The sequence below is a fragment of the Pituophis catenifer genome, unplaced genomic scaffold (assembly GCF_029215685.1).
Source record: "Pituophis catenifer annectens isolate HBS135680 unplaced genomic scaffold, rPitCat1.0.hap2 SCAF_2, whole genome shotgun sequence".
Classification (NCBI taxonomy): Eukaryota; Metazoa; Chordata; class Lepidosauria; order Squamata; family Colubridae; genus Pituophis; species Pituophis catenifer.
In genome coordinates this window covers 138,303,506-138,375,442 of record NW_027256882.1, presented here as the reverse complement: position 1 = coordinate 138,375,442, position 71,937 = coordinate 138,303,506, and the positions used below count along the sequence as shown (strand labels likewise).

At 42.7% G+C, this 71,937-nt stretch overlaps 2 protein-coding genes across 2 annotated transcripts; one reads left to right on the top strand and one right to left on the bottom strand.

Annotated features, from left to right (window-relative positions):
* Nucleotides 1-28,187: 28,187 nt before the first annotated feature.
* On the top strand, nucleotides 28,188-31,411 carry CBX8 (chromobox 8). The gene is made up of 5 exons (XM_070937680.1): nucleotides 28,188-28,463; nucleotides 29,069-29,112; nucleotides 29,323-29,388; nucleotides 29,518-29,584; nucleotides 29,834-31,411. Exons 1-5 carry the CDS (start codon nucleotides 28,395-28,397, stop codon nucleotides 30,665-30,667), a joined length of 1,080 nt encoding a protein of 359 aa, XP_070793781.1. The 5' UTR covers nucleotides 28,188-28,394; the 3' UTR covers nucleotides 30,668-31,411.
* Nucleotides 31,412-45,869: 14,458 nt separating this feature from the next.
* CBX2 (chromobox 2) lies at nucleotides 45,870-70,626 on the bottom strand. Its single transcript, XM_070937679.1, has 5 exons — nucleotides 70,555-70,626; nucleotides 70,341-70,384; nucleotides 68,992-69,057; nucleotides 47,607-47,676; nucleotides 45,870-47,219 (listed from the first exon to the last, which is right to left on the bottom strand). The coding sequence occupies exons 1-5, from the start codon at nucleotides 70,624-70,626 to the stop codon at nucleotides 45,870-45,872; spliced, it is 1,602 nt and encodes a 533-aa protein (XP_070793780.1).
* Nucleotides 70,627-71,937: the final 1,311 nt, after the last annotated feature.

Sequence of the window (71,937 nt, the reverse complement as noted above, 5' to 3'; positions counted from 1 at the left end):
GAGACGTGCGTCCAGCTCGGCTAAAAACGCTGATGTCTACCGGTATATAAAAAAAGGCCAGCGCTGGCTTGCCAACCGTATAAGGAAGCACTGGGAGGACGGGACGGGTAGGGGGATCCTGCACTTCATTGGCGGGGGTGGATTTACAGACAGGGCAGCTGCGAGGGAACCAAAAAGACTTGCTCCTGCAACTTAACTGCAGCACTTTGGGGCGGGAGGACCGATCCAGCTTACAAAGTAAAGCTGCCAAATAAAGTCACAGGGGGCATCTGTATGCTGAAGTTGGAGGCCATGCTTCAGCCAGTGTGCTAATGCTGGAGTAGTTTAGATTATCCAGCCGACAGATGTTTCTTCCTTCTTAGTCGCTCTCAAACAGGTCGGCACGGCACGCGCAACATGTCCCCTCCGGGGAAAATTAATCTTACTGAAATTCCTTTGCTTAAATAATCGAACTTGCTCTGACACATGGAGCCATGAACTAACCACACAGGCTGTGGTCGCGCAACCCACAAGGCTGCAATGTGCTTTTCCTGTTTGAGGCTCAGCCTTGTGTGAGAACGCGTCTATGCCAAACCCTTCGGTGGCAGGCCGGGCTATGGGGGAGGAGGGCACAGTAACAGTAGCCTTCCGGTGCACATGGCCACATCCAGCTAAGTAGGGTCTCTCTCATCGAAGGGTGTGCCTAGGATGGCAGCTTTGCCCTGGCGCCGGCGCATAATAGAAACATATCCTTTATGTGTCCCTTAGCTGACCATGATTAGCTCAATGGATCTCAATGGAATGCTCACCGTTCTGATTGGTTCTGAGTGTTTCAGTAGGGACATCTGAAGGACAGACGGGTGCCTTTTTGCCTGTTTTGGGGAGGAGGAGAAAATGACGCCAGGAAAGTCGGAATAGATTTCCAGGACGATCCAGTGTTTATTTCGGCACATCAGACACATCTCTTTGCCCTGTGAGATGCTTTAGTTGGGTCGCTGTGGTTCAGCATGAGCATTCTATCGGATCTAACCTTCAGATTGACCTTCCTATTGTTATAAGCCATTATTTTTCATTTCTAGAAAGACCAGATTCCCTCCGTCTCTTACTAGCTATTTCTCCACCTTTCCAACTCTCAAGCACTTAAGAAAATGGGGTAGATCTGTGGCTGAGACGGATGGCTTTTTGGCTTTTGATGGGCGTCAGCGAACTACTCAGAAATGTTGGGATTTTCTCCTTTTAATTCTCTGGACTCTTCTTCAGCAGTGCCTGCTTTCCTGCACCCTGCACTTTGAAGATAGGGCTGGGAATACTGCAATGCTCAAAAGCTATTTTTGTCGGGAATGGGGAGGGGGGGAGACAGTTCCCCAGCTAGGATCTTCCCCTAGTTGTTAGGACACTGAAACTCGGCATTTTTTGCCCATATCTCCCAGATCACATTGTGCAAAGATGCTCATAACCCCAGAAAGGCGGCTTACAAGTGGAACGCTCAGGATTAGGCCACAGCAGTGGGGCAAGGGGACTGATCTGGTGATTTTAAGCTTGCTATCCCCGCACCAGCCTTTTTGCGGCCACTGGTCCACAATAAGAAATACTGCACCCCTTTGTCTCCCAAAGAGCAATCCTAATCAGAGGGTAACTGTCTCTGCCCGTTTTTTTCAGCCGTCTTGCATGGTGATCGGGACAGAGAATGCCTTTGAGGAAATCTGTCAGCTCTTGATACTGTTCCTATTTCATCCAAGACTCGGAAGGATCCAGGCATCGCAGGCTGCTCTCTTTTGGGAGCCACTGAAATGGGCTCCCCGCTGCACCTGCTTTCCAAGGCCAAGGCCTCAACAGTGCTAGACTTCCAAGGGGACCTTGAGTAGAAGTGGAAGGCTGAGCAATAGGCACGGGATGGGGAGCTTCAGTTTGCAGCATTTTAGGGCTTCAAGGCCTCTCAGCGCCGCAAGGCCGATTCCTTCTAAGCTCCAGTAGTCCTCGAGGCAAGTATTAAAAGAGGTTGCCGCGATGCCTGAGAGGGCAAACACGAAAAGAGGCGAGCCGGCGAGCCGCTCTCAGGTCTCCAGCCATGACCTACTGGTACACTGTGAACGGAAGAGGAAGCGAACAGGCCGGGCGTGCTTGGCACAGAGGGCATTACACCCTTTTCTTCCTTTTCAACCTCCCTCTCATTGGAAGGGTGGCTGCCCCCAGATAGAGGGGAGCGAGGACTAAGGCTCCCAAAGTGCAAACCACGGGGCTAAGGAATAGGGGTCCCTAAACCATTGAAGCCTCAATGTGTTTGAATGCAAGTGAAAGATTGGTTAATTGGCACCCTTGGCCAGCAGCTGGGCAACCGGGAGCCCCCAGCATTACACACAGAACCCTCATGACCCTTTCAACAGCCAGTTCTGGATCTCTTCTTCCCGTATGGGATTCCAGAAAAGGAACTCGCTTCACCCATGGCTGCCTTTACAAAGAGGTACCTTAGATTAAACCCCGCGTGTTTATTGTACCAGGACGTATCCTCTTGCCTCTTGGCTTCACCTTGTAAAACTGGTTTTCCTTCCGCTGCCTCTCCGCCCACACAGAATCTCTCTTCTAGCTCCTTTTCGGACCACAACAAGCCGCTGCAGAAGCTGGAGCCGGAATAAATGCACCTTTTCCAGCCCGGGGTTGGGATGTCTTACAATACAATGCATATCATTCCCGCTTACTGAGGTTTATGGGAGGTGTAGCCCTTCATATTTGGGAGGTCATCAGATGGAGGGTGACTTTATCGAATTGGCAATAGATGCTGCTGAAGATGTTTTTTTCAGTCGAAGGTTTGCCCTATCGGGTGTTTAAACGCAGGGGTTTTTAAAATTTTATTTTCAGAACGCTGCTTTTCCTCACTCTTTTTCCAGCCGGTCTCGTTTTCCTGTGCATTGGCAACTGTGCAGTGGTACTAAAAAAAATGACACGAAAGTAAAGAGCCACTCGTTCCAATGGAGCTTACTTTGAAGGGAACGATTTGAGGATGTTAGCTTGAATACCCTGGGGTGGGGGGCTGGGGATCTGCTTCAGCTTCCGTTCGCGGTTCTCTAAGGCGCTGTCGCCATTTCTTCCTTCTCAGAGGAGGTGGCTCAGGGCCTCTGTGATCTTCGCCCTCCTTATTTTCCGTCTTTCGAGTCGTACACTAGATCAAATTCTCTGCTGTTTTATCTCAAGGCTGGTAGAGACGGCCGCAATGCTTGCCAAGGGAACGGCCTTCGCATTCTCACACTCCCCCATTTCCCTCCCCCCCCAAGGAAAGAGTGTTAAACACTCCGGGTTGAAGGCATTCCATTGGGCCGATAATCCCGACTTCCTGAGATTCCACGGAACATAATCTAAGACTCGGATAAATGCTCGCCTGCCTGCGGCTACAGCCAGCGGCTACAACCAGCCAGTATTCAGCCGGGCACGCAGGGGAGTATGGGCCCAGGCTGATCTCTTGGAAATCAGCGGATTTCACGAAGGCTCGCCCTTTCGGACCCGCTGACTGCAACTATTCTGGGAGATTGACCTCTTCTGGACCCGATTCAACTTTCCTAAGGCGGTGACCCCTTTAAGCTTGGGATATGACAATGCCCCAGGAGATGCTCAAACATTCCCACATCGGGCCTTGAATCATCTGCAGCTGTCATTGCTGTGCTGAGGATACTTCGCGGAGGATGTTTCTGGTTCATGTGTGAAATTGCACAACGTCCCTAAATGAGGAGATCTCTCTTATGGCCGCCCTCCATCCGCTTCCTTCGGCCTCTCCGCATACCTTGCCACTATGTGTATTCCGCTCTTTCTCAAATCAATGCAGGTATCCGTCTACTTCGGCATTTTTCTATGCCTTCCATCGATCAATTCATACTATCCATACGGCCACCTATCATTCTGAGATACACACCCATCAATCAGGCACACCTATAGCTGTTATCGCTCCATTTCATCGGCCTTCCTCTCCCACCTTCTTACACACATACACACACACACACTCGCGTCTACCCAGCCAGTCCAGCAGAACCTCCTCTGTGCGCAGCTAAATCTAATCATTATTGCTCTGTTCCTGATTTGCAGGCCGGAGATCTACAAGGACGAGAAAGCAGAGGAGGGGTGGGTTGGGGTGGTAAGGAGACTGAGTTGGTGGGTGGTAGGGAAACATTGTCCCTTCGGGGCCAAATTGGTCCCTGATGGGGCCCTTTGAACAGCACGCCCTTTTTCATGCGCGAGGGTCTACCAGAAATCCCCGCTTCTCTCCCCCCCCTCCCCGCGTTCGCCTTTGCAAGAGGGTGGGGGGAGAAAGCGAGGGTGGAAAACGAGCGAGGGACAAATGAGCAGGGGAGGGGAATAGCAGGCCCGTTTCCACCACTGAAGTCTGGTTGCCGAGATACGCGCCTACCAATCCGCGCTCAACAGCTCACCCGAGTCTCTCGCGCCGCTTCCTTATATGGTGCAGCTAGTCTGCAGGGCGCCGTGCTCATCACCATATAAGGGCATGAACCGAAATACAGTATCTACCTTGTTCTCTCTGCGCTCTCGCCTTCCTCCCCGCCCCAGCCCGCTCCCTCCCTCTCTCCCTTTCCTTCTCTTCCCCAGCCCTAGATGAATTAAAGGCGATCGATGCCAGAGCGAAGAACAGCGGCCGCCAAGAGTCCGGGTGCAGCTCCATGCCCAGGCAGAGAGAGAGAGGGAGGGAGGGAAAGGGAGGGGAGGAGGCAGGCTGCAGTTTCTGCTGCCTCGATGAGTCTGAGAAGACGTGGCCAGACACAGATGTTGCCGCCGCCGCTCCCCTCCGCCCTCCCCCCTCCTCTTTTTCAGGCTGCTGCAAATTTTCTTCTTGCTTATTAGGCGGCGATGCAAATGAATTGCACTGGATATTCTCTTGCATTCAGTAATGGCTTTTGTTAAAAGGTTCTGGGGCTTTCCTGCTAAAGCAGGAGAACAGAAGCAAGAGGAAGGGGGAGGAGACTATGGCTGCGGGTTCCTTCCTGCCGCAGTCACCTGGGTGTCCTTGGGAACCCCGGAGAGCTAGGAATCCCCGCATTTTAGAGGGTGGTCTCTCCTCTCATTAGCCCCCCCCCTCCCCGGAGATCTTCCCTAGGCGAGGTTCAAAAAAAGACTACATGTAGCCACGCCAAGGGCGGCACTCGGCAAGGAAAGAGGGCAGCGTATCTGCTCGGTTTAAGGGGCATGAGGAGCGGCTGCTCTTCAAAGGAGGCGTGCCAAGGCGCATGCTTGCTTTGCAGTCCTCCCGTCAGAATGGCAGGTGGCTGGTGGGGGGGGGAAGCTGGCTTTTGCCCCCGAGCATCCAGTAGTTTGAAATAAGGATGCTCTGTACATGCTCAAGGGTTCTATGGTTTCCCCGCTTGCTTTTTGTTTTATGTTCCAGGTTTCAGCTGCACCCAGCTTTAGAAGCAAAGCTGGCGGTCTCCTTGCCTGGCTTTAATTATGCCACAAATGACACGAAGGGAGGGGGGCGGCTGGGCTAACTCCAGAACAGAGCATGGCGCGGGCTCCACTCAGAGCCGCGGGGGAGGCGTTGCCGTCACACCTCTTTGCAGCTGTCAGATTCCAATTTATTCTTCCCTGCCTCCTCCCCGGGAGTTGACGTCAGCGAGCTGATGTGCTCTGGATGGAGGGGGGGGAAGGCTCATTCAAATACACTGCAGCTTCCACCCCCCACCCCCCGCTTCACAGCAGGGCCTTTTCACCCTAGCTCGGGAAGAGGGGGAGGGGGGCATGCGTGCCCTCGTACAATTATTCGGGTCCATTTCAAGCGCTCTTTCCCTCCCTCCCTCCGCCTCCCCCCCTTTTTAATACACAACTGGATTTTGCTGGCTCTTTCCAGAAACTAGCGGGGAAGACAATTCCCGAACGAATATGGCTCCGTAACGGCAGACAAAATGGATCCAGACTGGGGAGGTGGGAGGGAAGGCGATCGCCAGCATCAGCCCCCACCCCTCCGTCATTGGCTGTCGTGGAGGCTCGAAAACAGACTCTCTTTTTTGCGGGGGAACACGCATGTTTATATTTCTATAGCCCTAACCGGTGAATTAGGTGGGGGGGGCTGGGGGGGGCCGTCGTCGCCAGGAACAAAAGGCGTTTTGTGAGAAGCGTCCTTGCACTGCTTGGCTGCCAGTGTCAGATAAATGGCCTCCTCCTCCTCCTCCTCCTCCTCCTCGGAACCGGGCGTTTTTATTTTGACAACGCGGATTCTCCTGCCCTGCTCGCGGGTCCCACCGTTATTAGCGACAGAGCAAGCGTCCCTTTCTCGAACGCTGAAAACGGGAGTGGGGAAACCTAATCAGTTAAGATGAACACAGGCACAGAAAGAGGACTAATTTTAGGGCGGTTGTTGTAAGGGAGAAAGCTCTACCTTTACTTCGGAAGAGTAGGCCATCTAGGAGGATCTGCTGCTCTCGTGTAAATGACACGAAGCGTCCTGCAGCCCCCAGGTTTCTCTTGCGCTATTTCGTTGCGCTTGCGTAGCGCCTGATACGCTGCAAGGGCGCTAAAATTGTAATCGATCTTGCCCGATTCGGTGTATGAATGTCAGGGCAAGTAAAAATGGGCGACTGGTTCCAGAGTGCCACTGCCACTGCGGCAGAACTAGAAGCATAAGCATTGGGACCTAGAATGAATGGATGCGGATCTCATCCTTCCCTCCCCTCCCCGCTATTACTCTTAATACAATCACCTTCGGACCCATAGTATAAGTGTATAGATGCAATCATCCATTCCCATCCCATCCCATCCCGTCTGTCCTCACCCCACCCCCCACCCGCGGACAACTAAGAATACGCCCAAATCTCTCCCGACCAGTTTCCTTAATCCTCGTTGCATTTCTGCCCTGGGAGTGACAGCCTTAAGAGGAAGCCTCTTGGAACCTGCAGCCGCACAACCTGTTCTGCCAAAACTCACTTGATGCCGTTTGCTGTGATGGCTGATTAATTAATTTAATACATAAATAAATAAATAAGCAACCAAACAATCAGTTTTGGAACCCTGGCTACTTCTGCCTGACCAGAACGCAGTTATTGATTCTATGCTTCCAGGAGAAGTGTGTGTGTGTGTGTGTGTGTGTGTGTGTGTGTGTGTGTGTCCGCGCCCGAGTGAGACACGACAGGACACGGCTAACCGCGGGTAAAATCGATTAGAGCTGACTCAGTTCTTTATGTCACCAGATTCTTTGTATTCTCGTCCCAGAGTGAATCTTGACCACTCCGTATCTTTGACTCGCTCCTTTTCTCGAAATGATACAGGCACAGTCATATATCTACCTACCTACCTTTAAATCTCTATATAAACATATTCTCACATTTTATTCTAATCCAAGGGGAAGCTCGGAGCTGAAGCAAACGGCAGGCACGGTCCAACAAGCTAAACTGAAGTCACTTGGTACTGTATAGCCGCCATACACTATATGGACCACATGAAATTTATATCGTGTTCTATCACTCCCAAAGACAAAGAGAATGGGTGTTTGTTGTAAAAGTGCCCGGAAGCAGCTTGCCATCTCCTGCTTACTTAAATGCAAAGAAGTCCCACTTAATAGATTGGGAATTTCTTCTGGATTACAGCAGTGATCATAGACGCAATCTTTAAAGGACCTTCTGGCTAGTGTGGAAGAGAATTCCACTGCATAAACACGATTTATTTCTCAATAAAAGTGCATTGGGATGCGTATAATTAAGGTAAACGTGATTGACGTTCAGGTACTGAAAATCAGGAACTACAACTTCGGTCTCTTGGTCTCATGGAATCGAGGTAACCCATACCTTATTGATTTAGGATGCAAAGAAAAGATAACCGAATGTTGACACATTGGTTAACAAGAGATTGGATTAGACAAGTTCTTGGCATGTGTACTCCAGATTCAGGTCAGACAGACAATCCAGGGATTTCCAAGGAAAAACAGGGGCCACCTCACACGGGCTCTTGAAAGCATGCAGGTTGTTTGTTTTTTGTTTTTTGTTTTTTTTGGCAGAAAGGAGGTACATCCCTGTGACTTACTCTCGCAGACACCATTTCTAGTAGCACGGTGCCACCTATGGAATGCACCTGGAATTATCCTTTGCCACACAGCGATAGAGAGATCCTTCTTTCCCACTTTGGAAATCCTAAATCAGGACAGGTAATAAATTAGTGCTTGTTACCAAAAATCCAAGAAAAAGGGAAGAAAAAATTAAAGCCTTTTGGCCAAGTGTAATAGCAATGACATTAACAAAACTTCTTGGTCATGTTTTTAGAGCGGCATTCATCTCCCTATAATAACTTCTCAAAAGATCCCTGAATACAGGAAAATGAACTTTGTGTGACGTTTTAGGTCTATCTTCCCCACCCCCACCCAACCTGCTGCCTTCTATATGTGGTGGGAGCCATTTCCCGATCCTTCTGGCTTCAGATTATGCTTTTTGGGAATGCTAAGCATTGTAGCAAGCAATCTGGAAGGTTGAGGAAGATGCTTTTTCAACATCTGCTTCTGAGGGAGAGAGAAGTTAAAATAGTTAAATTAGCTTTTTCCATCTCTCCAGATATTTTGGACCACAGTACATATCCTATATTTTTTCAGCTGGCGTGGATAGTGGCAGCAAAGTGGGAAGAAATTGTTGACCTACAGTAATGCCTTTTTCAAAATATAGTTTCAACTTCAGAAGTATTTCTGACATCCACACTCACTCACAAATCTGTGACTAAAGAAATTAGCTTTTGAGACATGCCCAGAGGGCTGAGTTTCACAACTCAAGGATCCTTGCTTCAAAAAGTATCTTATTTACTTGGTGGTCGTGCAGAGGTTCAAGGTGAGGAGCCTGGACTCCTGAAAGGCTTTTTGGCCAGCACGTCTTCATTTTATAAAATAAATTTGGCATTAGGAGAGGAGAGGACACAACCAGTTCTTGCTAGTGTATGAGTAGTATATGAGTCAACCCAAACAGGAACTAGTTTCCAAAACAACTTCGTGAAAATCCACTGGAGCAGGGATGGGTATGATATGTACAACTGCTCTCAATTTGTAAACACCTCAGTCACAGAGTTTCCACACATTTTGATTTAAGCCTTCCTTCCTTCCCTTCCCCTTCCCCTTCCCCTTCCCCTTCCCCTTCCCCTTCCTTCCTTCCTTCCTCCTTTCCCTCCCTTCCCCTTCCTTCCTTTCCTTCTCTTCCCTTCCCCTTCCTTCCTTCCTTCCTCCTTTCCCTCCCCTCTCTCCCCTCCCTTCCCTTCCCCTTCCTTCCCCCTTCCCTTCCCTTCCCTTCCCTTCCCTTCCCTTCCTTTCTCCTTCCTTCCTTCCTTCCTTCCTTCCTTCCTTCCTTCCTTCCTTCCTTCCTTCCTTCCTTCCTTCCTTCCTTCCTTCTTCCTTCCCAAGGCAGCAACTAATTTAAAGACAGGCAATCTGTGATGCCGCCCGGCATGAATGGATCGCCTCTGAATCTTTTACTTAGGATAAAGCATCCCTAAACTTAATGGGATGTTTTTCATACACAGGCAGGTGGAGGGAAGATAAAAATCAAATGGCGGCAGAGTCTTTACCTGGAAGGGCTGGGCTATCAGCGCCTCCTTCCCACACATTCACATTCATCCCTGCAGTTCCTGAAAAGAGAAATCCTCTACTTTTCAACACATGCACCCCAACAATTTCTCTGGGAGATTGGTTCCCCACCCCCAACACGCCCCCTCCCTATTTATATTGTGGCTCATTGAAGTTTGCTGACTGGAAAGTTCCAGGAAGTCCAATGAGATTCGGTCTCAGGACTGCAGCTTAAAATTTCTGGGGAAACTGCTTCCTAATGTTTGTCTCTTTCCTCCTGTTGTCCACCCTATCTCGCACACATGGGACAAACAGTGGGGTTTTTTTCCCCTACTGGCCCAGCCAGGATTTTCCGAAGGGTTTTTGAATATTAAAGTTCAACAGGATGAACTTTTCTGTTTGCTTTTCTCCTGAATCACAATGCAAGGTATAAATCTCCAGAGTGATTTCTGAAGCACCCAAGCAAAAAGTCTGCTAGAGACCAAAGTCCAAAAACAGCTGCGGAAGTTCGAATAGATCCAGGAAACGCCCTCTTTTGGCCGACGTCACAAAAGCAGTTTCAGGCCTACGGAAGAGCTCTTTGCTTTTATTTTTTTCACCCATGGAGCGCATGACCACATGCCCCACTGAACGCAGACTTGCCTCGGAGGACGTCCACTGGAGGACATCCGCCTAGGAGGAAACGGGAAGATGTCCAACCATCTGCTATTCCTTGATACTTTAGTGTTCTGCAAATTTTCTAAAAACTGACTAATGAGGCTTATTTCGGAAAGCACCTGTGCCGGATTCCACTGGATTCTAATTTTAAAGGAAGAAAGAGTCTCAGAAAAGAACTTTGTGAGAGTTCCCCACCCGGTTCCCCTCCGTGTTTAGGGGACTACACACTCAGAATCAACAGCCAAGCTGACTCTAGGACAGGCTCTCACTCTATGAATTATGGGAATTGCCATCTGATTAAATGGGAAAGCACTCTATTGAAGATTGCTCCATAAAATTATTGCCCAAAAGTTGATTCTAAAAGTGAAGCAGGGCTTTTGCAGTGGGAAGATCTCCTGTCTAAATCCTTTAAATTTCACCAGTCGCACAAATGGGTCTTGATCTCTGGGCACAGCATTAGCCTTCTCTGCATGGGAAAAAGTGGAACTTGGTTCAACAACTGTGCCACAAAGTTTGGCAGGTCATGGAAATACCAAGACCTTGAAGGTCACTTTAGAAGTGCATTCCCAAGCCAAAAAAAAAAAAATTTTTTTTTAAATAAAAGAAACCCACGCTTCTGTCCTTTCACTGGCAAGGAAGAACTTTCATCTCAAACAGATTGCAAAAAGCAGCATAGCTTTGACATCTTACGGCTATGTGTGGGTGCCATCAGTTGAAAGGTCAAAGGTCCTTCTTGGTCTTTCTAGAAAGAAAGTGCATGTGTGTACATGCATCTGTGCACTGGGAAGCTATGTGTGTGCGCTCTTTGTGTAGGAACAAAGGAAAGGAACATTCTTTCCTGGAATGAAACTTATGTAATGTCTTATGATGCAAGATTTCAAGAGAAAAAGTTAGGATCATAATGTAGGTGTAAGTTAACTATATTATCCAAGTCACCAGGGTCGGCATCTTGCAAAGACTGAATTCTTACTTACTTTACCAGAGAAATAAGTGCTAGAGGCAGTGCTTTAAGCAAGCCACTAATCTCGAAGCCTCTTCTCTTCCTCCTTCCCACTATATAGACACAGTCATAGGATGAGAATTACTGAAAGGGTAATAAATTTATTTATAAGGCATGCCTAAATAAAGCTAGTTTAAAAAGTTGAGAATTATAGCACTATACAATACTTATTAAATGGCTAGATCATGGAAGGGAACTCTAGTTCTCCAGGTGTTGTTGGCCTCCAGCTACCTACAAGTTCCTGTACTGTCAAACCTCCAAATAGCCCCCAAGACTGAAAATGGAAGCTGGGTAACATTTTGGAGGTGGCCATGAGCTCAGTAGGCAGAGTTCTGCATGACACAAGAGAATCTGTGGTTGCTTCCAGGGGAAATAAATAGGACATAATAAACTGACATGATGAATCTGATTGCTGGTCCACCTAGTTCCATAGAATCTGGACTGGTAGCAGGAATCCAAGGTTTTAAACAGGAAATGCCAAAGCTTGGAGAGCAGATACTTCATTTGCAAGTATGTGCTCTGCCACTAAATTAGGGATTGTCCTATGAAATTCAATGATTTTTTTTTTTTAAAAAAGCTGCAATCCTAAATGCACTGGCTAGAAAGTAAAAGCAAAGTGCTTCCCAAATTATGACCATTTCTTATAGCTTTCCCTGTGGTGGTATGTTTGTATTCTTAAGTAGCTGTGGCCTAAGAATGCTTCCATTATAGAACTGCTTCAGTTGTAGTTCATCAAGAAGACCAGCCTGCTCAGAGCAGATATAAAGACATAAGATTCTCTATTAGCCCTTTCTGCTAGCATTGTCAGAAGCATTTCTTTTTGACCCTTTCCCCTTTTGCCAATCCATCTTTTTCTTCAGGAAGATCACCACACTCTGTCTTTTCTTCTCACTAATTCATCTCAAAGTATCATTTTTTGAGTTACAACAGTTGCTTGAAAAGGAAGATAAAAAGGTCCTGGAGCAATAACAAAGTCTTGTTAAGTCAAGTGATATTGGAATCTGATAGAATGTGCATTTATTCCAAATGCATAAACTTATGGAGCAAAGAAGGAAAAACAGCAGCTAACCTTCTGCCGTGGCACAAGATTAGCAATGGAAGCAGAGACCTTATTACTATTCCTAGTACCTAGAGACTTTAAATGAAACAAAAGGATTGCAGAGATGGAATGTGAGATTCATCCCTGATCAAGGTTAGGTTCGATGTTCTCTTTGAACCCTTTCAATTCTAAAGTTCTAGGAATCTATCATTTTAGAAGGGAGAGACACTTCATATGCTGTAAATTATAATCTGGGTTTTTTTATCTGCCGAGTAGAACGGGTGGGACTCATATTAATGGATATTCCCTGAGAATAGAATTCAAGACTAATGCATCAGTGAGACACATTATGGGATGGCTGAGCTCTCTGGAGAAGGCTCTGATACTGGGAAAGGTGGAAGAAAAGACAAGAAGAGGTCAACCAGAACAAGGTGGATGGACTATTAGTGACTATGAAAGACCTGAAAGACCAGGTAGGGACAGAACATCGTGAAGAAAAATCTGTCTTCATAGAGTCCATGCCTGCTTGACCACACGTACTCAGTATCAATGAGAAGATTCAATGTTCGTACTGGTTCGGCGGTACAGGAACCTGTAAATATGTAAAACTGAGGACTTTCTAAGTCAATTTTGCACCGCGAAAGGATGCCTCGGCCATTCGCTTCTCTGGATCGCTGCTCACCCTGAGGCTTCATTAAGAGACGGAAAAGACCGGGAGAAAGTTCTTCGTTCCTTGCTTATCCAGCGCTTGGATTCGTTGTGCAAGTTAGCGGCTGGTCCAGGAAAATCCGCCCGTTTGTTCTTGAAAACATTGTTCAGCTGTGGAGGTCGGAGCGGGCGGATGTTGAGTTTATTTATATAGTGCCCGACTCGCGGGGTTGCAGGCGTGTCCCTGTGTCTCTTTCCTTCCCGCACCTCTTCAACTCCCAGCCGGTTCTGGTCCTCTGACTTGAAGCCGGCAAAAGTTTCGGTTATAAACCAAATGGAGCGGTCGCTATATCCCTCTGTTCTTAAAGGGTTTCCGCCAGAAAGGAGAGAAAGACTACAGTCTTCCTTCCCATTGCTAACCCCAGGTAGGCATGTCAACCCAGAGATCTTCCCAGCCCTGGATACCTGCACCAGATACCTGCACCACCTCTCGCTTTCTCTCTCCCCACCCCCACCCCGATTGCCCTATTGTTTTCCTCTTGGGGAAGCTTTGAATGCAAGGTGAGCTCTATTCTAGAAGAGGTCTCAATTTGGAACTTCCAGTGGTTCAGCTTTACAGTCCCTTGCCAAGCCCACTCTTGCTTTGCTCAGGAATTGCTTACAGGACTCAGAGGAAGGAGGGAGCAAAGGAAGGAGGAAAGCGTAGGTGCTTAGAAGCCAGAACTCTAGCTTGGAGATGACAAGGAACACCACTCACTCACCTTGCAAGGACCTGATGGTGGTGGGGACATCAACAAGTCCTGGTATCACGACCCTTCCTTGCCTCTGAGATGTCTGTGACATCATTGACAACTTTCCCCCTAAAGCACAACAGGGTGTGGTTTTAGCCCTTCCAAAAGGAAAGGAGTGAATGGGGACTTGGATGCTGCAGAGCTAGGAGAAACTAATTTTTGAGGGATGCTGGAAGAGAAAGGGATTTATGGAACTTGATGCTGTGAACAGAGCCACCCCAACCAGGAACTAATGGAGCAAGCAAGCCAAATCTGGAAATGAATGACTTGCTTACTCTGAATCGGCTTGTTTCAGAATCAGGTGTTAGTGATGCTTTTTCAGAACAACTAAGGAATAGTTGGCTTATGATCATATATAAAGTTGTTTCCTATTGTTGAGTGAACCAAACAGTTTCCTGGGTTCATAGGAAACGCAAGCTTTTGCTTAGTCATTGATAAACCAAGAGAAGCTTTCATGCTTGAGGGTATGTGGAGATATATAATAGACTTTCCACACCAATTAAAATTTTCATGAGAAGCAGACAGATTCTAGATTTTCAGGGCAGTGATGAGATAACTTAAAGTTTCTGAATTATGGCTAAGGTAATTGTGGTTCAGCAGGAGTCTTGGTGCTGCAGTGGAATAATGTCATAGTCAAGCAGTGGAGAGACATCCAGGCCTACTTATGCTTCTGCACTTTTGTAGGGATTAAATATCACAGTCATTTCTAATATATATTCTTCTTGGTTGGTTTGAAATAACCACCATCTCTTTAGTTGTCAGTTACATACCAACCTTCTTAAAAATTCTAGGCCCATACTCCAAGGTGAATTGTAGAAAGTCCATTTAAGTGCTTTTTATACATCCCATCCTTATGTGCAGGATATTCCTTTGATCATCCACATGAAGCATATGTGCTGGGTGTGTGTGTTAAAAGACAGGATCCCCCCCACCCACCTAATCTTCACTGTCTTACTTAATGCACCTCCAACTTTTTCTTTCAAGAGGAAAATAACTTGGAGAGTCACACACCTGCTGGTGGTTTCCTCTTCATCAGAAAACCAGGTAGCAGATGTGATGGTATTGAGGAAGGGGTACCATTCAGGCTTCTGAAGGGAGAATTCTCACTCAAGCTTGAAGAGAACTTGAAGGAATGAACTGTACTCATTAGATAAGAGATGGAGCAGATAACTGAAAAAATGGGATGGATAATCCAAGCCAGCTGGAAAGAACCACAATTCCAGTAAATCTCACTCAGTCTGGTAAATTGGCCAAGGATTATAGGCACAGTACATTGAAGACAACTGTACAACATCTAGTTGCCTTCCTCTGACTCAGATACACACATAGGAAGTTTGAAGCAAGTAAAAAAAAAAATCAATCCAGAGAGCTCAAACAAGGCTGGAATCCACTCTATACACAAACTAGTTTGAATTATAGTCATTGAAAGTAGTGAAATACCCTGATGTGTATTGTATTTTGTATTTGTATGTGTGTGGGGGTTATATATTCTATGCAGCCTATGTATAGTAAAGGTATAATTGATGGAATGTAGATATACAAAGAGATGAGTGAGTGTTTGTTTGTGTACATGTGATTTTTAGATTTTAGAATTTTAGGCATTAATATTAGAGTTCATAATATGCACATACATTATTTCACTGTATAGTCATATTTGTAACAAAATGGAAGAATTTCTAATCAGAATATTGGTATCCCAAGGCGAGGAGAAAAGAAGAAAGGAAATATATGACTTAAACTCTCTCTCCCCCTCCCCCTCCCCCTCCCCCCTCCCTCCCCCCTCTCTCTCATGATAGCCATTGGATGGCTTTCTTTTAAAACCCATTGAATTCACTTGCTCTCCTTTCATCCTTGGCCTCTGGCATGATGCAAGACAAAGCCTCATGAACTTGGGCTTCCCCTTCAACAACTGTGGTTGACTGGATTTAACGTGGAGAAATGCAGAGGCCATTTGTGCAAAACTGAAGGAATAGCACTAGTATGTCTAGGATAAGGCAATCTTTCAAGACCTGAAATGGATGCTGATACTCCCTTGCTCTCCCAATCCATTTCCTAGACTTGTTGAGCTACATCTACCATCATTTACTAAGCTGGACGAGGCTGGTTATTTAATGCTGGAAAGAGATCTGATTAAAGATGTGATGATGGTAGAAAACATCAGAGCTCACCCAATAGTACTGGAAGGCATCAATGTTGTTTTGTCCTGTAGTGTTTGTGTGTATGTTTGTGTGTGTGTCATGCGTGCTCCATTTCTATGAAATTTTGGGTTGGAGGTGGGAGTAGGAAAGCTTGATGTTCAGGTATTAGATTCTTTTCCCATGCTATGTTCCTTCAAACGCTCTTTTCTCCAGTTCTGTCAAAGTCAGGGCTTTTCCTGAGTTTCTCTTTGCAATAAATGTAAGCTACAGGAAAGGCTTTGTGTTTCTTTATTCAAGGGAACAGTAGGTTAGATGGCATCGGCCTCTCACCTTGAGTTACATTGTTGGCTTATTTAGGTCTGTCTGAAAGGAAATGGCCCGACTTCAGGAATGGTGTGTAGAATAAACAATTTGCATATGAAAGATAGACCCTAGGTTCCCTCCCTGGTATCTTTGGCAGGCTGGGAGAGACTTTCACTAGCACTCCACAGAGTGGTTGCTCCAGTTTTAGAGAGAAGGCTTTCCCCAGATCTACTTGGAGGCACCAGATCCAGAGCTTTTGCTCCTCAGAAAATGTGTTGCAATGCCACACTAGGGACCGCCTTCCTTAGCAAGGGGTTTTTCCACAAAATAAATTTTCATAAATTTCCCCCTTACATACACTGGCTGAAATAGAGATTCTAATTCTCACATTAATATCTGCAAATACAATACTGTACATCTGTCTGTCTATCTATCATCTCTCTCTCTTTCTGTATGTATGTATGTATGTATGTATGTATGTATGTATGTATGTATGTATGTATGTATGTATGTAACACATACACACCCACAGGCACGCGCGCGCGCGACTTTAATCAGATTATTCCATTAGCAAGGGCCTTTTTATCGCCCTACATGTCCGAAGAGCCTCTGGCTCCAGGTTCATTGCAAATAGATCGGTGATGTAAGGGAAAAGACGTATCATTACCGTGTTCCATTATAGGGATTACAACCGGCTCCCCGACAAAACACGAAAGAGGATTTAGCCACAATTCCGCGGGGGCGGGGGGAGGAAAGAAGAGCAGTAGCAACAGCCAGTAGGCCGTCCTCCGCCAGCCAATAAACAATCAGCTCTAAGTCTATTGGTCCAGCGCCTGCGAGGCGCAGAATCAGTGGTGACTCCGTTTCCTTGTTTCTCTCTCCCCCCCCCCCCAACTTCTTTTAATTATTATTATTTTCCTCTAAAGAGCCACGGGAAATCTTTTCGTGTAGGCTGGTTATCTGCCTGGTGTAAAACACTCGAGCCGGAGGTTAACTGTGGCTAAACGTTCAGCTACACTTCCCTGCTTTGGAAGAATGCAAGGTGGAATGTTTACTGTATCTCCATATTTTTTTTTTACTTGAACGCCAGTCTTTACCTTCCTGGAAAATACAAATGGTTGGAGACTTAGCTTCCACGCATGTGGGAAATCACCCTTTCCCTTTCCCTAAAATATCGAAACTATTTCCCACATATATATATATAAAGCTGGGAAAAGGAAAAGGAAAAAGACTGGGTGAGAGACTGGGTGACTTTGGAAAACTTCGCCGCTAGTGATTTATGACGTCTTCTGTCCTGGCGCAATTGTCAATACGTCTGAGCTGAAGGCAAAGTTTGTACCCGGCATGGAAAGCCTTACGCCATCTGTGCGAGTGACGAGACTCCCAGCAGCGGAGTGCTTGTGTCAGAAGTGCAATTGGAGCCAAACTTGTCCCATAAGCGAATCGGTTCATTTCTCAGCCCCTGTCTGATGTCGCAGGCTTGTTGGGATACTAACACAAATGGGACGGAGTAGTAGGTGGATGGGCCGCAAGGACTCGTGCTTCTTAGATAAAACACACGCCAGTTATTGACATCTCTTTCTTTTTTAAAAAAAGAACCTTCACAAAGTTAGTTTTGACTGACATGTTCATTAGATCTAAAACCAGAGGAGTTAAAACATAAGCCTTAAGTAAAGCTAAACCTCCTCGCGTATGTTTAAGTTGCAGATCTGCAATCATTTATTTGAAAGGCAATTATACTGAACTGAATGGGGCTTACCATTACTTTATCTGAATAGAGACACACACCTTTTCACTTTAGTATGGCACGAATCCTTTATTGGCACTGAGATCTGAGCAATCGCTTGTAAATCCCTTTAAAACATCAGTCCAGAGGAAGCCTATTTAGAAACGAGATGTGGTCTAGATTGATAAAGTAACACGTGTTTAGCTGGGTGGTATCTGGAACATCACTCGATAGTTCATAGTTGCTGTCCCAATTGCTTTCGGGGACCAGCTCAGTTCTAATGGCAGTTATTCACACGTCAATACTTTGGCCACCAAATGAGAAGAGAGGACTTATTGGCGAACACCCTGACGTTGGGAAAGATAGAAGGCAAAAGGAGAAGGGGACGACAGAGGAGGAAATAGATAGTGTCCTGGATGCAGTGGGCATGAATTTTGGCAAACTCCTTGAGAAACTACGGTAGAGGACAGGAGGGGGGGGGCTGAGGCCCATGGGGTCGCTAAATCGCACAATTTAGTGACTGAACAACAAAGTTACGCCTTTAGCCTGTTAACTGAGAGTGAGGGGGTATCCCATTCCTCAGTCTCTTTTCCATTCGGATCTCTTCACAAACGGAGTTCCCAGGACGGTGTGTTGGATAGTGGGGCATTTTGTAACCTTGATCCCTGCTACACGATCAGAGTAAAACTGGAACGGGTAAATCAGGCGAATGGTAATCTCAGAAGCGCAATGCTCCATAGCCCCAGACTGTGACCGGATCCATGGTTGAGCCATTCGAGGGAAAGTCGGACCCGGACGTCGAAGGGGCAGAGAAAGAAAGAGAACTTCCCCGTCGGTGGATTGCAGTGTAGGCATCCTCTGCAATAGCACGAAGTTAAGTCCTGCTGCATCGGAAGAATCCCAGCCGAAACCAACCTTGAACCCCAAACAACATGAAGGATTCTAGGAAATTCCTTAAATCGGTGCTCTGTAACAGCGCGGCGGGGGCGGGGAGAGATATCCACCCCGTCTGGAGGGCACTTTGTTTGGGAAGATAGGTGAAATGATCATAATCTCTCAGGAATCACTATGCCAGTCCTTCCTTTTTAGGCTGAGTCCCCACCTTCGGGACAACGGGGACTTAAAGCTGCACGACCCTCGCCCTCCCGCTGATGTGTGTTTCCCAAGTCCTCCGATCAGTCCCACAAAGGTCAGCGCTGTTTCATTGTCCCTGCAGACAGAAGGCTTGCTTGGCCACAGCTATCCCAGGGCTCAGCCTCGCGTATCTTCTCTCACCTGTTTCGGAAACTCTTCTTTCCTGATCCCGTCTCCCCTGATTTTCCTTCCCCCCCCCGCTTTCTTTTTCCCTTCTGGAGCAGCCAAGGGCGCTGATGGGATTGGATAGACCCCACCCGCTGGATCGGCCGCCCCCCCGACTCCCAAACAGCAGCGGTTTATGGGCAACTTGGCAGAGCTTGGCTTGCCACCAAGTCTGCCACTTGCTAAAGAGCGAATGGGCACCGCTGTCGCTGGCGGACTTACTAAAACTAGGACCACCAACTGAGAGCTCACCAGCTGGGAACTCTGGGGCATGCACTCCAATGACTCTGGAAGGCGTCTGGTGGAAAAGAGTACTCAGCCTGCATGAATGGGAAAGGGAGTGACCTTAGAGTCATCTGAAGACAGCCAAAATATTTGGTCCACAGTGGTTGTGTTTACAGGACAACATTTCCATAGTTAGCCAGAGTCATTTAACACACAGGCTATACAGGAGTAATGATATGACCGGCTGGTTTGTCATTTACACAGTGTACTTAGATTGATCACTGAATCAACTAACCAAACAAGCTAGGTTTCCCTTGTACAACTCACTAAACCCTTCATAAATATCAAGATTGAGACTAATCAAGTTTAAAACACGGTAAGAATGATAGGATTAAGCAAACTGCATGAACGCAGCTTCTGTCAAGCAGCTTCCTTGCCATTTGCAGACCATATGCACAGCAACAGATCTGTTTAAATCCACTGTCTTTTCAAACCGAAGAGCTAATGATCAGGAGGGCAACAGGATTATGATTACTACAATCACCCTAACAAAGGAATCGATGGTCATGGTCCCTTCTTTGAAGAGGCTGAGCCATGGGATTATGGACCTAAACCCTGAATCTAAAACATCTTCATTTGGAATGGGCCACCCTCAATTTGCCATTCAGGACAAGCCAGCAGCTTTAGGGTTGTCTTAGCAGGATAGGGCTTCCACAGAAGGCCTTGGGACAGTAGAGGAAGCCCTGAGGTTGTGTGAGAAGGTCCAGAAAAAATGCAAGTAGTAATTTACCCACTTCAGACAGATGCCTATCTATTTATTCCCTATCAACTATGAAATCTGGAAATCAACAACTTGTTTGTATTATCAGTTTTGGTATTTAACCTACCTTTTGGTGAGATATTGTATCTAAAAATATATCATTGCTGGGATATATATTGGCAACTATACAAAAGAATGAAAATTGCAAACCAAGCTACTGTAAAAACTAAACCTGGATTAAGAACAAACTGAATATGCTTCGGAGAAATCAGGGAGAAACTTCTGGCTCTTTCATCCTTCTTTGGCTTAAATCTTCAACAGAAGTTTCATCACTTTGGTTGATTTTTTTTTCTTGCACCCCACTCTGAGTGGGGAGTTCCAGATTTCTGCTGCTCTAATCGAAATCTTATCTGAACTTTAAAAAGCTAAATGGCTTCGACTTGATTAATACTTGAGCAAGAAGCTACCAAGACACCCCAGATTTGTAGTCAGCCTGTGAAGATGAAGATACATCCAAAAGCAACAGCCAATTATATGTGATTTTTGCCAAGAAACTTGCCTGGATGTGTTATTGTAGGTATCATAAGACTAGTTCCTCTAAAACTGCCCCTTTAGCCTACATATGCATGACTGAGTTAGAGATTATGCTAATTGTAGTCTAACACATCTATAGAGCAGCAGGTTAAAGAGGAGTTATTTTGATATCTAGCCCTGGTAAGTAGTAGGCAGAGATAATTAGATCACCGCTTTCTTTAATGGCCAGGATGTTTGGTGGTAGCAAGCAGGATGAGAAACTTGCTCTTCATCAGAAGAACGAGCCAACTGGAGAACCTTTTATCTCCTTTATTGTCTTTTGGTTGTCCTGTTTATAGAAGATGTCCTTGGTACCCATTAACTTTTCTTATCCTCTCGGACTGAGGCTCCCTAACTCCAGCTCCTTCATTAAAACTAAAAGTAATGCGATTTGGGCCTGATAAGAGGCTTCAGGTCAAGCTGGATTGGTGGGGACTACAGGGTCCATGCAATCTTATTGTTAGCAGGAGAGAATTTACCATTGTCTTCTTCCATGCCTACACTTGTCATCAAAGGTGATGGCAGTCACTAGTTCAGATAGTTTTAAAGGGGACTAAAAAACTTGAGAGCTCCTGGCTCTCACCCACTACTAGATTGGACAACTGTTTGCTGCCTCTCTAAATCAAAGGGAGCAGTCCTTAATTGCCACCTACTGTGGAGTGTGTATGTGCTTGTGGGTATGCAAGAGAGATTATCCTCATTTTTCAAAGATTCCAGAATGAATCTGATTGGTCACTCTGGAATACAGAAAACTAGACTACATGATTTGATTCCTTATGCTTTTCCCTTCTTATAAATACACAGATGATGTTCTGTTGGTATTTGGTTATGGTGTCTGCCATAAACCATAGTCTGTTATAAACAAGAAAAGCTAACAGATTTAGTTAGAACTAATAAACCTGATTATGGCTTAGTGCTGTGTACGAACCTTCCCATAGGCCTTAGAACTATTCCCAGTGGCTGAAAGGCCTCCTAAATCAAAGGCAGCGTTTTTTGATCTCTGGGACTTCATGTATAATGCTCATCAACAATGTGAGTGTATCGATAATGAAAGTTTAGGACAGGTTTTCTAGCAGTTGCATTCACACAATGTGCTGAATTTAATTAGTGATAACCGTTCTCTCTCCACCCCCACCCGTTTTGCTTTTTTGTGATTTTGTAGTACAAGCTGAGTTCATCTGGTTAGTTCAGGGTGTTAGGTGGTGGTTCCAGAAAATAGGTTAATTTGGTGAATGTCTGTGTGAACAATGCCTGTCAGTCTTTCTAGTACTAACCAGCACAGTTTAGGAAGCTGGTCCAATTTCATTCCATAAGAAATACATTGAAATAATTGTTATTGGCCCTGAGTGGGGACTCAGATAAAATTAACTCTGGGGATACAGGTTAGTAAGGAATCTACCTGGCTTTTACTATCACAGATTGATTGCAAGAAAGGGGGGGGAGGGAATCTTTGTCTCTCTTCCTTTTCTCAGGTTCAGTACAGGATCCCCAGAATTAATAGTCCCGGTGGTGCTGAATAAGATCACATCATCTGCTCCTCTTCCCAATGAAGGAGCAAGGACAATTGTTAATACGATGGGTTAACTCTGCCATCTACAACGGGGTAGGAGTCAAGCAAAGAAGGCGATCGGACTGAAGGGGGGGGAGGTGTGGATATGCTGAAGGAGTGAGGATGTTGTCAGTAAAAAAACTTTTGCAGAACTGGCTTTGCGGAGCCCCTTCGCTTGGCTTCCTACGGGTGGCTTCCACCAGATCCAGAGATGGCACACAGCAGAATGCTATCAGGGCCGGACACCTTTGAGCCAGGCAAGAAGGCGCAGCTGCTTTGTCCACGTACCGCCTGCTTCTATCATTTGCAGCGCGCGCGGGGAGGGGGGCGCACATTCACACACACACACACACACGCACACTCGTTTTGCTGGCGCACTTGCAGACTGAGCGGCTGACAGTTCGAGAGACACGGACCGTATTTATTGGCTTAGAAACGCGCTGTTTGCTCTCATAATTCACCGCTCTTATTATTCATCATTCAACGCTGGTGTAAAGGTTTTTTTTTACACGAGCGTTTATACAAGGCTTCCCCCCCCCCATCTCCCTTCGCTTGACGTCAGGCGCCAGCAAGAAGATTCACAATCAGGATGGGTTAAATCTGGGATTATTTAGTCCGACCTCGCTGCCCTTGTTCGCATCAGCCACTTCAGAACCTGGCTTGAGTCGTTTGCTGAAAGGAAAAGGAGTCGAGTGTTTAACCTAGAAGGCGCTGGAGAAAAAAAAAAAAAAAAGAAGGGGCTGCTGGGTCAGCCTGGCTTGGGCGCTTGCCTCCCACCTGGGTTCACCTGACGGCCGCTTCCTGTGCGCGGCCTCGCCGTTCCGGATCCTAAAGCAGGTTTTGACCTTGGCCGATGCCCTTTCATAGGCTGGAGGGTTAAACGCCATGCTTTCGTGCACAGACAGAAAGCATGCTGCTTTACATGTAAGCTGGTCAGTCTATCCCCGTCATTTCAAAGCGGAGGCTCCTAGGCTCACTCATAAAGGGTAAAAGTTTGCAAGCTCTTCTATCAACATGCCACAGCCACAGAGGTGTTTTTGTGCTTTTCCCTGGATACTTGATGGCTTGTTGGAGACAGGAAAAGACCAAAGGAAGTTCTGGCAAGGAGGGTACCTAGCAAGGGAGCAGATGTTGCTGCATCGGCAGCTGCACCCAAAGTTTGCACTGGAGCATGTCCTCCCCCCCCCACAGCTATTACTACAGGTAGTCCTTGACTTACAACAGTTCATTGAATGACTGTTCAAAGTTACAATGGCAGTGAAAAAATTGATTTATGGCTGTTTTTTTTTTTACACACATTGCTGCATCCCCATGGTCACGTGATTTACATTTGGAGGCTTGACAATTGACTTATGATGGTTGCTGTGTCCCAGAGTCTCCTTTTGCGACCTTCTGATAAGCAGAGTCAATGGGGAAGCCAGATTCACTTAACAACCCTGTTACTAATTTAAAAACCGGCAGTGATTCACTTAAACGTGGCAAGAAAAGTCGTAAAATGGGGCAAAACCCACTTAACAAATGTCTCACTTAACAACATAAATTTGGGGGCTCGATTGTGGTCGTAAGTTGAGGACTACCTTGACTATTCATGCCCAGCAGGAAACAATATACAGTGTATATTCTAGTTCCCCATTCCGATTACATTTTCCTTTCCTTTTTAAAAGACTCTTCCATCTTGATCCCTTAAGGAGATGTGTGTAAATGTATGAATCTCACAGAACCATCTCTCAGTAAAGGTGTTAAACGGTCCCCCATTGCTTAGTTTGGCCATCTTTTTCTCTGGGGGAGAAGGCTGCTGTCCGTTATTTTGTCGTTGGGGGTCGAGGTCAAAACCGATCGTGCCCCTCCACCAGTATGTAGCAATTGCTCCTAGTCGGGCTTTAATGGAGTGACCTTCGGGCCACGAACGCGGCAACCCACCAACGCGCATTCTCTCCGAGCCCGGCTGGCGCGCAGGCGCGCAAGCACCGATCTCTGCGGAGGCTCGGCTCCTGGCTGAAAGAGCAGGTTTCCCCCGCCGCAGGACCGGGAGAGATGTCTCCTGTCCGACCCCTCCCTCCCTCCGCTGCTCCTAAGACCCGCGGGTTCAATAGGCTGGCGTGCCTTTCAAGGGGCAGGTGGCTGGAGGGGGGGTATGTTCGGCAGGCAGCCCTCATCAATTCCCCCCCCCCCCGCGACTGTCTCTGGCCAAATTGTGTTCCCCCGGTCCCAGGCCGGGAGGAGATCCCAGGATGAAAGCGTAACTCAGCACCTGCTCTCTCTCTCATTCGCCCCTTCTCGATTTCGGCCCCGGAGAGAGAAAAGCTCGGAGTCCTGGAAAGAAACAGGTGTTGCGCGGAAGCGCCTTCGCCTTCGATAGCTGTATGGGTTATACACAAAGAGAGCGAGAGGGAGGAGGCCGGGCGAATTGGAGGCGGGCAGGTAACATTGACCAAGCGGTTCATAACGAGGCAAATGGATGGGCTGCCGTTTTCTCTTGCTACAAGCGCAGGGATGAGAGCGTTTCATTGCCACATTCGCCAGACCCGCCGACTCCTTCCGCGGCGGTCAAAATTGTAAGGCAGATATAGAGACAACCTAACTAGAGGAAGAGAAAGCTTTACCTTATTTATCCAAGCAGAGACGCACGTCGATTGACGCTTGGTGGAGCCAGCAACCCTTTCTACTCGGAGTGTTTGGAAATCGCGCGCGCGCGTGTGTGAATGAGTGAGTGAGTGAGTGAGTGAGTGAGTGAGTGAGTGAGTGAGTGACAGACAGCCAGACAGACAGACAGACAAATGTTTTCTAATTTTGAACCGTGTTGAGTCGGAGGAAGAAACGAAGAGGAATCAAGCAGGCACGCGTGAATGAAACGGGGCTCCTCGAGAAATACAGCTGAGCAAACCTCCGACTTAGGTGCGATATAAGATTCTGTTGTCACCTCTTGTTCCCAATACCTGCCTCTAGGCTAGCGATTTAAGGTGGTTATAGAATTGCTACCCTGGCAAGTTAGGGCAAGTCTTATATGGGGGGAGCCCTTGCTCCCTTTCCCCCCTGCTGAGGCACAGAAGCCAGAGGTGGACATTGAAAGGACGTCAAGAAAAACGGAATTCTTTTTTATCTTGTGTTTCATCTGGAACCAACACCTCCTTTCTTTGGGTGAAATTGCTGCCTAGCAAAGCTAGGTCGTATTCCTTCGCTTCCCATCTGATTGTTTTCGTGTTTTAAGTTCCCACAAGCATGACACTATGCTGGGATTTTATTGGTGTCCCTTCTCCCCCGCACTCCGGTTCCTGGGGCGACAAAAAAGGGCTGCGATTCACTCCGGAATCACTATAAAGCAAATACACTATTCGCTTTGAGAGGATCGTTGTTGTTTAGGTTTCACGGAAAAGTGCAAAAACAGACACACACACACACACACCCCTTCAAAACACAAAATAGAAAATTGTTTCTGCCTTCGTTCTCTCCTCCCACGTCTCCTAATCCTTTGAGTCTCTTCAAAGCGTCAAAAGGTAAATATAGTTAACAGGGGCAAGAAGGGGCAAGAAGGGATGAAATACAGCAAAATATCTCTTTAGAGCAAATATCTGAACTCTTCAAGAGGCATTAGTGTTCTCAAGAGTTTGGCGGAGGAGCGGATCGAAATGAGACCCGGTAAACGGACAAGACTCACCCAGTTAGTGATGAGGATCAAAAATTGGGAGAACTTCTTGGGTGAGTGCTCTGTCCTTAAGGAAGGGATCGGCAGGCGGTTTCTTCCCGACCTCCAGACGCCCCGGATGGGACCTGACCTATCCCACACTTTCCCTACCCCACCGCCACTCTCCTTTCTCCCACCCCGCCCCGATCTCTCCAAAGACTAGCGAACAACCCACCCCCACCAGGTACTTAAGAGTTAGGAAATTAGAACCGCGCGTAGGCTCTTGAAGTCGACTTTATTTTCACTGCCCAAACTGTTGGAAAGTATTTCAACTTAAGCAGAAACAGCTGGATTGCTGGCACTGCTTTTTGTTGCTGCGAAAGTCGACTTTGTAATTCAGAACTGGCAGTTTTAGAAGGGAAGAAGTCTTGGTTGCTTTTTTTTTTTTTTTAACTTAGCCTACAAATAGATTCATCGTTCCTCTCCGCCTTCACCCCTCCCCGGAAGTGTGTTAAAATTACATACACTGATTAACTGATGATAAGACTTGGTTTCGTATTTTAATGTATTCGATCGCAGAGAGTTAAGTACATTGTAGAATCTCTAGATATTATTATAAAACTATTGTCTGAGCACTGGTATACTTCTATGAACTCTTTGGTTTTCATTCCAACCCCTCAGCACAGGGGCTTTCTGAAAATCGTGTAGTGAAGTACAAACTTAGTCTGAGATCCTCTCTGATTTGAAGCAGAAAAGCAGAGCAGAACAGGACTCACTTTAAGTGTTTTTTAGATGCAAATCATAATGATCCGGGACAATTAGATTGTTGGCAGGGATAGATCGTGACCGCGATTTCTGCACACAAATACCCATATATAGGTATTTCCTTGATCTCACCAGGATTTACTGGGGAACAAAGATTATTGATGTTCATAGAAGTTTTTCCTAACTACCGGTATGTGACCCTAAGCGCTAAACTCAGAGGTTTAGAGTGGAAGGACCAACATGCTTTACGGTGGGTAAGTAGCTTTTCTCCCTGGACATAAGTTATGGGCTACAGTATGAGGCAAAGACATCAGCGTCTTTCACTCATCTCCCCGCGTCTTTATGCTCTGAAGTCAACGTTCACCGAGTTTAGCTCAAAACGCTGCAATGAAAGGAAAACTAGTTGCATTTCTCCACTCCTCTGCAGAATGACAGATGAAGGGGAAATTGCACACCAGCGGGAAAGCGGAGGGACTGGTACCGAAGTGGAGCCTGGGAGGCGCTCTTCCTAGAGATTTGCATAGATCCAAGACGGTCGGAGAAAGTCCCGCTCCAGTTGGATCTATGAGGAACAGTTCGGAGGAGACGATTCTTCCCGGAACCACTAAGAAATGAGACGGGGGAGGGCGCTCCGTGCGGCTGCTTCGACATTTCAACTCATTATGCGCGTGGGTGTCCAGTCCACCCACCCACGTCTCCTTACAGGAAAGTCGAGGGGCTGGAGCGAAGGGTGGGGGGGGCAGTTTCGGAACCTCAGTGATTCTGACCCTGCCCCCCCCCCCCGCCATCACCCTGAAGAGAGACGTTTAGCCGAGGGAGAAGAAGGAATGGTGTCTTGTGATCGGCGTGTCTCTTCTCTCCGCTTTTTGCCACACACTCAATCCACCCTGCTCCAGAACCAACGCTCAAGATCGAGTTCCTAATGCGTCAATGCCCAGATCCTGCGAATCCCAGGGTTAACTTGGCCTCCTCCTCCTCCTCCCTCCCTCCCAGATTAATCGGGCTGGGGCGCCTCCTCTCCTCGATCGCGTTTTATATCCGCCTCCTTATTACTTGTAGGGGGGTTTTCTTGCCAGGCTCGGGGTGGGAGGGGTGGTCGTTGTTTATTTAGCTGGAGTAAGGAAGTCGATTAAAAAAGAAAGAAAAGCTTCGCCTGTCTCCAGGCTCTATAAATGCCATTGATTTATTTCCAGCCCCCCCCCGACACACACACACACACACACAAGGAGGGGAGGGGACTGAAATTGGGCTAGCGGATTGGAGGAGGGCGGTGAGCAAGGCTGGCTATGAAGGAGGAGGGGTGGGGAGGGGGCTCCCGCTCCCCACCCCTCCCCCTGCCTCCCCCTCCAGACAGCTGAAGACCCCCTCCGTCTCGCTTTTTCCCCGGCTCAGCCGCTCCGGAGGTCCCCCCTCCCAGCTCCCCCTGCTGGGGACGCAGCCTCCCTGCCCCCCTCCGGGATCCCTGCTCCTTTGGCTCCGCCCCTTTGTGATTGAAACGCGGATCACGTCGCGAGGAGGCGGGGGCGGTGGGAAGGGGAGGCTGGGGAAGAGCCGAGCCAGGGCTTCGACAAGAGCGGCCCCTCTCCCGTAGGAAGAGCGGCTGGGCGGGCGGGCGGGCGAGCAAGGCAGGCAGGCAGGCAGACTAAGCCAGCAACAAGTGCGCAGGCAGGCAGGGAGGCAGGCGAGGCGAGGGAGGGCGAAAGCTGACGTCAGCGAGCGGAGTATTATGGTCTGGGCTGTGCTGGCTGCCGCCGCCGCCGCCGCCGCCGCCGCTTTTCTGCTGCCAGCGGCCGAGTAAACATGGAGCTCTCCGCCGTGGGCGAGAGGGTCTTCGCGGCCGAGGCCTTGCTCAAGAGACGCATCCGGAAAGTAGGTGCTCCGGCGGCGCCTGGCAGCGCAGGCTCGGCTTTGTGCGCGCGGCATCGAACCCGCCAGGCCCGCCCGAGGCCGCAGGCAGGCAAGGCAGAGAGGAGCGGGGCTCCCGCACGGCTCCCTCCTTTCTGCAGCAGCGCTTTGCTGCCTTGCCGCTCCCCCTTTCGGCTCGCGCTGCGCAGATTGCCACCATCTCGAGCGTCGCGGACCCTTCTTCCTCCCCCCCCCTCCCCTCCCCTCCCAAACCCTCTTAAATGCATGCACGTTTTTGGCTGCTGCGGCTACCTTCTTTTTCTTCTTCTTCTTCTTTTTTTTTTTTTTTTGCACGCAGCTCTGCATGCATATATTGGAACCCGGCTTGCAAGCACGCCCCCTTTTTCATGCATGGATATATTTTTTTTCCGCCCTTGCAGCTTTTTTTTTTTTTTGCCTTTGCATTTTCGTGGCATGCTTTGGGCTGCTTGCTTTTTTTTTTTTTTTTGGTAATTGACGCATGCGGTCGGGAATATCTTTGGTTTTCATAGCGAGTATGTCGTAGCGCCGTTTATTTAGTCCGGCTCTCCTGAAATGCTGGCTCATTTGTTTCTTCTTGACAACTGCAGGGTCGCATGGAATATCTGGTGAAATGGAAAGGCTGGTCTCAGAAGTAAGTAGACCTCAGTGTAGTAGTATAATGTAGATTGGTAGCCAAAATTGCAGTAGGACTGGAAATAATTTGTGGAGTAGACAGAGGAACACTTCCCACCCACCCCCAAGCTATCCTCCATTGCTGTTTTGGAACTTAAGAAGGGGAAAAATTATTTTCTTTCTTTTTTTTTTCTCCCTCTCTGTTTGACTTCCTTTTACTTTTTGCTAGGTACAGCACTTGGGAACCTGAGGAAAATATTCTAGATGCCCGCCTCCTTGCTGCTTTTGAGGAAAGGTATGTCTGTTTGAGGAAACCTACACCTTTATTAGAGCCAAAACATTGTGTTTTAGAGCACTATTAAATCATTCTGTGTCCTAATAATGCCTGCATTTGTGTGTGTGTTTTTTTTAAAACCACATTTAGGGAAAGAGAAATGGAACTTTATGGTCCTAAGAAACGTGGCCCCAAACCCAAAACCTTCCTTTTAAAGGTAAGAAAGACAAATGCAAAGAGCTATTTGTTTATGAGTTTCTGCTGGGATCATAATGGAAAATGCAACTTTTTTTCTTAATTGAAAGGTCAAATACTGAACAACCAGCTACTTTTCTGCTCTCTGTCTCTGAATGTGTGTGTGGATGTGTATGTTTGAATGTGGGGAGGGGGGTCACTCTGCCTTTGTTTTGACAACATTGTTGGAGCATAGGACTAAAGAAGTGTAGTTGCTTTCACTCTTTTACAGGCCCAGGCCAAAGCCAAAGCCAAAACATATGAATTCCGTAGTGATTCTGCTAGGGGCCTCCGGGTACCTTATCCCGGACGATCTCCACAGGAACTCGGCTCTACTTCCCGGGCTAGAGAAGGACTGAGACAGATTCCACTGCCCCCTCAAAGCAGCTCCACCACCTCTACCCCCAGCATGCCTCGAATGGAGTCCATCCAGGAAAACAGGGTGGGGACAGAGGAAGATCGATCTGAAGGCGCCTTCAAAAAGCGAGGTCCAAAGCCCAGGAAAGACCTGCCTGAAATGGCAGAGGTTGCCTCAAAGCGGAAATCAATGGAGCCTGGTGACAAGATGGTGGTGGACTACCTAAAAGCCAGAAAATTGGAAGAGACAGCTAACTCTGGGACAGCAAAATTCAGTTCGGGACACAGTGTGATCCAGTTAGCCCGGAGACGAGAGCCTGAGTTACCCAGTGTTGTTCCCAACCCAAGGGCAGAAACTGGCATGAAACTGGGTGCACCTGAGACTTACCCTCCTAGACTGACCAAGCACAGGGATTTCCTGGATTCCAAAGGGCAAAGTGGTTTGGACTTGGGGGCTTCTAAGATCTTGCACAGCTCTGCAAACCAAGGCAGCTTATATCGAGATGGCATAGGGACGCAGGCTGGCAGGCCTTCCCTCATTGCCCGCATCCCTGTCTCCCGGATCCTGGGTGACCCAGAAGAAGAACCTTGGAGCCCATCTCTCAACAATTTGGAGAAAGTAGTAGTGACTGATGTGACATCCAATTTCTTGACAGTAACCATCAAGGAGAGCAGCACAGACCAAGGATTCTTTAAAGAAAAGCGGTGAATTCCTCTTTTCAGAGAAGAGAAGTCATTGAAAGGCTTTGGATAGAGGTCGGCTGAATTGGGATTTTTTTTGTTAACTTTTATTTTAAAACTTTTGGACAGGCTTGCTTCTCAAACACCTGTCCTTAATTCTTTTCTTTATCTCTCCCTCCCCACCCCAACCTTGCCACCTTGCCACACCAATTTCAATTTTGGTTGAAAAAATTATCTCTAGAGTTATATTTTCTATTAGATGTAAATATGTTATTTAAAGAAAAATACATATATATATATATCTATATACATACATATAAATATATATATTTCAACTCTTAAGTTGTTTGATCGTTGCTTTTTTTTTTTATTTAAGGCCTTTGGAGAAGGATATTAAATGAGAGAAGCGATGCATCTCTTGCTCAACTGCAAGAGCTGGTGTGTAGATAATGAATGATCCTGTTAGTCAATCATAATACCTTGGTTTAATTCCCCCCACCAATTGTTTCTCCTTCCTTCCCACAAATATGATGTTGACTGAAAATATGGGGATATTATATTCATCTGGGGATTGAAAAAACTCCAGGGGTTGTTTTTTTTAATTGTTATAAGGTGTTGCTTTGTACAATCAAGTGTGCTGTATACACAACTGTTCTGGCTGGACAGCTGAAGTAAGCACTTGACTTTACAGTATTGTCATGCTTTGTTTTGCTCCAGTTGAAAAAAAAAAGTTGTTGTTCTAAAAAGTGTCCATTAAAAAACAGTTGAAAGATGTTTTAGCAAAGAAGTATTAACTTGAATACCTTTTCTTGCAAGGGAGAAGGGGATGTGTAAGATTTTTTTTAAAGTGTAGCTGCTGTTATGCACTTTAATATGACTGTCATAGAGGGAAAGTGGGAGTAGTAGAAGAAGGAAATTGAGCTGATAGTTTAATTTAATTTTGATTTTTTTTCTCTCTCTCTCTTTTCCCTGCTCACTCCAATAAGAAAATCTGTTTACATTCCTTACATGCCAGAAAGTTGGGGAGGAAAGCATCTGACTGGTCATATTCTCAGTGTTCCTGCTGTTATTTTGAAAGTGGATTTTCCAACCTCTCCCAATGTTTGTAGTTCCTTTGTAGGCTATTAGATTAACATGTGGCACAACATTGTTTTCCTCATACATTCTCAATCTCTGATTAAGGATACCAGACAACTTCCCATGTAATGAGGCTGGGAAAAAAACAGAGTTTCAGAGTTAGCTGTTTTTATAAAAATGAAACTTCTTTCATTTTTTAGAAAGAAGCATCTGTTCTGATCCCCCCCCCTCCAATTTCTAAGCCAAGTGGTTAAAAAAATGCTTGTCAACTTTAAACAAACATTTAAACCATTTTTCTGCTCCCTTGAAGATGAGCTCTGCTTAACTCTTCACGACAAGGGTTAGGTTGTGCTTTATTCTGTAAAGCTCCCGATTAAGAGGGAACACGCAGAGGAAATTGGGGGAAGGGTACTTTCCTCTGCTTTTAGCAGGTGCTGTGGTGTCCCAATAGATATTGATTTAAGCATCTTTTGTTGGTTCAAAAAGCACAAATCTGCCTCACAGCCCCTAAGGGCCTGGCGGCAGGATATGTTGACTTCTCTGTTCTTTTTTCTGAATGGCTGACTCACTGGACCCTTTTAACACACTTTCTAATTGGGGGAGTGAACAAGGCATGAAACTCTTATGTGTGGCCTAATGAGAAGAGACACAGAGAAAATCAGGTGAACCCCGTTGCAAGAAGCAGAAATGCCCTGGTCATTTCTGGGCTCAGATAGAAATGTTGTTTCATAGCTCACCTATCTCCTCCCTGTTTATTGGAGGTGGGGTTTCTCCAACAACACCAACATGGCCATTTTGTTTAGATTGTGCTGAAGAAGTAAACCGGCTTCATTCCCCCCCACTTCACCCTCCCTTTCTTATTTAAAGGAAAACCAATATTTTAAATTCCAGTCAGCTCAAAGTATTTCTGTAGCTCTGCAAATCTGTTGAGTTCAACCAGGGGTGAGGAAGCATGTCAGCATATGTGTTTGTTGACAGTGGTTCCATATAGTTTAGAGCTGGAGTGGGGAAGAGGGGAGAATGCCTAGGAGGTATATTTCCTGGGTAGAAACAATATTTTAAGTGCTCTCCTTAATTCCTCAGGTGTCAAAGGTGGTATATGCCCCCTGTGATGTGGGTTTCTAGAGGCACACACATGGGTATATAAAAGCTAGACCGACATGTGAGTGTATCTGTCTATGTACATAGTTACATATATTGAATGTATGTGGGTGTGAGTTATTTAATTCTCTTTTAAGATTTGTAAAAGGAAAAAAAACATTATTGAACTGGCCTCAGTCTCAGAAATGAAGCTTAAGTAGGTGTCTTCTGCAAATGTGGAATGTCTAATACAGTACCTGCTTTTTTGTGAATTGAAATATATATAATTCTTTGTAAATAGAGACTTGGCTTTGTTTCATTTGTTGCTCTGGGATAAAAGGCTCCTTTTCCTGATTCACAGTTCTGAGGGTCACCCTATCTATCTTGCCCTGCTAAATGGCTTGTGGGAAAAGAACACAGCTGCCTCTTAGCTCATTCAGCAATTCCTCTGATCTGAAGCTGGGATGGAGTGCACTGGTCCACTGGAGTGCACTGAGCGAGTTCCTAAAATTGGGGAAATATGGTGCTACCTCCTTGCCCTAGCCAGCTGCTCAACACACAACTGAAAGGGGAGCCTTTTTGAGGCACTTCATGCTTGACCAAAATTCAGGTAGTGGAAACCAGGAATCTGACCTAGGTTTTTCTCCTACTGGATCCCCGAGAAACTAAAATAAAGAACCCTTCCCAGGGAATATCATTATGTTGCTGGCCTCTATGATTTTTGGATGGTAATGGATGTCCTTGGGCTCCAAGCAGTTTTCTCTTGGGACATTCATCAGTCTCTGGGATTAAATGAATCCCTAAGAAGTTGAAGATTAAAAGGGGGAGTAGTATCTATATTTTACCACCCAGTTATGGATGGAAGCTGGATATATCGAGCATAATCTGGTGGCTCAGTGGTTAGAATGCAGTATTGCAGGCTAACTCTACCACAGCTTGGAGTTCGATTCTGACCGGCTCAAGGTTGACTCAGACTTCTATCCTTCTGAGGTCAGTAAAATGAGGACCCAGATGGTTTGGGGCATTATGCTGACTCTCTATACCGCTTAGAGTGTGCTGTAAAGCACTATGAAGCGGTATGTAAATCTAAGTGCTATTGCTATAATGAATGAATCAGCATGAATCAATCTATTTTCAGATGTTAGTTTTACAATGTTGCTAATTTGAGTAGGAGGGTGTACTGCCAGGGAGTTTACAGAAATTCAGTTACTCTTATTGCCTTCAATTGAACTCACGGCACAGCCTTATATTCTTTACCTGGAAAATAATTAATAAAACAATTTAATAGGACTACCCAAGCAAAGGATTGGTAGGTACCTTACAGAATTGCGATGATCCAGAACCCCAAATTTCACCAATAAAAGCCATAAAGGGTGTAAAGCGAAGGGCCTTTATGACTTCAATTCCAAGTCTTCCTTTGTGATCTTTTGAGATCAAACTGAAAAGGGAGGAGAGGAAAACGGGCAGATTTGAATTTAACTCAAGTAAAATACAGGACTCCTTTCCCCTTTTCGGTTAGGCCCGCAGAGGTAGTTTACCCGCGGCTTCATTGTGATCAGAAATCCTAATCCCTGGGAGAAATTCTTCTGGTGTCAACAACCGAAACCATGTTTCATTGTTGTTTAAATCTAGCCTTCCGTCTTTCTCATCTAGCCTTAACACTTAACACAATATAACTCTTTGGAAGTAATAATTTGCCGTGGCCACGCACTTTCCCAGCTCTTTGCATTTTTGCGTTGCGTGACAGCGCGGAGAGTTTGGAGGTCCGTAAAACTGGCGAGTCCGGGAAGCGTCCGAGCCAGAAGGGAGGGAGGCGTTATAGGAGACAATCTATCGCCTCCGTGCCCATCGTGGGAAGGGGGAGCATACAGGGCGCCCCGCGGTTAGAAACAATGCCAATCCTTGACCTGAAAGGTTGATGAGCGGCTGGGTTCGCACAACCGCTAAACTTAACTCTAAAAGGCTGGTTTGCGGGTCATAAACCCTGGTTTAAGGTTCATCTGGCATGCCCCCCCCAAAACACAATTCGGATGGAAACCGAAAGGTCGAGTTTAAGCAAGACAAGGCATGCCCACCAGAAATGGAAGCCCAAGCTCCTTTTCTCCTTTTCAACTTGCCCTAAGCCGCAACTCAACCTAGCCAAATACTTCGCGTGACCCACCCTGCTCCCAGGCGCTAGGAGAAGAGTTAAGCGGAGTACGGTTATCTTAAGTCTGGAGTAAAACAGGTTCAACTGCAGCTAGTTGGCGACAGGAGTAGAAACGGCGACTGCCACCGCGTTCCCAAGGTCGGCTACGGACTTCCCAGCGTAAAGGTGGGTCGTGTCATTCAATCGCGGCACCGCCGTCGATTTCATCGCTATCTCAACGAATACCATAGACGGCCGTAATCTTAAACTATTAAGCATAAAGACCCCCCCCCTACTTATTGCAAAGGGGTTCTCCGCACCCCACACGAGGAATTTGACTGTAGCTCCTTGTTCCCGCCCCTGCTCTAGTCGGGGGATCCTAAAGATCTACCCAGCGTGTTAACATGCCAAGGGGGGAGACCAAGGCGTCGGATCTGTGGGAAAGGCGGCTTTATTTATTTATTTTAAATGGGCACCTCTCCCTTCTCCAGATTCTGCGCCAACATAATTATTGTTATTCTGGCGTGTTTTCAGTCTGGTGTGTGTGCATGTGCTTGTGTCTTCAAGTAGGCAATTATAGAGGCCAGAAACACTGGTTGGGTGGGGTTGCGTAGGGTTCCTTCCCTCGCCTTGCCAAGAGGCTGGCGATCCTGGAAGGGAAGAGCCGGCTCTTGGAGTGACGAGCCGAGGGTTTCTCGCCTTCTCCTCCCTCCAGTCCAGCGCGGGGGGGGGGGAGGCAGGGGGAGAGCAGGAGGTTCCTCCCCTCCCACCAGAGGAAGAGGAAGAGGTTGAAAGGAGTCAGGGCGGCGACCGGACCCGGTGTTTCCAACGCCTTGTGCACGGCTTGCCCCGATTTCGCCACCCGGCATCCAGGACGGCGGCTGCGAATGGGAGGGGAGGGCAAGGCGAAAGCTTTTGTAACTTTTGTACCCGCGTCCTTTTTGTCTTTTCCCCCCGAAGGCAGCCGGCCAAACTGGCAAAACAAATCGCTGCGTGTTTACTAAGGAAGTGAACGCCGTCCTGTTGTGGCAGGCCGTTTACTCCCCACTCACTAGGCGTTGCTTTAGAGCCTCGGCTGGTAATTTCTAAGGCAGCCTTCCCCAGATCTGTGTTGGTGGTGACTCTGGCTTAGCAATGCTGGGAGTAACTTAAAAGCCTTAAACACTACGCATGATTTTCAGGCTGAGGAAGGCTGCTCTAAGAAGAAACTTGGCTTAAGTTAGCTTACAAAGCACCTTACAATGTTTGCAAAAAGTCTTACACCCAAAATATAAAAAGTCGTACACCCAAAAGATGTGTCTGAATGCGCGGTGAATAGTGCTTTCTTTACAGGTTCTTAAAAGGCACCCTTAGAATTGACATAAAGAATGTGGGGTGGCTTGGCCCAGAGACGGAGATCCAGGGTTGAGCCTTAGTAAGCAGCTCATCTTGTCTCCAGCAGGCAGCTTAAACTCTTGCCCGGGAAAAGCTGCAGAAGTGGACTGTGAAATTAAGGGTGACGGGGCCAGTTGTAGCTGATCCGGGTTGGGACGAGATCAGACTCTTTCCTCTCCCCGACCTCAAAGACGCCACTTTCCCTAACCAAAGAGATATCTCTCCCACTCCGCCCTTCGGGAGATCGAAACAGGAGAGTTTCGCGGCGATTCTGAATTTGAAGGCGAGCGCTTTCAGGATGACGGGCGCATCCTGGGAATGGGAATCGCCGCTTCTCGCATCCTTCACTCTACCCGCAAACTTTTATGTTCCCGCACACGCGCGCCTCGCGCCGTCTGGTTTACCGGGCAGTGACTAATGCCAGATATCCTATCCATTCTTTTCTCCTTGTTGGGGAGCTGGGAGCCGTCGCTGCTAAGAGGTAGTCAGCTGTCAAAAAAACCCCCTCTGCTTAGACCAATCCTAACCAGTGGTCCGTTGCCAACGGAAATTTTACAGCCTTGCAGCCGATGAACTTTCTTAACAGTTATTGGAAATGGGGAACCCTTTGGCTACCGTTCAATAAAATACTAGACGGCAGGTCTCGAAAAACTTAACTGTCTCTGATCTGATTGATCCTTGGAATAGGAGACTACCAGGAAATCTCAGAATTATAGCTTAATTTGAGAGGTTAAAAAAAATGATTGCCAAGAAAGCCCAACCAGTTCTGCTCAGAAGACTGTACCCAGACAATGATTTCTACTTCTTAGCATGCATGTACCTGCCTTCGAAGCTAGCTTTCTCTTACCACCTCACCGTTTAACTTTTGGGATCAAAGGGACGCCCCTTCCCGCTCCAAGTGGATCCCTTGTCTCTTTTACACCGAGCCGAAAGTGGGAGCAGAGATCCTAGAACTTTCTAGTTTGACTTTCCAGACAGATTTGCTCTGGATCTAGCAAAGAGGACAAATATGTACGAGACAAGACATGAAATATTTCTTTTTGACTAAGAAGGAATGGAAAAGTAAGGAATGTCTGGAGAGACGGAGAAAGGGATGGACAGAAGCCCATCTTAAAGGGGACTTCTTAGAAGTAACAGGTAAAATCTGTCTGGAGGCAAATTAGACTCCATATGATTTCATGAGCAGATCCAGCCGATTTTCTTGGCAACAATAGGGAGGTGATTAACCATTGCCCTTTAAAAAAATTGCCCAGTGGAACTGATAGATGTGGGATTTCATGCTGACCTCTCATCCCGCTATGAACCAGGTTCATTTCTGCTTTTCAGGATCAGTGAAGGTCCTAGAAGAGAGGACCTCTGGATAGCTTCTCAGAAAAAAGAACGGGAAAAGAAAGTCCAGCCTGGAGGCTCCGTGGAAATGGACCCTGGCCATGTACTCCAGAGAGTCCTCAAGGTAAACGTGATCCTGCCTGGCCAGGGAAGGCGAAAGCGATGCAACTCCCTGAAAACAGAGGCTCTATAATGAAGTCAAAGGTGCGTCATCTGGGCCACTCCAAACTCCGTGCCTAAAGTTCCATCGGGCAGGGTCAAACTTCAGTTGGTTAATTTGGAGAAAGTTAATCGATCAATCAAGAATAGAAAAGCGTCCTTGTTCCTTAGAAAACATGGAGCATGGGTCTGGCAACCAGGGCTAGCTTTGCTGGGTGTTGAGTCCCATTGAAAGCTCTTGCCACCCGCCGTTAATATTTTTCAGAATTAAAGATTCCAACCTCAGACGATCGCAGGCAATTTATTCGTATGCAACTATTCTTAGCTCTGACTAAATGTAGTTTGGTTGGGGGAGGGGGGTGTCGTTCAAATACGAACGGACCATAGGTTAACAGTTTACATGAGAGGACCAACGAAGTTGGGTGCCCATTATCTTCTTGGCGATCGTAATGCCTGACGCTACCCCGGTCCGGATTAATCTGAATGAATGAACCTGCATTCAAATAACTTTTGTAAAGTGAAGAAGTCCTTGGGCAATTGTTCCGCGAACCCAGAGAGCTTTTTTCCTCGCTCCAAGGCCTTCTTTGGTTTCCAAGGACATCCTCTCCTCCCTGCCGCCGCCTGTTTGGCCCCGGGAGGGCTGTCCGGGGTTCTCCCTAGAGAGGGCTTAGAGCAGCTTCAGCCTTTTTTTTTTTTTTAAGGACTGCTGGATTGCGACCAAGGTCTGTCACGAAACAGCGACCCCCAGCTGTAAAAGGAGAAGTGGACGAACAGGTTTTCCTACTCAGTCCAGATATCGCTTCCAAAATGATTGTAGCTCTAATAGCGAAGGAACGGGAGACACGAACCCCAAGTTTTGCTACGGATGAGGAGAACGACACAAACAAAGCCAGGCTTCTTCCAACGCGGCGGCCCTCCAGAGGTACCGGAATGCAACTCCCAGAATCCCCCGGTCCCTCTGCTAAGGTTGGAGCACCCGACGCTAACGACTTGCAGCCGCTGGTTGAGATCACAGCTCCCGTAAAGCCCGGAGGTGCAGACTCCAGTTCCTTGAAGGAACCGCCGGAGCCAGGTTTGCAAAAGCTTCCACGTGAGCGACGCGTCATTGTGTCCCGGGGCTTCGTGGATTCTAAAGCATTCAGAACGGTGCCAGCACCTTGCGTGATGGGATTCTTCCCGATGGAAACGGGGAAAGGAAGAAGAGGCGGAGGAAAGCTTGTGCTGCATCCAGTCCCGATGCCCACCCAAGGGTAGCCCCCTCGGAAAAAACTGCGTGGCTGCTGGACACGCTGTGGCAATCGGAGCCTCAGGCGGCTGACTGCCGTAGCTGGGAGACTTCAGAAAATCCATATCGGGGTGTACCACCCGAAGCTGGCCACTAGGGGTGACTCGATGACGAAGCCCTACAATCCAGGAAGTCAGGCTTGGACTGGACGGACACACGCGACCGAAGGAAACCCTTCTTATGCCAGTCTTAGCAAGGCAAGACTCGGGAAACTGCTGACGAAGCCCGGAATTTGGAGGAAAAGTGAAAAGCAGAACAAAGCTGCTCCAGCTGGATTTATCAGTTCCGGATTTGAATTTTGCACAGGAACATTTGAAATCCATTTATCTACCAGCATTTGAAAAATCCTCGATTCAAGGCTTCATCATAGCATATTTTCAGTTAAAGTCCACACCAGTAGTGATTTCATTGCCATTCTGGTTTATTCAGTGTTCTTTATTTTGCTACCTACACTATAATCAACCTTAACAGAATCCAGTTGCTGTTATCAATTTTCAAGCTAAAATTACCCATGAGAAATGAAACAGACAAGGGTGTTAGAATAGGAATATCCTTGTGGCAAGATGGGACAAACAAATAAAAAATTAAAAAATTATTATTCTAAATAATTTGCACATATGTTAACCCAGGAAAATGTACTGTAAGAAATTGCTCTTGTATAAATAGCAAGATGCAGTTAGAAATTTAACTTCATTACCAATCTCTAGCTTTGTTAAAGTAAAATAAGTCAATTAGATCAGGTCTTCATTAGCTTGGCCAAAGTATGGTGAGCTGTTCAAAAGGCCTATAAGATAAAGTCTCTAAATGAAACAAGGTGGGTTTCATATTTCATTCCCCTGAACTTTTACACTACATTCCTCCTCAGAAGATTATGTTTCTTTTTTATGGTGTAATTAAACAGTTGCTAATCCCAAGGACAGGCTACAAATACACCACAACATTGATAAGAACAAAGGACAGTGTAAATATCTTGTGACATTAAAAATGTATTTTAGATTTCATTAAAAATTTCTGATAGTGAAGTATTCTAATTCAATTTTTGTCTACCTTTAAGATTAACACCATCTGCAAATTGTGACAAAAATAGACTCATAATCTACATAACCAGGGGCAAAATTATTGCTTGAAACTTTTTCCCCACTGTGGAGATTTGGTAGTTCCTCCTGTGCTGCAAAAAGGCCATATAACTTTCTCAAAGGTGTGTGAAAAATTATCAGTTCAGTGCTGAAATTACACACACCACTACAAAGAAAGGATAAAGGAAACTGCATAGAATGCATCCCAATCCTATTATTGTAGATTTTTGTGGGAGAGGGTGTGTGTGAAGGAATACTCTGAAAAATCCTCTAAGAGAGTTATTGCATCAGTGGCGATACGCTTTAATAATTGCTCAAGATCTTCAGATCTGCTGATTGAAGCCTCTAATGTTTTTTTTTTCCTCATTTACTACTTCTGAAGCCTATGTCAGCAGGTATTTTTATACTGGCAACGTTAAATAGTCTTTAAGCTGAAATTATATACAGAAGTTTGGAAATAAAACCCATACAATACAGCATGATTTTATTAAACATGTATAAGATTGCATTGTCAGTAAAATATGTATTATAAATGAATTAATATCTTAAGATTTAGGGAAACAAGTTAATAGGGAAAAGGCTATCCAAATGAGGCAGAACAAGCCACAGTCAGTTAAGTTAAAAAAATATTTATTGATACTAAAACAGAGAATTGAAAGTTATACAAAAACTGTCCAGCATAATGTAGTCTAAAAGTTCTTTTAAGCTGGGAAATAAATTAAAGAAACAAAACAAACAGAATAGTAATCTCAAGTCTAAACTAGAGTAAGTGGCAAGAAAACGGGGAGATAGACATCACACAACAGAACCAAGCAAGCTACACAGCCAGGGTCAAACAAATAAACCCCAGTGCAGCAGTGAACCCACAGTGAGATCAGTGGACAGACACTGCTGTCAGCCTTATTTAATATTCTGCCTGGAAAGTCTGTCCCACTCAAACAAAGAAGCTAAGCTTTCCCAGGGTAATAACATCCCCAACTTTTGTTCTCTTAGTATAAAAGCAAAGAAGCAGCTCCAGTTAAAGCAATTAGAAAATGTCATACAAGAACTATTTGGCTTTTTTAAAAAATGGAACATACAGTGGTTGACACACATTTCAAGAAACACTGAACTGATTCTTGCGAGTCTCTTGCAAAGGCATTTCGCTGAGCTCGGAGCAGAATAGAGTGAATATTTGTTGGAGTAGCAGAAACACTGTAATATAAAGTAACTCTGTTCCCCTTTAGTTTTTGGTACTGCAGTTATTAATGTTAAATCACAAGACTAAACTGAGCACTTTTGCTCAGTGTAAACCGAGTAACTAAGTTACTCCAAAACAAAAATATTTACCTGATTAACGCAGTAACACACCTGTTATAAAAAGTTTTTAAAATGTAGAATAGTAGCAACAGAACTTTTAAAAGCAGTTTGTTACATAGATAAAACACACACAGAAGAGGCAGAGCAACAAGCCTAAGAAAAACATGTAAGAATAAAAAGGAGCAGTGATCATCATCAAGTTCAGTTGTCTACCCATTATTGATAAAATTGAGTCCTTAACTAGAGAACTCACATGTACCATCTGCATATACAAGGTTAGTTGTCATTTTGGAATTCAGTTGCATGTGCAATATACAACTAAGGAAGAATATGCCAACTTGCTCATTCAGATAAGCTATTTAGGACTTTAGACTTTGAAACTGAAATAGCTGGTTAACCAAAAGGCACAGCAGCATTTGAGCTTTTGAAGGAGAGCAACATTTCATTTTTCCAAACAAGCTGGAGATGAGAAAGAAGTTCATTTTAAATGGAACTGACTGAAAACCAGAATTAAGGATCTGTAATACAGATTAAAAAAAAAAACCTCTGAGAGGTTGAAATGGTTCTGAACTCTGAAATGGTTGCACATTATAGATCACAGTCAGAGAAAAAATGAGTATAGAAAATAAACAGAATCAGAAGCGACTTGTGAAACAAGACAATATTGCATGTAGGCTAATAGAAGCAGCAGTCCTGCAAAGAGCAAAGTAACACAGGTGCATTATGTACGCATACATACGCAGAATAACAAGGACCTGAGAAATTGGACTGGGGACAACAAAGCTTTGTGGGAGGAACATTTCTGAAACCACCGAATTCTTCAAGTCCGTAAGCAATATTTGCCAATGTTTTAATGGAATTTTCTTCCTTGGGAAAAGACAATAGCTTCTACAAGAAAGGGTGCGGTGGGTCTCATAGAAAACTGACTTCATTTAACTGAATTGCTGTGTAGCCTCCTCTTCTGACTCTGCTCCAGAATCTTAGTTCTCCACAGAAACATCTACTTTGGCAGAATTATCAAAATATTGTCAACATACACCCAGAATTAAAAGGCACACGATAGAAGTTTAAAAGAGTTTAGTCAAGGACAGCTCCAACAGGAGATGCATAACAAAAAATCTGAGACAGGCAGGCATTCTCATCCTCAGTTCCTCAGATCCTTCACTGATAACATCTAAGTGGGATGCACCAATTGCTGTAAAGAACACAGGCAACGTATCTTTGTCTGGGCATTACCTGGGCTATCTAAATTTGGCAGATTTTACCAAAGGCATTTAAACGATTGACTAAGGCGACCCCTTCAATATTACACACTGACAGCTTTAAAATAAGTGGACAGAAGCCCCTGGATAATGTTGGGCACTCTAAGGAGATTAGTTGATGTGGGGAGACTTCCAGAAAAAAATAGAAAATGGGAATTATGTAATCTGACTCAGAGCCATACACAACTAATAGAGTACTGCACTAATTGCAATGGAGAGCAAGTGCAAAAAGAGGGCATCTGATTAAAAGCACTGAATGAGAAAGTCATACAAATCTACGATTCAGAACAAATGCCTTGTTTTCTTACGCTATCTATCAGGATGCTTGTAATATAGCCACTGGATGGTTTTTTTTACATTATAACAAATCACATTCTCACAAGAGATTTTTTCCCCTCTGAACTAAACAAAGAATATTTTTGGAACTAATATGGTGAGCTGGAACAAATATGGTGAGCTGAGACCCCAGGCAGCCCAGGACTCAAACCAGGAGGGTTATATGAAAATGCTATCTGAATAACATTGTATTAAGCCTGATGCCTGACCCTTGGAGGCATTCTACCAAGCTGCAGGCCTTTTGGAAAATCCTGGCTCAACTTCTGTCACCTTATTCAGCAGCAGTGCACATCAAGAGGAATAAGCTTAAGGAACTAGAAGCACTGTTTGCAGAAGACTCATTCAGTGCACTATTATAACCCGGCATATCAAATTTAAATTACAGCTCCATGGAAACAAATCTCATGGACTTCCTTGGAATTGTTTTCTATGTGAGTAAACTTTGGTGAAAAAGATAAGCTTCCGTATCAATGTACTCAACAAAATCATATTAGCTAACATAAGCACGAGCAATACTTTATCCCTGATAAATTTGCCATCTTGCCTTTTCTTAGCTTCACAGCTCATATAGCAGTAGCGGAAAGGTTCAGCAATATAAAAAAGAAACTACAGTATGAGCAAGAAAAGTAGTAGGTAAGCCAATGCTTCAAATGATTCAAAAGTCTGGAAACCATTTGCTGAGTCACATCACAACACACACACAACAAACTAAACTGTGGTCTTAACATAGAGTTTTGAACAAAACCTTTGCATTGCTTTACCTTGGAATGGGTCTGATAAACAGTGGTCCAACATCATGTACTTTATGACTTTGAAAGCTGCAAAAATACCCATTTCATTAAAATTCCTTATCATCAATTTAAGGATGGGGACTTAGAAGCACACTATTAGAACACAGTCAAATTCTGATAGAGCTTGACTGTCAGTTGACTTGACCGAGCTCAGCGCTGCCCAAACTTAGGCCATGGCTCTTGACCAACAGGAAACACCTGTTCTGAGAGAAATAATAGAAACCTAAACCAAATCATCACTTGACTTCAGAAAGCAGGTAGCCTAAAATAAACATAGCTTCTAAGATGTTTTCATTCAAGTCTATCCTCTCTGGTTTCATTCATTACCTTCCTGGTCAAGGTAATGTTAAAGCCATCCCTTGCTGGAAGAATAAAGCAAAGAGAAGTTTCAATCAATTCTGCTCTGTAGTGATGCCCTGTAGGAGAATTTAATTGGGAGATACAGGACATATGTACAGAGATCAAATAAAAGTAAATGGCAGTTTGTATCACAATGTTATCTTGCCATCTGCAATAATTTTTTTGTAGTTACTGCAGGTAAAAATAAGTAGAAAGATATCACCAATAGAAGAGAATATTTGTACCTCAGAGTTAAACTGTGGACTCCTAGATGTTCTCTGAGCTTGGTTGTTTGCTTGTAGATGTTTCATTCTCTGACTACCTAACATCATCGGTGCTAGTAACTCTGGTGTTTGCTCCATGTTTTTATAACAGTACAGTAATATGCCCTGACAGTATTGATGGGGTGTGTGACCCCACACTCAGACGGCTAACACCACACTCAGTAGCACTGATGACATTACCTAGTTTGGTAACGAAATGTCTGCAAGCAAACATCCAAGCTCAAGAGAGCATTTAGGACTACAGAAAGATATCAATTGCATAGAAACCTCAAAAACCTGCTTTCTAGTTCCAAAAATTCTCAACTCAGTTTGAACAGCACATATCAATAGTATTTCATCTCACATTATAAGGCATCTTATGCTTATAAAATCTTGACATCAGCAAAATCTCTAATTTTGCCTCCTTCCCGTTTCTTTTGTGTAAGCAACAGCATGCAAAATGTGTATGCATGTGTGTGTGAACACATTGGGGACCCGCAAGTGGTCTCAACCACATAAGCATATAGCAATTTCTCAAAACACATGGCTTATTTAAGCAATGATTTACACACGTCACATTTTACATGGAACTGGTTTCCATATAGAATTTTCCAATGTGTAAAAATCTCCTGAATTACATATACGTGCATACACTCATGTACACCCAGATATTAAAAATGAGGCAGCATTCTCCTCTGAGTGGCATCTGCTGACATTTGGCAAGTTGAAAAACATATTGTTTTTTCAAGTTCTTGAGAACTTTGTTCTGCAGTTCTCCAAGGCTGATTTCCTATATCTGCTGATATATTTGGCAGAATGAAAAGCATACTTTCTTCGCAAGTGTTTGAGATACTAGTTCAAACAGGTTAATTGATACTTCTGAAGTATCTAGAGATTAATGCTCAACCTGGACCAAACTTACTTGATAGCTGTTAGTTCCAGCTCCAAACCAATGCTGTCTCATATATCATACCCTCTAGTTTCCAAAGCAAGTTGGAAGTATGTCTTACATACATTCCCTTAAGACAAACTTTTTATATGGTGCTTGGCAGATATCCTAAATATAGATTTGTTCACAAATTTTCAAACTAATATAATTTGTTCTAGAAGCTGAGAAGTGTTGAAACTTAAGAGAACCTATTCAGGAGAATGAATATATATATATTCATGTATATATATATATATATATCCTCTGGTCTTTCAAATCATATAGCTAAAGTGTTCAAGTACAGGAAAGCATGGAGTTGTAGTTTTCAATACACTCCTCTGTATTGGCGAGTAACATGAGTAAAGCCAAAACTCTTGAAAAAGAGCCCCTAACCTTGTTTCTCTGGTTCTAACTAATGTGGTTTGTTTCTCCTTCTAATATCCAAGGGGACAGTAAAGGGAGAGTCAAATGAGACGGAGGAAGAATGCTCATCTGCCTTGGAGCTCAATAATGTCTTAGGTTAAAAAAGCCCACACTTGTCGGAGACTCCTTAACAGTTACTGTGATCAAATTAGCTGTCACATCTGTGACAAAAACATGTTCAATAAGATTCCGGGTAGGTTTCCAGTCTTGGCTAGTCTGGATGGAAACAGACGTATTCTGATCTGCTCCAGGAAAAGAAGCAGAATCTCTGTCAGAATCAGAGCTAGTCTCCTCTTCTCCGGTGCTCCCTTCTGACATGCCTGAAGTCTTGTCTTTTGTGGGACATCCCTCCTGGGCACAGGTGGTATTACTCTTGGTAGCTACATCTCTCTCACTAATAGCTGCTCTTTGTGCCGGTTTCTCACCTTTGCAAGTATCTGCATCTGTTGATGTTGCCCCTGTGTTGGCGATGTTCTGGCCACTCCCAGGTCCGCTGCCCTTGGATGCGCTTGTCTTTGTTGCTAAACTGTTGCCACTGCCTTTGCCAACTGCCCCGCAGCCATGGTGAGAGATATGGCTACTGCTGGCGGAGTTTGGCCCATTCTTCACACTTTGCAGGTTTAAAGCTTGTAGGTTGAGTTCTTGGTTGCAAGATGGCTGGCTGCTGGGAGAGCCAGAAGGAACTTTGTTGCCATTGTGCAAGTTCCCCGTCTTTTGTTCCCCCATGGAATTGCCACTCGGTCTCTTGGTCACTTTGGATCCCTGCACAGTCAATTCCAGGTTTCCAGAACCTTTCTGGTTTTTTAGTTTTAAATCCAAACCTAGGCTGTTCTTGCAGGACATAGCTGACTTCAGAGTCAGTCGTCCCACTGCAGAGGCATCTGCGGAGCTCTGGTTCTGTGACATCCTACTCATATAATGGACAATGGAGCTTTGCCAGCTGATACCACAATTTGGGCTTCCAACGGTAGTATTCTTCACTAGGCTGGAGAGGTTATCATTGGAGGATGCTCCAGAACAAAAGCCACCGAAGGCACCTTGTGCTTCCTTCATGTGGGATTTAAGCATGGCAATGCCAGAACTTTGAGCATTGTGTTGTGGCTGCATCTTGCTTGCCAATTTGGACCCCCCTCCCCCTCCCAATTCCTTTCTATTTGTTTTAAGCACCTTGGTTAGGCTGACTGTCCTCTTGGCTGCCTTCTGCTCTGGAGGCAGTGGCTTCCGCCCACGTTTCTTCCTAGCCGAGTCCTTGTTTTCAGGTTTGGCAACTAAAATCTGAGCTTTCTTTTGAGGCACTGGGTGACTCTCCCTGTTCCGTTGACTTCTCTTTGTCTCAAGGTCACTTTCATCCTCTTCCTCAGAAGAGGAAGTCGAAGAGGAGGTGGAGGAGGAAGAGCTGCTGGATTTGCTCTTGGAGGGTGCTTCAGGTTCCTTTAAACACAGGCAAAACAGAACGACAACAACATCAATATGGCCCATTTATTCAATAATCTTGCCGAAGCTTTATTCTCTTAAATAAGATTTACATAATCAATTTTCTGTCTGGATAACAGTTTACTTTTCAAAACCAACAGAATTTGCTTTTATAATTTGCTTATTATATTTCAATATGTAAAAGTTTCTCATTACAGACTTGTAGCTTCTTAAGTAAAATTAGATGCTGCCAATGATGAATAAATATTGACTCCAAGTGATAGGAATCAAACTTAGACTGTACAAGATTACCAGGCACCATAGCAGATGAAATCCAGCTATCTACAAGCAAGAATGCCCCCGTGACTGTAATTTCAATGGGTCCTATAAATCACCATTACTTACAACATTTTTTCTTGGTCTGCCTCTGGGTCGTTTGCCTCTTTTCCGATTTTGTACCTCTTTTTCATGTTCCCTGGGAAGACAGAAAATTATCCTCTTACTTTTCTTTTTCAGGAGAAGATGCCTTATTTTTGTTTTCAAACAAATTCATTACAAATTTCATAGGAATCTTATGATCCATCCAGACTGAAGTCTTTCTCACTACATAGGAATATGGATTACCAGCAGAACACAAATTTGCTTGTTTCTTATATAAGAGTATGCTGTATCACAAATCACCAGAGTTCAGTTGATAGAATTTGGTCACTGCTATTCCTTCATTACACTTTAATGGATCATTCTGTTGTAGTGAAGACTAGATTCTATTATGCTGAAATATTTTGTCATTCCCTCCAAGTATTTTGTGTGCAGAAATCAATTATTCTGGTTTTGCTGCCTTGCAAAGTATATTTCTAATATTAATGGCACAATTTTAAATGTATTAATGATATTATTTCTGCTAGAGAAATTTTTAAAATAAAATACTGACTTTAAAAACCTGACAATGACTTTTGAACCAGCAAAACACTTGACTGTGTTTAATTTTTGTTTATATGCATTTTGTACATTTTCAAAGAACACTGATTTAAGTATACAAACACCTCCAAATAAAAAAAAAACATTGTATTACATATCAAATATACACACCACATATACAGAGAGATATTATCAAAAGTAATTGTGATGTTACTTAGATGCAAAACAAAACAAACACATAACCAAAAACTATTAAAAGAATTCAATGTGGAAAATTGCTAAGGAAATCCAATAATTGCACTGGATTTCAAAAGATGAATGTTTCCAAACAGGAAGATCAAATCTATCCAGAATATTTGGGTTTACTCAAAACCACATTTGAAGCTCAGCTTGCATCTCTACAGCAAGCAATGAAATAAATATACCTAATCCAGTGGTATCAAAGAAATATTAAAAAGATTGTTGTTGTGAGAAAATGTGAGTTTAACATATGCTTGCATAAGGTAATGTATTCATTGGATTACAAAGAATTATTAGGGAAGGATAAGGACTTCTCTGAGACACTTAATGATACTTTTCATCTATCTTTATTTCGGAAGTAGATTGGACATACCAGCCAGTAGTTAAATTTTCAAGTTGGGGACCCAGGGAAGAACCATTAGAGAATATTACAGAAATAAAATATGAAAGTACTGATATTCTAACAAAAATATTAAAATATTTTATAGTATCATTAGCAGAGATTTCCAAAGTGGTCAAGGCAATATTCATATTAAGAAGAGCTGCAGAAAATAAGGCTAAATAAAATGTAATACCTATTTAGAGTAAATCATTAGAAAAAGTATTTCAAATATTTTGACTTTTAAAAAGTTATTTTGAGAATCTACAGGCAATATTTAGAGGTGCAGTGAAGTGATGTGATAGCGTGTTATTAATTCTTTGTATGAAGTACACCAGTGGATATAGATGATCCAGCAGATATTGTTTACTTTCAAAAGATGCTTGATGGAGTCCCTTATGAAGAAAATATATCAGCTGCTAGAGGGACAGAATGGTCCCTCTTTGGTAACCTTTGGGAAAAGAATGCTGACTAGACTGGATAGTTTTAACCTACTAGAGCAGGGGCATCAAATTTGCGTCGTCACAGCAACGTCATGTGATGTATCGTGACTTTCTCCCCTTTATTAAACCAAGCGTGGGCATTGCCAGCATGTGACATATCTGGCCCAAGGGCTGTGAGTTTGACAGCCCTATACTAGAGCTTCCTTACATTGTTAAGGCTAAATATCGATGGTGCCTCCTCCAAGAGCAGGTCACAAGTGTTTGGGGGCAAAATGTGGATGAGTCAGTATGTATTAGCAAGAATCCCAGAAACAGGACCCACCATTGCTAGATACACCTAACACAGACAGTCACTGGTACCAATCCTGGGACTGGCATGAAGGAGTGTCTTTCTCTAGTACTGCCACCTGTAGGGTTTTGTTTTTGATTCCCCAGAGACACCCAATACATTTAACTGCCTTTATACATTCTCAGACCTTTAGCAATTGTCTGGTCTCTTCCAGAACTGCCTTATGCAAACTATTCCAATATGTTTTCCTGGTAAATGGGAATAAATTTATCTTTAAAGTAATACTAGAACTATTTATTTTGATAATGTCAGTCTAATGTCAGTCTATTTACAATCTTTACACCATTCCAATGTAGTTGAGATTCCATTCCATTCCAATTGAGATTTATACGTCTCAGCAAATTCCTATTATCATTAATGGAGATTTGCCCAAGCTGTTCGAGATTCAAAAGGACACCAGGCAAGGATGTCCTTCATCTCCTTTGCTTTTTATTTTAGTCTTGGGGGTTTTAAATAGAGACATCAGAAAAGATTTTTTTTTTTTAATTAACTGTAAAGATTAAAAAAAAGGAACGTATGAACTGAGAGCTTTTGCTAATGATTTTGTTTTGTTTCTGCAAAACGTCTAAAATAGAATAGAATATTTAATGAAGAAACGGAGTGACTTTGGTGCCTTAGCTGGCTTGAAATTATATAAACAAAAAACAAAAATGTTGATTAAGAATATGACTGTACAAGATCATGAAATTTTAGTAAGAAAGTCAGGCTGTAAGGTGGAAAAATGTCAAATATCTAGGAATTATATTACTAATACAAATTCTAAATTATTTCACAGTAATTATGTGATTTACAAACAGTCCTCAAGCAGCATCCTCACGGTCACATGGCATGTATTTTCAATGTTTACACCATTTCACCTCTTACCCAATTAGACATTTTCTTATATAAAACAATTGAAATACTTTAATAAAACAGATTACTATTCAACCACAATTTATAGGTAACATCTAGGTGATGGGCAGCATACAAATTTAATAAGTACATATGATAAAAAAAATCAGCATTCTTTAAATTGGAAATTAAATGTATTTTTTAAAAATACATGACATTTAATGTATTTAGTTCCTTTTAAATGGTACATACATAAGCCTAAACATTAAAAATGCAGGAAAATGAAATAATTAAAAAAAATAGTGCAGTATTCTATAGCCGCATCCCCAAAATTTATACCCACAGATGTTCTGAGATTGCAATCGGACTAATATGCAACCATCAAACAACACAGAAGAGATGTAGAAATTTTAGCTCTACACTGACTTATTTGGAGTAACATGGTAAAAACAAATCATAGTATGAATACAGACAACCCAACTGATTTACATAAAACACTAAACCATATTATTGCTTCACTATTATTGCTTCTGGGATATTATTACAATGGATAATTTTTTTTTAATGGAAACACAATCCATATTACTTAATGTTAATATACATCAACACATCAACATTATAATTTTGATGTTTATAATAGCTCTCTACATGGGGCTCCCCTTGAGGAGCACCCGGAGGCTCCAGCTGGTCCAGAATGCGGCCGCGCAGGTGGTTATGGGAGCGACGTGGCGCTCCCATGTGACCCCCCTCCTGCGCGAGCTGCACTGGCTCCCGGTGGTCTTCCGGGTGCGCTTCAAGGTTTTGGTTACCACCTTTAGAGTGCTCCATGGCATCGGACCGGGGTATTTACGAGACCGCCTTCTGCTACCAATAGCCTCTCACCGACCAGTACGCTCCCATAGAGAGGGGCTCCTCAGGGTGCCGTCAGCCAAACAGTGTCGACTGGCGGCCCCCAGGGGGAGAGCCTTCTCTGTGGGGGCACCTACCATCTGGAACGAGCTCCCCCCAGAGATACGGAGGATCCCAGACCTGCGCACGTTTCGTCGTGCTCTCAAAACTTTTTTATTTCAGCAGGCTGGCCTGGCCTAACTCTCCTCTTTTAAATTTTTAATTTGTGATTTTATAAATTGGGTGTTTTAATCTGTGTTTCGGCCAAAATATTTAATAATTTTAACGGATTTTTTAATATTTGTATTATTTGTATTTTATCTTGGCTGTTCACCGCCCTGAGTCCTTCGGGAGTAGGGCGGTATAGAAATTTGATAAATAAATAAATAAATAAATAAATAAATAATTTTGATAATATGTTGCTCAAAATATAAATTTTGTTAAGGTGTTGTTGCAAATCTGGTATAGAGTCTTCCTTCTAACATTGTATGTATTAATCACTTATCCCAGAAATCCATAATTATTATTACTTGTATATTAAATGAATTTTTAGTTCCTGACAATGTTCAAATACTCGGAGGATAGCTAAGATATATACATGTGTGTCTAATGTAGTAATTAATACACAATTAGATGGACAGAAGTCAATTTCAGCCCCAAAGGTGACAATAGGAAGACCTGTCCTGACCACAAGAGTTCCTGTTCAAACTCCTGAATAGTTTGAATAGAATCTCCAACAGCAAGGAAATTGCAACCAGCCATTTGGAACATTCCCTACGACAAGGAATGCATTGACACTCACAAAGAATGAGCTAGATAACTTTCCTGTTTGGAATTTACAAAAGAGATTTGTTAAAACTTTAAAAAGAATTGTGAGAAGGGACAAAGAAAAAATGAAAAGAAATAGTTTTATGGCATTATTTGAAAGGATTAAAGATCAAGATTGTTAAAAGAAAAAAGGAATAAATAAATGGCAACGCTTAATGGACTTTTGCTGATCAGAACTGAATGACAAGGCTTTAAGAATTTATAGAAAAGAGATGGGATATGATTATTTGTTGTATTTTAAGGGAAGGTGATAAGTCACTTAAATTGTTGGTACTTACTGTGGTGAAGGGAAAACTCATTTCCTTACCTATTTCTTTTCATTTTCTTTACTATATTTTTCTTTCTGTTCTATTTTTATTTTCTGCACTACTTTTTCATTTATCCTTTAGTTTGCATTAGTTTTTATTTGTTTAATTGTAATTTTTAATGAAATTATTATTTAAAAAAGATATAGCAATGGCTTCTGGACAAAACAACACATACTTGAATTGAATACATTGCCAAGAAATGCTCTGATGAATCAAACTACATTAAAAAAAACCCCGACAAAGAACGAGTCCTTTAAAATGAGTCGATTTAAAATAATATAATATGAAAGAATCAATTTACTCAAAAAAGTTTATTATTATAGAGGCTTTTTATTGATAAAGTTATACACATTATCCTGATGCCACAGCTTTTAAGAATTTCCCTCATTAATGGATTTTTAAAACAACCATACCTCCCCCACCAATTTGTTATTGAGGAAACTAAAAAGAAAAATCTAGCTCAGAAATAAAGCCAAAAATCAAATGGGTCCTTGGTGCTCTCAAAGTTTGGTTGTTTTCTTGCAGACATTTCATTACCCAAATTAGGTAACATCATCAGTGCTAAAAAATCAAGACATATAAAAGGCTTTCTCAGCATCCAAATAAATTATAGCTGTTAGACTCTACTTATTTTGTAGTACAGCACAAACATAATTAAAAACCTGATTATGTCAGAAGCTTGAAATTCCTGTATAAATCTAGCCTGGGCTGTGTGCACGATAAAGAATAAACTGTAATCTACCGACTAAGACAGTTGTTAAAATATTAGCATTCATATCTATCAAAGAAATATAATTAGAATACATAGTTGAACTCATGCCTGGCTTGGAAACAGCTATAATATTTATCTCATCAAAAGGGAAACAGGAAGTGGATTTGGAAAAAAAAGATCTACAAAAGCAACAATTACCAAAACTTCCACAAGCTTAGAGACAAACTATGAATGAACCTATAACAACTTTTAAAATACCAGACACCATTAAAAAGATAAAAATAGATAAAGCACCAGGTCTGGATAGATTCTCGAATCAAAATTATGTTTTAAAGACAATTCTTACAATCACTGAAGGATGAACATTACTTTGCAAGACTCTACAATGCTTCAGTTTTGGAAAGAAGTCAATATTGTTTTATTGCTAAAGGAAGACCAGGATGTGTCTCTTAACAAAAAAATTGAGAAAGATTTTACAGACCTTTATTCAACATCAGTCTAGGTTTCTGCTGAAAAGGCAGCTAAGAGACAAAGTGCCTTGGATACTACTGAATATTTACAATATTCAGCATTAATATTTTTGGATGTGGAGAAAGCTTTTGACTATTTAATTTGGGTCTTTATGTTTAAAGTTTTGGAAGATATGTATTTGGGGAGAAATTCATTTAAGGGATTAAATCGATTTATATATGTCATCAAACATATATTATCATTAATGGAGATTTGCCTAAGCTGTGCAAGATTCAAAAGGGCAGAAGACAAGGATGTCCTTTATCTTCTCTGCTTCTTATTTTAGTCTTGGAGCTTTTGAATGGAGACATCAGAAAAGATGAAAAATTGTTGAGTGTGAAGGTTAAAAAAGAAATATATGAACGGAGAATTTTTGCTAATGATTTAGTTTTGTTTCTACAAGACCCCCCCAAAATGGAATGGAATATTTAATATTTATAAATATTTTTATATTTAATTAATTTAATTTAAAAAAACAGAATGACTTAGGTGCCTTAACTAGTTTTAAAATACATAAACAAAAAAAAAATGTTGGTAAAGAATTTGACTGCACATAATCATAAAATTTTAATAAGAAAGTCAGGCTTTAAGTAGAAAAAAGATCAAATATCTAGGGGTTATATTGACTTAATACAACTTTTAAATTATTTCAGAACAATTATGTTGCTGTTTGGGATGACATTAAAAAGGATTTATCAAGGATAAACTGAAGTTATTGATGTTGGGTAGAATTTCTGTTAAAATGAATGTGTTACCCAAGACGATGTTTTACCAATATTAATGATTGTGCTCCATTCAAGCAATGGCAAAAAGATATGTATTTCTAAATTCATATGGCAAAGAAAAAATCTGAGAATCAAATATAAATTGTTGCAAGATGCAAAAGACAGGTTTATCAGATTTAAGATTATACTGTAGTTTGGTGCATGCTGCTTGGTTTTGATGAAGGGTTGGGTGACCCTAAAAAATAAAAGATTATTAGATCTGGAGGGCCATGAGTTGAGACTTGGGTAGAAAGGCCATAAATTGAGATTTGGGTGCATTGTCCAACATTAAACTGTTACCTCACAGTGGATCTTACACAGCTAAGGTAAATGCATCCTAAAAATTTGGAATATAAAATAAGGTTCTCTCTTAAGATATCTTATTGGTTGTCAGAAGTCTTTTTTTTTTTAAATGACAATTGGATCCACCTGGTGGACCTATGATGAAATATGTTTTATTTGAAGTAAACCTAACCTGAAGTTGAAAGAACTGTAGAAGGCAGTGTTTGTCACTAGTTCATATATCTACAATTAAAAGACTTAACTTAAATAAGAAATAACTTAAATCTTATATCTTGACTTAAGCTTGTAAAAAGGGAATTTGAAATTGCATTGTATGCTAATGATGAACAACCTATTGCTAAGGTCTATAAAATGTTGTTGAAATTGAATTTGGGAAATTGAATTTGGGAAATGAGTATGTAATAAAGACTGTATGACCTCATGGGCAAAGAACTTTGGTTACAACATAACACTTGATTAATGGGAAAACATATGGACAAATGGACAAGTTTACATTGAACTATAAATGAAAAATTATACAATGATGCATCATGGGTATTTCACTCGAGAGATTTATGGATATGAGAACTTCAAATGTACATTAGAAATGTAATACTTTTTATTATCTCTTATGGACTTTTGACAAAGTAAAGAAATACTGGGGACAGATCTTTATTTTAATTCAGAACATTTTTGAAATAAATATAAAACTGAAATCAGAAGTCTTTCTTCTAGGTTTGATATTATTATATATGTTGACAGTGGTGAGAATTTTATTTGCTCAATGATGGTAAGACACATGATTCCCACAATGGAAAAATGGACAGTGAAGGTGAAATAATTGATGGAGTTAGCAAAATCAACTGTTTTAATTAAAGACAAGAACTTATTTAGCTTTGTTTCCATCTGGAAAACAATTCTGGACTTATGCTTGAAATGGGGGGAGGGGGAAATGAAAATTTGATTTTAAGTTTTGATGATTAGATTTTGTTGTTATAGAAATGATTTGAATTCATTGCAAATGTAAAAAATTGAGGTTCTAATTTTTCTTGTATTGCACTGCACTGAAAAAAAAAATCAGAAGCCACTACTTTTTCCTTTTTCTTTCTTCATCTTTGCACTTTTTCTATCTTCCTTGATTTTTGTTTCTATTTGCATTTTATCTCATCATAAACTTTAACCAAATTTTATTAAAATTTTGTGTGTGCTAAACATTTTTAGGGATACAGATTTATTTGAAGAAGTTTCATTATATACCTTTAGTAAGTTAAAAAAAATAAGATCCTTTCGTACCAATAGGGCCATTGCCTTTCACAGATTTCTCAATGATTTAAGAAAGATAAGGGATAGATTAACATGGCCAATGTGCAAGTCTCCTCTCCCCCTTTAATCAGGTTAAAAAGAGTTCTGCAATATTCCGCTTTTGGTCCAGTTGATAAGGAAAATAAATAATAAAACTTTTTTTTTCCTTTTCTCCAGTCAAGGACGGTTAAAATAGGGAAATCCCCAATTAAGGGTCATGGAAAATGACTGATCAGGTCCACAACCAAGTGAAAGTAGTGGATGGGGTGGAAAGCCAGACTTGGTTTCATTTCCAGCCAAATTATGCAGTGATACATGCAGCTGAAGTATATGAAAAGTTTCGTTTTCTGTAAACATAATATATTTCCCCCACAATTTAGAATAAAAATTTAACAGCTATTAATAGATCTGGAATGTGTTATTCATTTTTCTGTGTGAAATAGATGGTATAATATTACATTATTTAAATTTGATTGAGTCTAAAGGCCAGTAATTTATAAAATTCTCCCCTTTCTGAATATTATTATCTGGTGTAATATAATAAAGACTTTTATTTTATTCTGTTTTACTCTACTCTATTCTCTGCAAGATTGTGTATTTCCTTCAAGAAATATACGTGGCACACATTAGATTCCTTCCTCTTAATTTTTCAAATATGTCAGTGAGATAGATTGACCTGAGAAAGTTAGACAATCAGCTTCTATTCTGAAAATGGATTAGAATCTGGAATTCCCTAATTCTGGTCCAACATTAAACCATTACATAAAGAGCCTGTAGTACAGTGGACTAAACACTGTTATTAACATCTGCTGCTTGCAATTACTGCAAGTTCAAATCTCACTAGGCTCAAGGTTGACTCAGCCTTCCATCCTTTCAAAGGTAGGTGAAATGAGGACCCAGATTGTGGGGGCAATAAGCTGACTTTGTATAAATATACAAAAGTATGAAGGTATTGCTTAACGCATTGTAAGCCGCCCTGAGTCTCCGGAGAAGGGCGGCATATAAATTAAAGCAAAAAAAAAAAATATATATATATATATTACATGATTACCAGCTCTACTTTATTTTTGGCAGAGATCAAAATTCTATATTGCTCAGATGGAGGGAAGTTATAAACAGATAGTAATTATTTAACTTTCTCTTGTAACAATTTAACTCGGCTAGTTGTTGCTTTGTAAGAAACATATGTAATTCCTCAATCTCAAATAACTGCTTTTGCAGTGGTCCATGTCAAGACAGTGATGTAGAAAAATTCTGGTTAAAACAAAAAAAAAAATACCACTTTCTGGTCCACCTGCTAAAGAAAAAAACATTTATGTTTCAGCAAAGAAGCTTTCATAACTGACTCAAAAGAGGCATTTAAACTTTTGTCTCATAAAGCTAAAGTACAAGAGCATTACAGTATCATTGAAGTTACTTGCTTTAAATTTAAAAACCAAAGAATGAGTTATCAGGAAAAATATTCAGATGAAAACAATTTTTTGTGCATGGGGAAAAGAAGTATATATCCGCAAGGAAGGGTTAGCAGAATACCAACTATCCTACAAAATTAAAATCAAATATCTTATCTAGTAAAATTTTGATCTAGAAAAACTATTGATCAAAACTGTAATATTTCTCCCACCTGCATGTTCTTTAAAAACTATTTACCTTTAGGGAGAATAGGAGTCTGTTTTCCTGCAGAAAGCTTTTTAAGTGCTTGCCTTTCAAAGGTTTAATTAACATCAGTTTATGTTTGACTGCAGGGAAAAACATCTTAGCATTCCATGTTATTAAGGAGACTGCATTAAATGTTAATATTCAAAGCAGTGAGAATGACATATCCCTGCCGTACTAAAATTTATATGTTGCAACTGCTAGTAGCAAAACATGGTTCATCATATCAGATCTCCTCTACACAGATAGGTAAGGGGAAGATGGAAGAATGGGAATTCTACTGATTAATTTTTCTAAAGTAGTGTATGTATCTTAACGAAAACAAAGAACAAGAGAGGGAAAAGGTGGGACCAGGAAAGAAGGGGGAAAATGCAAGGCTGTACAAGAATCTACCATTCGTAATCTCTCCCTGTAACCAAGGAGATACAGTACGCTATAACAAGTGCATGCATAATTAGAAAGTAGAAATTGCAAAGGCGATACTTTCTCACATAGTAGAACTTCCATAAAAATAATTGGTTGGCCTTTCTCAGTTTCATTCAGAATGCCAATCAAATGAATAGTACACCAAAGTGATATAGCAGGAATCCAGGGACATTTCTCCCCTGAAGGAGTTTATCAACTTTTAATAAAGGAAGTGAAAGAAAATCAAGTCCATTTGTTTCATAATAGGCTATTTAAAACCACAAATAACCACAATGTAAGAATGGGTCAACAAGTCCAGGAAAATGCCTTGTTTTTTCTAATGGTATCCAGGAAGCTGTAAAAAGTTAAAAAGTCTTCCTGCAGGAAAGGGAACATCTGTCCTAATGAAGAGAACATAAAGTACAAACAAGAAGAAGTGTAAAATGATAATCCAGTAAGTACCAATAATTATAATTTCGGTACAGTATGGGGAAAAAAATTAAGGGAACAAAACTAATTTCTTTAAATATATTCAGAGCAAAGAACCAGCCAAGGAAGTGACTGGGCCATTAAGCAACAGAGGAGTGAAAGGGACACTCAGGAATATTATTGGGAATGTTGAGGAAATACATGAACTATATTTTCTGTTTGTACCACAGAAAATATGGAAGAGAGATCTAACTTCCTTAGGGAGGGAACTGGGACAAGTGAAGCAAATTGAGGTACCTAGAGAAGATTCTACATTAGGAGAGAATGTACAGTAACAAATGATTGGGTCCTGAGGGTATTTGTTCAAGAGTTAGAACTCAAATGTGGAATCGCTAAATTACTAGCAGAAATGTAACTTGCTCCACATGCTGGGCTAGGTAATAGACCTGGAATCATTCATGGAAGATCTGGGAAATTACAGCACGATTAGCTTAGCATCTGTTCTTGGAAAATTGGTAGACATGATAATCAAGTAAAACTACATTCAAAGAGTTTTGCTGAAGTATAATAAGCTTGGATTCTCCAAGATAAATTCTGCTTCTCCAACCTTCTATAGAGCTTTTTGACAGTATCAACAGATACATGGGTTGGCCCTGCCAATACCAAGGCTTTTTCAAATACAAACATATCCTACTATAGGTAGTCCTTGACTTACAACCACAATTGAGCCCAACATTTCTGTTGCTATGTGAGACATTTGTTAAATGAGTTTTGACCCGTTTTACATTTTTTTCTTGCCACAGTTAAGTGAATCACTGCAGTTATGAAGTTAGTGACATGGTTGTTAAGTGAATCTGGCTTCCCCATTGACTTTGCTTGTCAGAAGGGTCACAAAAGGTGATCACGTGACCTGGGAGACTGCAACTGTTATAAATATGAATCAATTGCCAAATGTCTGGATTTTGATCACATAAGCATAGGAATGCTACAATGGCCACAAATGTGAAAAACGGTCATAAATCACTTTTTTCAGTGCTATTGTAACTTTGAACGGTCACTAAATGAACTGTTGTAAGTCAAGGACTATCTGTACTTTGTTTCATGATAAGTAACATAATGCTAACTGCAAAAATGGAGCAAGAAATAATAAAGACAAAAATATTAAGTCATCATAAAGGTAAGTTAAGCTCAGTCCACTTTTCAAAAACACTAACAATCTTTCCATACACTTCTATTCTTGCAAACAATTTTTGCTTCCAGCATGTCAATACACTGCCTTTTGCTCATTAAATTTCTCATCTCTTTCTTTTGCAAGATCTCACTAACTCTCTCCAACCATACATTTTCTGTTCTATTCATTCTTGAAGAAAGAATGAATAGAATGAATCATAAGTAAGGGATGCGATCCTTACTTACCATCAACATATTTGCTTGCTTTGCTTTTGCTTTGCTTTTTTTAATTTATATGCCGCCCTTCTCCGGAGACTCAGGGCGGCTTACAATGCTTTAAGCAATAGCCTTTGTATATTTATACAAAGTCAGCTCATTGCCCCCACAATCTGGGTCCTCATTTCACCTACCTTTGAAAGGTTTGAGTCAACCTTGAGCCTGGTGAGATTTGAACTTGCAGTAATTGCAAGCAGCAGATGTTAATCTATTAATAACAGTGCTTTAGTCCACTGTACTACAGGCTCTTTCTTTACTAACAATTCACTTTATATTTAATCTACATTAATTCAGCTCCCGTTCATGCTTAATGCTGTTTTTCTTCTTTTAAAACCCACACTTAAGTGATCACTTCTCACTGAATTTCTCCTGAGGTGCCCAACAAGTGGAAAGTTTGACAGCATTCTTTGTAATAGGTGTTTCCCCCTCTCCATACACATATCTTTCTCTCATTCTGTTTTTTGTAGCACTCTTATATGTATTTTTTCTTATTCACAGCCCCTTCCATTTCATCATTCTTACCAAGCATTTTTTCAGACTTTCTATTAGCATAATTCCATGTATAAATGTGGAATTCCATCTTAATTCATGTTACAGTACTCACATCTTCTTTTCTGGTATCTAATTTCCATTCATTCTGTTGGGAGGCTTTTATTTACATATTTGCATGAATACATATAGATAGTTATGGTTATACTGCTTATTTAAAGCCAATAGATTTACTTTCAAGTAGATACTCCCCAAGCAATCAGTATTCTTATTCTCATTTTCATTCCAAATGGCTCAGTAGCGCTTTTCATACTATTATCTTGTTTACATTTCTAACCATTCATGTCACAATATCTCCCCCCCCCCCCCCGATTGCATTCATTCAAAATATTTTTCTTTAAACTCACCCCTGGTTTCTGCACTTTAGAATATGTATAACTTGTATTACCACCAATATACTTTTAAACATATCCACCATAATCTAAATAAAACTCATTTATATTTTCTGAGACACATTTTAGCCCTTGTATTCATAATCAAACCCACACATTCATTCTCCTGCATGTATTCACATCGACTCCAATTCAGAAGATCCAGATTTCATTCAGTTGGAGTATGGCCTTTCTTTCTTCATACAGAACAGAGAACAACACAGTCGGAAGGGGCTTGGAGGTATTCAGCCTCTTGCTTAAGCAGAAGACCTGAGACCCTGTACAATTCTGGACAAATGGTTGTCCAATCTCTTCTTAAAATCTTCCTGTGATGGAAAACCCACAACTTCTGGAGGCAAGTTGTTCCACTGATTTCTTTTTACTTTCATAATGATTATTCTTTCACTTCATTAATTCAGTCTTTATTATTTACTCCTCTTCCATTCCAAGCCACAACCTTCCAAATGCCATGGTCATCACAAGATTAACCCATAATTATTGTCTTCCATTGCCCAACATAGTTTTGGTCAATTGAAGCTTTCATATGTTTTGTAATAGAATTACAAGATTATGCCTGTGCCACATGTAGCATTCCCTGCTAATGGCAAATACAATACTGGTCAACATTTGGTATATTTTGGCCAGAAAGCCCAAGTACAACCAAAGCCCAATTTTACCACTAACATATGTCTTGTGCAAGCCAGAACCACTAAGCTAAGCTAAAACCAGAACCACTAAGCTATGTTGACTTTAGTTTGAAAGTCAATATACTCCAGCATGTATTCCACCAACAGTTAAATGTTGTGCTGACATTGCCACTTCCTTAGGAACCTCATCACCTGACAAAATCAAATACTCACTTTATCAAAGACTCACACAGATGAAGTATTCATGAAATAAAACAAGTGTCTTATTTTCTACTAATCAAAGGATGTAGAATTATGTCCCTAAGTTTAGATTTTATAATTAACATATCTGAGTGTAATATAGCATTATATGGTATTCTTTTTAACCAATGAATATAAATTTAATATACAAAATTTGTTTTTCCTTTTCCCACTTTTTATTTTCTTGTTCCCCCCCCCAATAATTTTTAATTTTATGCATTGTTATATTTTGTTACAACTGTGCATCTTGGTGATTTGATTATATTCTGTATTCTTTAAAAATATGATTTCTCTTTTATACATTGGCAACTGGTTAAAAAAGGAGAGGCAGTGACAAGGAATAAACTGACAATTTTCCCAGAGAGTCTCTCAAGCTTTTTGAAACTTCCTAAAAAAAATATCTTAATTTAGGGATAAACAGTAAGCTGCCAAGTTTCCAAATGATATCAGACTCCAGATAGTCCTCATTTAGTGACTGGACACAATTGCAGTTGTGAAAAAGTAACTTTACAACTGAGTCTCACATATATAACTTTTGCAGGTCTGATAGCAAAGGAAAGCTGAAGTAAAATCATAAGCACAGTTATGATTTCACTTAGCAACCACCTCGTTTAATGATCTAATTGTCCGTCCCAATTGTGATTGCCAAATGAGGATTACTTTTATTCAGGTTAGTAAAAGCTCCAGAAGGGTCTCTTTAATAGCAAGAGAACTTAAGACTTATCTACTGCCCCACAGTGCTTTACAGCACTCTCTGCATGGTTTACCATGTCACCTATTACTCCCAACAATCCGGGTCCTCATTTTACTGACCTCGGAAGGATGGAAGGCTGAGTCAACCTTGAGCCCTGTCAGATTCAAACTCCAGGCTGTGGGCAATTTGTTTGCAATACTGCATTCTAACCACTGCACCACCAGGGCTCCTCTTTAAAATGAGCAAATGGCCACTGAAATGGTCTAATGTTGGGTTTCAGTAAATGTAAAGGGATGCATACTTTCTTACTTTAAACTGATGTTGATAAGAACTGAGTTTTTTGTAACTAACCAGGGGACAAAAATGGGGCTGCTGCAGCAGACAGCTGAAAGAATTGACATTGACTCAACATGTGGCATTGTAAAAAACCCGTCAGTTCAATGTAAAGGATCATTGGTGGAGGGACCAAAATTAAAACCACTAACACTGTGAAGACCTTATACAAATGCATGGCATATCTATAACTGGATTAACCATGGAAGAAGGCAAAATGATTGTATAGTATTTTGTATTTCGTATATCCAAACTTATGAAGTACATTTCTTTCCCCATTTACAATATTTTTATTACTTTTCATTTAGCAAATATCAAAGCAGTTTCCATACACTATGAAATAAAAACAATAAACAAATAAAAAAACAAATAAAAACAATTTGTCTTTTTTAAAAAAAAAGACCAATGAAAGAAACAGTTTAAATAACTCAGGGAAGTGAATAAAATCAAGGGAAGTTCTGTGCAAAAAGTAAGCTTTCAATTTCTGGGAAAATTGGAACTCTGAGGCACAAGCCTCTGTAAAGAATATTATTTGATATTATCTATTAGTTATGGGAATTGTTTGGTCTAGTAGTTAAAGCACCAGGCTAAAAGCTAGGAAATTGTGAGTTTTAGTCCCGTCTTAGGCATGAAAACCAGCTGAGTTACTCTTGGCCCATGTCACGCTCAGGTAACAAGCTTTACTCTTTTGGCCAACTGGCTTCTATACCTAAGGCAATTGATACCCAGAGAGCAGAACAACATCTGTAATCAGCAAATACAATAACAACAGGTAAACAACACATTTCATGGGCAACAATTTCAAACTGTGTACTGCCAATGCTATATGCCAGCCACCCAATGGGAGCTACTGAACTCAAACAACATCCAACACATCTTCTGCATCATTACAAAACCAATCCACACAGGTAATTGCAACCACCCCACAGAATTCCCTTCCCCATTCAGACAGCAGTAACCTTGTCCCTTCTGCAAAAATGTCATCTTCTTCTCTTAGTTCTGGAGCACAATATATTAAGGGAAGGAAGGAAAATTCATGTAACACAGCTTCCCAAGCAGGGGGTCTGAACAGACTACAAATACCACTTCAGCATTAGGGAGGCCCAGCTGCAGAAGAAATGGCACAGCCACTCTTCCAACATACAGAAAACAGGGGTTCTCATAAACTGCTAGCAGCACCCTCCAGTGGCTCATTGCATAGGATTGAACAAAAGACATTTTAAGTTCTGCAGTGCTGGCAAAACACAGCCACTCGTCTTATTTAACATCCAGGGAGAAAACGACAGGACAAAAAAAGAGAGCACAACATGCTAGAAATGCCACAGAATTTGTTAGCGAATCATTACATCAAAACAACCAACAGGTCTGTAAGGAGCAACGTCTCTTTTCTCCCCTAGAACATTAGGTGGCAATCACAGGAAGCAAGAGCAAAATAAACCCTAGTTTGGCAGGAAAATATGTTCTACGCTGCACATAGAAGAGGTCCCTACACAAGGACACTGCATAATAAGATGAAAAATGGCATCAACGCATTGATTGCTCCTTATGAGACCACCTTTCATTTTGCAGCCTCTGCCATCCTTGACTAGACCAACTTTGCACTCTTGTGCGAGTATCCCACGGCCTCCTGATTATTCTCTACTAATTGATTCAGGCATCTATCCCATCAGTTCACACAGAAAAGATTTCCCTCAACACATAGAGGAGGACGCCCATTGCAACTGCTAGCCTTCAGTCTAACAAACTCTTTGGATTCTCTTGTTCCACCTTGAGACGAGACAGAGGCAGATATTATGGCAATGATTTCAACCTGATACTCTTCATGTAGATACATGTAGACTCTCAATATCCACAGCTACCATGTCTATAGAAAAAGAATCTTAGTCACTATTCCATTGTAACAAAACACAAACAATGCATAGGACAATGTCAGAGCTTTTATTGAACGGTCTCTTTGGGATAGAACTGCCTCAGAAGAAACAAAGAGCAGAGTCTTGAGCATTGGAAACCGTGGCTTAACAGACAGCAGGGCAGCAAATTGTATGACTGTCTGCTCTGGAGGTATGTAAATCTGCCTGGAGAGGCTGGTCAATACCTCACTGAAGAACATCTGGGGAAATCCTGGGTTTTGCTGATAGTCAAAGGTTACAATCTCTTTTCTGATCTTGTCCATCAACCTGTACCTGTAGGACAGCAAGGGAAAACATAGACAGTGGAACTGGCAACAGACAGCAGGAGCCCATAGCCCCTTAATCTGGAGATACACTAAGTATTTGGTCAGGAGAAACAGTGAATGATATCCTTGATTGCTTAGACCATCCTCATGCCCTCCCTGATGTTGCATTCTCTGTGACAGTAAGGAAGGAGACTGTTAAATTTTTTGTGAGCATATTTCACCTTGCAGTGAGAGATACACTCTGTCCAGTGTATTGCCCAGTGTATAGAAATTTTAATTTTGCAAAACAAAGGTGCTCCTGTAGAGCAGTTGTAATGAAGCACCTGATCTTTGCCAATTGAAGGACTCTCTCGGTATTTAGGAATGAGAACTTCTACTGTTGGGTGTGGCAAATGCTAAAACACAGCCCATGCAAATGTGTCTTATGTATATGGAAAAGAGATCGGGAAAAGGTATGGGAAAGAGATGCAGTTTAAGATATGTTCCTCATTTCCATGCTTACCTGTGTACAATGCTGTCTTGTCTTTCAACTTGGAAACAGAATTTGGTGCTGGACAAATGTGTCTGGAATGCCAAGATAAGTACCTATTGAGGGTTCTAGGCAAAATTGGTTAGTAATATTCTCATATGTGTTGCAAGGTCAGGAGGTTTTGTGAACCAACCTTCCTTTTTGTGCAGAACGTCTTTTCTCCATATGTTCCCATCATTCTTCCATCTGAGCTCTCTTTGCATAATGTCAGGCTAAAGATACGGCCCATGCTGCGTGCTTATTCTAAGACAGTGGGTCTCAACCTTCCTAATGCTGCGACCCTTTAATACAGTTCCTCATGTTGTGGTGACCCCCAACCATAAAATTATTCCTAAGGCCATTGAAAATATGTGTTTTCTGATGGTCTTAGACGACCCCTGTGAAAGGGTTGTTCGACCCCCAAAGGGGTCCCGACCCACAGGTTGAGAACCACTGTTCTAAGACATGATATTTGTCTGAGGCGGATATAAGTTAGGTTAATCTTGCGAGGTGAACTACAAGTACTAAACACTGGCATATTGATATCAGTAAGGCTGTTGTCAACACCGGGATAGCAATTTCTGATTTTTTTTATTTCTCCCACTGAAGTCAATGAAAGGGAAATTTCATGAACCAAGTTTTGGACTGACTGGTAGAATATTGTACACAGAAGCGAATGTGCCCATCAACTGAAGGGAGATTGTACCCAGCCAAAGCATTCTCCTCCCTTCATATGTCTACATGGATAGCCATGGTGACAATGTTTTACCAGCATTGTACCTGTCATATATCTTCCATTCCTTTGGTACCATAGATCTTAAAACTTCTTATCTCATTATTATTACTTTTGAGGGCTTCATTTGTTGGATATCCAGGAAGCCCAATTCAGCTTATCACTTGAACTATCTTCACTTAAGTTATAAAAATTGCATAGACAAAAACAGATGGAACAACAGAATTACAATTTGGAAACAGTTATACATTTGTTGTAAAGTTATAAACAGTTGTAAAGTTTGAAATAACTCTATTTACTTGTCCTTATGTTTCTATTTTCTCCTCTGATGATACATTATTTTTAATCATTTTATATAGTAAAATTGCACAGAGTAAGGAGAATTAAATGCTCCAATATTATTCTTCAGTCCAACAATGGCCAGAAACCCATAAGAAAGCACAAATATGACATCAAGAGCAATATTTATTAATACTATGGAACACAGCTACTGAAAATGGAGATTCTAGTTTTTTGGCTGACATTTATTAACAGATCCATCTTTGATTTATTTATTTAATATTTTAAATCCCAGGCCTAGTAGACACATCTCATGCAAATAATTATATTGTTTTACAAAGTTATTTACTCTTGTTCTCATCATCCCCATTTAGAGAATTTCTCAGCTTTAATGCATTTAACAAAATAACAGAGTTGGAAGGGACCTAGACCAACCCCCTGCTCAGGCATTTGTTTATTAGCATTTATATACCACATGCTAAGTTCATCATATATTTCCGTGCCCTTTTTATCAATTTTTCTTCTAGGACTATATTACTGGAATTAAAATTTAGATAAAATAACTATGGAACACAAGAGTACACAATCAAATGTATAATGTGTTACAGGAGACAAAAGTTGCACTGAAACAGCACACAGCTGGGAAGAAGGCATGGCCCAATCTATAAATCTTGTAACATTGTCACTTGCACAGGAAATCAGTTTAGTGTTTTTTCCAAAAATATGTGCAGGAAACTACAGTTGTACAAACTCTGAAAGCTGCTCAAACCTGCGCAGTCAACCTCTTGAATCACACTGGAAATTTTGGTGGGAGGATGCAGCAATATATTATTCTTAGAATTTGTATTCCATAAATGTGATAAAGCATTGAAAATGGTGATTGTCAGTATATTTATTTTATATTTAGAGGCCACCTGGCTCTGGGCTATGAAAAGTGCAACTTCTGCTTACATTTTAAAAGTAAGGAACAAAAACCCCAGATGTCTATAAATTAAATCATGACAACTGGATTTCTTTTCTTGTTGGTTCAAACCATTTTGCCGCTTATCCAAGTAGCTTCTTCAGCCTGAGAAAACTGGGTAGGATGAACCCCTGGAGGACATATGCAGTGTTCCCCAAACTAACTTGCTCAGACTGAAGAAACTCTAGGAAAAGCAGAAAAACATTTTGAACCAACAAGAAAATAAGTCCCGTTACTATGATTCAACTTCCAGACAACTCGGTCTGGATGATTGAGAATTTTGACTATAAAAACAGAAGAAATAGTTCATGAACGTCTGTAATGCTCACCCCAGGAGAAACAAATTGGGGCTCAGTAGCTACCTATCTTCAGGCCTAGGAGTAAAGCCAAGTTTTCAAAGACTTTCGGAAGATGCTTAGGATGGAACACATAAAGATCTCTGGGAATGCTGTTCCAGAGCCAAAGGACAAATCTAAGGCTTGTTTTGTATAGAAATACAGACTGTCAATCTAAACATGTATTTGCTCACTTTTGCCAATTCCTTTGACACACTTCTCTTTTATGACCATTGTTTCAACTTTCCATTCCTGTCCAATTATTGTGCATATCTGTTACCACACTATTTGTACTGAGGGAATATATCACTTAGTATCTTCACCTACTTGATCAATTTGGACCATTTTATAAACTTCTCAATGTTCATGCAACCTGCACAACTACTATGTGCTAACAGATTTAAGAAGAAACGTCTTGCCTTTACCCTGGACACAATTCTATCTCTGGCATACTTCCTTTCCAAAACCAAACAGCTTTTCACTTGTATGCCAGCTAGTTTAGCTTTACATTTCTTTCCTAATATCATGCATATTCAATAGTTCCCAATATCAGTGGCACCTACATTGGAGCACAATGGGCAAGAAAGTGGACATGATCTGAACCACATCCCTTTTGTATGTATGCACAATCCTCAATGCATGTAGAAAAGGATGGGGCTGGGGTTGGCACCAATTTGAACCTTCTGAACCACCCCACACAGATACTACTGTTTAATATTCTACTATTGTACATTGTATTCAGAGAACATACTATTTAGTATCTTCTTTTCTGACCGGTAACAATTTTTATAATTTCTCCACATCCATAAAACTTGCATGAGGACCAAGGCAAGCTGTTGGCAGCTGTTAGGGGTGCTAACAGAAGCATCAAGTTAGCGATAGCAGCCTTCTTTTCAGCACCCAGTGAGACAGACCTAAATCCTCTCCACTTCAGTGCTACAATACAGGAACTTTTTTTTCATATTAGCTTGGATAGTTTTATCAATGTATAGAATGAAATCTACATAGCAACCCCTAGGCTGAATACAGAAGCAAAGAAAACATGAAACCTGATTAAGCTCTGTCTAAAAGCATAACAAATCAACTTTACATTTGAGCTTTCTTCATTAATCAGGCCCTTAAAACAGTATTTAGGTATCGAGGAAAAACAGGCCAATGGGCTGCAATCTGGAGGAACAATAGAGTACTCTGTATTCTGTTTCCACAATTCCAGCTGGTCTGCCTAGACAAGCCCTCCTCCTCCCACCTCTCAGCAAGGTTGGTGGCTTACTCACTTCTTCTGGAAGGCCAAAAGGAGTCTTGGATCAAGAATATTCTCTTCAGGTTCCCAGCTGTTGTGCCTAGAAAAGAGGAAAATCACTCACTACTATACCCTGCTTTCTTACAACATACGATTCACAATTAGAGATTTTGTTTATTATAGGACTGCATTTTGAGGCAAAGCCTATCCAAATCGCACTACACACTTACTACAACTCCCATAACCCCCAACATGGAAGCACTCCTGCCCTGCTGGCTATGAGTAAGGAGAGCTGCAATTTAATCAAACCAGAGGGCATCAGGGGGAAAGCTGGCTTGAAAGTAATAATTAATTAAAGACTGTCTTGCCCAGGGGAGGTAAGAGAACTTACTGAATAGTAATAAGCACTAGTTTAATTCTGGGATGAAATTTAATTTTTTTGCAGCCATTCAATGAAAAGTTTGTGCTTTATGACTGGACCCGTTCAATTTGCTTAATGGAAAAGGCATGGGAGGCAATCAGGGAAAGAAAAAAAAGAGCACACTGAGATGCATTATGGATAACTTGGGCACGTGTGTGTGGAGGGGGGCCTGGGGTGTAAGAAGAGAAGTCAAGCAGGAAAAGGATAAAAGCAGAGGGAAAGTCTGGCTTTCAGGAGCAGCTGGCAGGAGGGGTAAAGGGAGAGGCTCCTTTTTGAGCCTGACAACCCTTTCCCCCTTCTTCTGCAAGTGGGGCGGGCTGGGGGTGGGTGGGCAAAGCCTGCATGCATGAGCGGGAAGATCGGGGTTTCAAGAAGCGGGTCAACGGAGAGCAAAGGAAGCTTTTGCTATTTCTGCGGAGGAGGCTTTACGCTTCTCCAGGGCTCCCCCCACCCGACCCCTTTACAACCAGGGAGACGAAAGGCTTAAGAGAAGTTCGTTCTTTAGCAGAAACGGCAAAAGCAACACATGGAAGTCAAGCAGGGAAATTTACTCAAAGCCGGCACCGGTAGAGCGACCCCCAATAAAGAAACAGGCGCAAAAATTTAACTAATTACTAAGTAAACAAAAAAAGGTCGGACGAGAGGAAATGCTCCCGGGGGAAGAGTACAACAAAACAAAACAAAAACACCCGCAAGAAACGAAGTAACTTCTAAGCTCTCGCAAGTCCAGCCGAGGTTGCAGGCGGTCGGTCCCCCCCCCCCCACCCTCCGCGCGCGCTTCCCCAGTCCCGGACTTTCCGCCAGTCCCTTTTCCGCTTCGGCTGGCGCTTTTGCAGCCGCGCCGCCCGGGTCTTGTTTTCGCCCGAGTCCCATCATCCCCAAGCCCCTCAAGCCCCGCCCTGGAGCCCCTCAGCTCAACGGCTGGCTTGGCGCTCAGCTGCTCGCTTCATTGTCCGACTCACTTGGAAGACCAGCCTCTCCACTTCACCAAATACTCCAGCTTGCCCTGTGTGGAGAGAGAGGGAGGGGGAGAGAGGGAGGGGGGGTTGGGAGGGGGAAAAAAAAAAAGAGAGAGAGAGAGAGAGAGAAAAAGAGGCGCGTTAGAGAGGGAGCCGAGGCGTCGGGCGACGGCGTCGCTGCTGCTTTTTGCTGCCGGCCGCCTCGCTTGCCGCCCACCTTGCGAAGCCGCTTGCTGAGGATGCACTCGGCGGCGAAGACTTGCTCTCCCACGCTGCTCAGCTCCTCCATGGCGCCCGACTGGCTCCGCTCGGCTCCCTCCTCCTCGGCCACCGCCTCCGCTTCTTCCGCCAACACTGACTTGCTCTTAGCGGAGCCAGCGTTGTGCCCGAACAAGGCTTAGAGTCCGCGGGAGCGCGCGCTCCCCCTCGCCCGCCGCCGCCGTTCCCCCCACTTTCGGCGGCAACGCGCGCACCTAACACCCCCCCACACACTCATTCCCCCCCCCTCCCGCGACGCCCAGAGCTTCACTTCAAGCGCACACAATGCAACGCGCGCGCAACCGGCTCCGCCTTCCCACGCCCTGCTCAGGGGCTCCCCAAATTCCCGGTTAGCCAATCCGACAGGGGCGAGGCGGGGCTTTGAGAGCTTGTGGCGGAGAAAGGGAAGCCGAGCTTCGCCTATTGTTTCTTGCGTCGCTTTCTGGGTCTCTCGACGGCCGAGTTGCTGAAGACTTAAGAGAGAGTGGACGAAAGAACTGAGTTGGGAGAGAGGTGTTGGGGGTGGTTTGTTCCTGAAGTGTAAACCTCGAGAGAAGAAGGACGCTTGCCTGGCTCAGCCCAGATTCGTGGGACCCGCCAGCGACGTTCTTCAGGGCTCTTAAAACGTGTTGGCCGCGCCAGAAATCGGCTCTCGAATAAGTGGAAATGTTTCGAGGGGTTTCGACTTTTCAGCGCTCAACAAGCCTTCGAAGCTTGTTGATTTAGAACGCCGGTTAAACCCGGGAATCGAAATTCTTTTCATCCGGTTGCGGGAATTCTAAGAACGGCTCCTCTTCATTATTTCGTAATGCGCGCCGGAAAAGTGCTAACTTTTATCCTCGCTCTTCATTTTCTCACGACTCTTTAAGAGAGAAAAGTCGAATCCAACTTCATCTCTGGCCTCCTATTTCTCAGGTTTTTTTTGGTGCAGCCATCTATCCTGGAGTGCTCAGACGGTCTTCCGTCCTAATCCGTAGCGGGACTTCCTTACTTGGCTTGGATTTAGGCGTCTGGAATCACCCAACGGACAAATGATCTCGTCAGGAAATCAGTCAAGAAATACAACAGTATTCAAAAATTAAATTTATGATCCCCCCCTTTATTGTTTGAATTAAATGTTTGAAAAGAAGGCTTTCGAGAAAGGGAAAAGAAAACAAATATAAGTTTCTACAGCTTTCATCAGCTTCAGCATTGCTGAGAAACAAGTATGGTAACTTCAATGAGGTGCTGCGGAATAATTGAGTTGTAAATCATGAGCTGAAAAATTGGATCTTCTCCTGAAGTCTGAGGATGATGAATTTAAATGGAAGCTGGATACATGAAATCGAGCATAGATAATTTC

Coding starts and splice junctions, on each gene's coding strand:
- CBX8 (XM_070937680.1), top strand. CDS start 28,395: ATGGAGCTCTCCGCCGTGGGCGAGAGGGTCTTCGCGGCCGAGGCCTTG. Junction 29,389..29,517: donor CTTGCTGCTTTTGAGGAAAG/GTATGTCTGTTT, acceptor AACCACATTTAG/GGAAAGAGAAATGGAACTTT. Junction 29,585..29,833: donor CCAAAACCTTCCTTTTAAAG/GTAAGAAAGACA, acceptor ACTCTTTTACAG/GCCCAGGCCAAAGCCAAAGC.
- CBX2 (XM_070937679.1), bottom strand. CDS start 70,626: ATGGAGGAGCTGAGCAGCGTGGGAGAGCAAGTCTTCGCCGCCGAGTGC. Junction 70,385..70,554: donor TCAGCAAGCGGCTTCGCAAG/GTGGGCGGCAAG, acceptor CTCTCCACACAG/GGCAAGCTGGAGTATTTGGT. Junction 47,677..68,991: donor CTTTTGGCCTTCCAGAAGAA/GTGAGTAAGCCA, acceptor CTGTCTTCCCAG/GGAACATGAAAAAGAGGTAC.